Source organism: Hemitrygon akajei, chromosome 12 (genome assembly GCF_048418815.1).
Source record: "Hemitrygon akajei chromosome 12, sHemAka1.3, whole genome shotgun sequence".
NCBI classification, from domain to species: Eukaryota; Metazoa; Chordata; class Chondrichthyes; order Myliobatiformes; family Dasyatidae; genus Hemitrygon; species Hemitrygon akajei.
In genome coordinates this window covers 104,599,499-104,670,892 of record NC_133135.1, presented here as the reverse complement: position 1 = coordinate 104,670,892, position 71,394 = coordinate 104,599,499, and the positions used below count along the sequence as shown (strand labels likewise).

Here is a 71,394-nt window from a genome sequence, read left to right as displayed (position 1 = left end):
GGTGCCGCAGTTAGAATTCTCTCCATCTGTAGAAACTTGCGAGTGTTTTGAGTGACAAACCAAATCTACTCAAGCTCTTAAAAGTAGCTTTGCCATTCCTGAGTAACGAGGTGAGCATTGGATAAATCTCATGTAGGACTTAAGTTTACAAAATCCCAAACGAGCAGAGGCTCAAAGGCCAGCACAGAGGGGCAAAACTGAAATATGGAAGACGAATCTCCAACTCCAGTAGACACTGCAAAGTCCTGAGGACCAAATGGAAGCAACAGACTTCCCTGGAGTGACAAGGCTAATGGTTAACCAAGGTATTGCAAAGGAATTCAGATAGAGATCGGCTGCAGAAGACACCAGACACTGGAATCTGGAGCAACAAACAATCTGCAGGAGGAAGTGGGCAGGGCAAGCAGTGTCTGTAGGAGGAGAGGAATTGTCTTGTTTCAGGATTTGTCCCTCCGGTCGAATGTTTGTTGCTCCAGTTCGAGGGCTGAAAGGCCTCTGCTAAGACACAACTGATAACTGCACTTACACAAGACAGCTCAGGTCAGCAAGGTCGTCAATGAAATCGAAGAGTTGGCTGATGTCGTATGTGATAGAGGGGCTGTTGGGGTTCATCCGTTTCAGATGCTCTTCAAACATTTTACAGACACCTATAGACAAACAAATACAAACTTAACGTATTTAACACCCAACTTGATGCAAAACCTTTAATGCATGAGCAATAGGCACAAGCTGAACTGCTTCCCTCCCAGCTGATGCATAACTTGGCGCTCCCTCCCAGCTCATTACCTCCCTCAAAGGGGAAACAATTGGAGAAATCACAGCAGGAACAACAAACTGACTGAGGGACGTTATCAAATGAACTTTAAGTGATGCCAGGGCAAACGACGTTTGGTCTCAGGTCAATTGATTTGAACTTTTTACCGAGGATCCGATAGTAAGCTTTTATTAAAGCTGGAAATACTCAGTTTGACAGACAACAGATCTAAAAGGAAATATTTCCGATTACAGGCCCTGCTACCCAACTCATCCTTGCTGGCTGCATCGTCCAGTGAGCTAGTGCCATCTGCCCACCTTTGGCCTATAGCCCTCTATTTACTGAATGAGGCAAAACACAGAATTGGCCCTTCAAACTGCACCACCCAGCAACCTCCAATTTAATTCGAGCCTAATCATGGGACGATTTACAAATGACCAATTAACCTACTCTCACAGTCATGGGGAGAACGTGCAAACTCTTTACAGACAGCAGCGACAACTGAACCTGAATTGTCTGTACCATAAAACTTTGCACTAACCATTTCTCTATCATGCCACCTCCACGGCCTCTAAACCTCTGCTCTCTACGTATGTACATGGCTTTGAAATGTTGCTAATGTGCCTGCCTCAACCCACTACTTCTGGCAGCTCGTTCCAAATATGTGAATAAACTGCAAATATCTCTTGCTTCTGGTCGTAAATCTATGCTCTCTTTTAGTTATCGCCCTTCCCCAAGTGCACTCACCTACAACTTACACAACCACACCAAAACTTCCCAACTGCCGTGCCCGATATTTTGACCGACAAAGGTCAGTGTTGCCTTCTTCACCTGCACTGGTTAGCAATCAGATTCCTTCTGATAGATGTTATCCAAAATAATATGGCTCTTTCCCAATTTGAAGGATTTCCAGCATCCCGTTTGCCTTTCTTGCTTATTAAGCAATTAAGTGCGGGGCGACATGGCAGCACAATGCTTTATAGTACCAGCATCCTGAGTTCAATTCCCATCGCTGCCTGTAAACAGTTTGTACGTTCTCCCCATGACCGCGTGGGTTTCCTCTGGGTGCTCCGGTTTCCTCCCACAGTCCAAAGGCACCAGTGGTAGATTAATTGATCACTGTAAATTGTCTAGTAGTTAGGCTAGGATTAAATCGGGAGATTGCTGAGTGGCAAAGTTCAAAGTGCTTATTCCACACTGTATCACACTAAATAAATAATTAGGATTTGATCACACTCCAAACCTCACAGAGAGGTGAATACAGACAGCCTCAGCAGAGAAGCAGCACTGAGGATTCTGCCTGGAAAATTCAGAGGCCTGCTAGGAGCCAAGAGAGGAATGGATGAGGGACTAGAGAGACCTCAGGAGTTTACTTGGGGTGAGCAGTTAATAATAAAGTAGAGGAGGTGTGAGAGACAGCAGACACAGGGGAGCAACAGACGATCTCCTGGATGAACTCAGCAGGTCAAGCAGTGTCTGTGGGTAAAAGGAATAGTTTCTGCTCTGGGACTATATGCAGTGCTTCAGGAATTTAAATAACTTGCCTCAACACAGAACCTAAACTAACTTAGGACGTCTTAAAGTTACATGTTATATAAACAAGAGAAATTCTGTAGATGCTGGAAATCCAGAGCAACACACAAAATGCTGGAGGAACTCAGCCGGTCAGGCAGCTCTGTGGAGAGGAATGAACAGACCACATGTCAGGCTGAGTCCCTTTATCAAATGAAGGGGCTCATCCCAAAATGTCAACCGCTTTTTCCCTTTCCATAGATTCTGTCTAACCTGCTGAATTACTCAAGCATTTTGTGTGTGTTACAATTTCCATTTCACTCCATTGTTCAACACACCGAGTTTCTCCAGCTGGTTGTCTGTAGGCCCAGAAATCTAAAACAGTGACTGGGCTTAGGTGGAAGTTAAAAATGACCGGACTGCCCCAACTCCCAGTTACAGCTCATTAATGAAGCACAGAATCATACACATCACATTTCTGGTCAGATTAAATAGAGCACTCTACCTTCCATACACTCATTGACAGATTCATAGTCGGCATACGTCCTGCCCTCTGGTCGTTTCGTGGGCTGCACCAGCAGGATGGTGTGTGACTGAAAAGAGTGAAGTGATGAGTGTCTGCTCAACCCCTCCGTCGCCGATTCAGCATCCCTGCCCTCCACACCCCAATCTCCTCAGGTTGGCTGAGTCTCTAATCCTCTTCCTCCCCTACCTCACCTCCTTCCTATCCATTCCACCTCCCTGTCCTCCACCCTATCCCCTCCCTCCCCCTCTCCCTCTCGTTTCCTTGCCCCGATCACCCCCACACACCCTCCCCCCACCGTCGGTCAATGCTACAGCAAAGCACCTCTCTCCCTCCATCGCACCCCCCCCCCCCACACTCATCTGAACTGGACGCCAAGGATCCGCATCACACCGCATGCCTACACCTTCCCCTCCAACTCAGCCCTCTCCCCGTAACTCTCTCCTCCCTCCTCTCAACAAAAAAAAACAACTCTCACCATTTTCTCTCACGAGCCCCGTCCAGACAAGAAATGGAAACCGGAAGCTGCTCCGCGCGACCTTCCACCCGGAAGAGTGGTGACGTCACGCCGCTTCCCATCACTCCGCACCACCCCTTGAAGTGATTGGCTGAAAGTTCAGAGAAACTTTTCGTTTTGGTTAAAAACTTTGTTGAATGGAATTAGGAGCCAACACCGGGGTTAATGTAAACGTGACGGGGTCCAGTGTTCACCGGGGGGGGGGGGGGGGGGGGTCGGTATGCCTCGGACCAGGGCTAATGTTCAACCAGTCCTCATCCGGCTCCTCGAGGGTACAGGTGCCAAGCAGTGGGGCAGCGGTCCCCCTGCCCACTCCAGTCAGCCTGCACCGTCACCGTACCTATCCACCGCTCTACCTTCCACAGTTAAGGTAGACAAGGCTACTCTGACTCGCTGTAGAGGACTGGGAACCGACAGACCCGGAGGTGATGCATCAGCTGTCGATACTGTACTTACAAACAGCTGGAAAATCTCAGCGTGTCAGGCAGTTGTGGAGAGACTTCTCAGGCCGAGTCCTAACCGGAAGACCACAATCTGTGCGGATTGGTGATCAACACTGGTGCACCTTAGGGGTGTGTGCTTAGCCCACTGCTCTACTCTCTCTATATACCCATGACTGTGTGACTAGGCATAGCTCAAATACCGTCTATAAATTTGCTGACAATACACTCATTGTGGGTAGAATCTCAGGTGATAATGAGAGGGAGTGAGATATGCCAACTACTGGAATGGTGCCGCAGCAACAACCCGGCACTCAACGTCAGTAAGATGAAAGAGTTGATTGTGGACTTCAGGAAGGGTAACACGAAGGAACACATACTAATCCTCATAGAGGGATTGGAAGTGGAGAGAGTGAGCAGCTTCAAGTTTCTGGGTGTCAAGATCTCTGAGGATCTATCCTGGTCTCAACATATTGATGCAGCTATAAAGAAGGCAATAGGAGTTTGAAGAGATTTTGGTATGTCAACTAATACAGTCAAAAACTTCTGTAGATGTACCTTGGAGAGCATTCTGGTTGTAAATTTAGGCGACTCCATCTTGGGCACTAGTCTACAAAGTACCCAGGACATCTTCAGGGAGCGGAGTCTCAGAAAGGCAGCGTCCATTATTAAGGATCTCCAGCACCCAGGACATGCCCTTTTCTCACTGTTACCATCAGGGAGGAGGTACAGAAGCCTGAAGGCACACACAGTGATTCAGGAACAGCTTCTTCCCCTCTGCCATCTGATTCCTAAATGGACATTGAACACTACTTCACTTTTTTAAAAATATGTAGTATATTTTTACATGATTTTTAATCTATTCAATATACATATACTGTATAAAGTATACTGAATAAGATTTATGCTTTTTTTATATATTATGTATTTTATTGAAATGCTGCTACCAAGATAACAGATTTCATGTCACATGCCAGTGATAATAAACCTGATTCTGATTCCGTTCATGTGGACTCTTGTCCAATCAGATCCTGATGGCAGCAGTGAGCAGAGAAGATGACCTGGGTGGTCAGGACCCCCAATAATGGCTGCTGCTTTCCTGCGATAGCACTCTGTGTGGATGTGCTTATTGCGGAGGGTTTTACCTGTGACGGACTGAGCCGTATCCAGCATTTTTTGTAGGATTTCCCATTCTTGGGCATTAGTGTTTCTATACCAGGCCGTGATCTACAGAAGTTTATCAAAGTTTTAGATGACATGCCGAATACCCTTCAGGATGAGTACAACAGATTGACTGTCCTGGGTGTTATTAACGAAGCAGCTGTGTTTTCTGGTGCAGTTATCATTGCCTGCTTTTTTACCCCATAATTACTGGAACATAAAGTTACCAACCCAGAGCAAATTAGACAGTGACTGTTACACATCAATATAAATAATTTTCTGCCCTACTCCTTTTCACAAGAACAATGAAATGATCACTGCTGAGCTATAAATGGGGCATCAAACAGCTAATTCAAAAGAGGCCCAAACCACAGTTGCAAGAGTGTAGTGATTAAAATCAAATTCGAGGTGGCTGGTCCGAGTCACTGTCGTTCATATCGGTTCTATGATTTTTTTCGTATTCTTGCCCATTCTTTCTCGTTACTGATTGGAAGCCTGGGTTTTGGGGTTTGATATTCTGATCTGTTAGTTTTTGCTCAAGGGAGGGGTTGGGTTTTATGAGTTTTTGCTTATTTTTCTTTACATGCAGGGGGAAGATTTTTGTCTTTGGTTCTATATTTTTCTGTATTATGGCTATCTGGAGAAGACAAATTTCAGAGTTGTATTCTGCAGACATACTTTGATAATAAAGTGAACCTTTGAAATTAGAACTCAGATATTACAAATCAGACGCATACTCGAAAAGGAAATTATTTCTCCAACTTCTGGTAATTTTCCCCTCCCCTCTTTCAGTCCTGAAAAGGATCTCAGCTGATACGTCCACTGTTTTACACTTTTCCATTGATGCTGCCCGACCTGCTGAGTTTCTCCAGCAGTTTGTGTGTGTGTGTGTGTGCGTTGCTAAGGAGTACAGTGTTCTTCTCTATAAGATGTTGGAACAGAGAACAGGACCCACAATGTCAAGATATTCCCTCTGGCATCCTTGATGAGGTATGATTATCACTAAACCAGACTCTATGCTCATTATCACAAATCTGTGTCCAAAATGGCTGCTGTTTGTCTTGTGATACCAGTCATACTTCACTGGCTGTTAGGTTGCCCTTGGGTCACCTGAAGGTGGTCTGTTCTTTTTTAACCCTCCACCCCAGAAATCCTTCTCCCCTCTCCCGTCAGACGGAAGATACATAAGCCTGAAAGCATATACTACCACACACGAAGACAGCTTCTATCCTGCTGTTACCAGACCCTTGGAAAGAAGACATGCCCTCGTCTCATTGCTGCCATCAGGAAGGAGGTGCAGAACAGTCAGTGATTCAGGAACAGCTTCTTCCCCTCTGCTGTCTGATTTCTGAATGGACATTGAACCCATGTCTCACTACTTTCTACTTTTTTTTCTTTTCTTTTGCACTACATATTTAAATTAAAATTTTAAACATGTTTTTCTTTTAGTAATTTATAGTTTTTATTATTATATATTGCGTTGTACTGCTGCAGCATAACAACAGATTTCACAAATATACCGGTGATATTAAACCTGATTCTGATTCTGAATAGACTCATTATATAAAACCATAGAGCATTACAGCACAGAAACAGGTCTTTTGGCCCTTCTTGGCTGTGCCGAACCATTTTTCTGCCTAGTCCCACTGACCTGCACCTGGGCCATATCCCTCCAAACCCCTCTCATCCATGTACCTGTCCAAGTTTTTCTTAAATGTCAAAAGTGAGCCCGCATTCACCACTTCATCTGACACATTCCACACTCCCACCACTCTGTGTGAAGAAGCCCCCCCCCCACCAATGTTCCCTTTAAACTTTTCCCCCTTCACCCTTAACCCATGTCCTCTGTTTTTTTTCTCCCCTAGTCTCAGTGGAAAAAGCCTGCTTGCATTCAGTCTATCTATACCCATCATAATTTTATATACCTCTATCAAATCTCCCCTCATTCTTCTATGCTCCAGGGAATAAAGTCCTAATCTATTCAACCTTTCTCGGTAACTCAGATTCTCAAGCCCTGGCAACATCCTTGTAAACCTTCCCTGCAAACTTTCAACCTTATTAATATCCTTCCTGTAATTAGGTGGCCAAAACTACACACAATATTCCAAATTTGGCCTCACCAATGTCTTATACAACCTCACCATAACATTCCAACTCTTATACTCAATACTTTGATTTTATAAAGGCCAATGTACCTAAAACTCTCTTTATGACCCTATCTACCTGTGACGCCACTTTTAGGGAATTATGTATCTGTATTCCCAGATCCCTCTGTTCTACTGCACTCATCAGAGCCCTACCAATTACCTTGTATGTTCTACCTTGGTTTTTCCTTCCAAAGTGCAATACCTCACACTTGTCTGTATTAAACTCCATCTGCCATTTTTCAACCCATTTTTCCAACTGGTCCAAATCCCTCCGCAAGCTTTGAAAACGTTCCTCACTGTCCACTACACCTCCAAACTTTGTATCATCAGCAAATTTGCTGATCCAATTTACCACATTATCATCCAGATCATTGATATAGATGACAACTAACAATGGACCCAGCACTGATCCCTGTGGCACACCACTAGTCACAGGCCTCCACTCAGAGTAGCAATCCTCCACTACCACTCTCTGCCTTCTCCCATTGGCCAATGTCTAATCCAATGACAAGATGGACTCTTGGTTGCGGAATTTATTTTATTTAGAGGTACAACGAGGAACAGGCCCTTCTGGCCCCCCGATCCCCGATCTAATCCAACCGTAATCACAGGACAATTTACAGTGAGCAACTAATTGGAACGTCTTTAGACAGTGGGGGAAGCCTGAGAGTCTGAGGAGCCCCACCAACACAGTGGAAAAACGTACAGACAGCGTCCGAATTGAACTCCCAACTCCGATACTGGCATGGCACCTCTGAATATTGCAATCTTTCACTTCATTGTCTGCCTGCACTACGCACCTTCTCTGTAGCTGTCATACTTTATTCTGCATTGTTCTACCTCAATGCAGGCTGAACAGAGCAGTAGCATCTCTGGTAAAGGGGCTTGTCGTGTCCATTCTGGGGCACCTCTTTCACCTTTGGTCCCCACTGGTCACTCAGCTCTCACCTGCGGCTCCAAGTGGCCGTCCGCATGTGACACTGCTTCGACAGGCAGGCTAAACCAGGTGAGGGTTGCCGGTGATCCTCAAACCCCAGTGAGATAGGGACATGCCTGTCCTAACAAGCAAAGTCAGCTCTGGTGGACTGGGTGGATGAAAACTACAGTGATAAATGCAAAGGCCAGGAAGGTCTGTACTGCGACGCTCCGTGGAGAGCGAAGACAGACGATGTCCTGGTCATCCACCGAAACCAGGGAAGACCCCAGTTTCAGACGCTTGTTCGTACCTCTGGACCCGGACTTCTGAGGTTGAGAAAGTGGAACTGCCCCGGTACAATGGCTTTTCCATGTCAGAAAGCATCCTCTGCGCAAGTTTCCTGCCATTGTCGAACACTCAGACAGCCACCATTGCAGTGCGCTGTGTGTGAACAGAAGGCGAGTCGAGCTTTTCACTCTGTCTCCCTACATGAGGCAATATTGAACCAACACCATTCTGATATGTCTATCCATGGCCTCCTCTACTGTCAAGATGAAGCCACACTCAGGTTGGAGGAACAACACCTTATATACCATCTGGGTCGGCTCCAACCTGATGGCATGAACATTGATTTCTCTAACTTCCATTAACGCCCCTCCTCCTCTTCTTACCCCACCTTTAACTATTTATTTATCTCTCTCTCTCTCTCCCCTTTTTTTTCTCTCTCTCTCACAATCACTCCTTGCCTGCTCTCCATGTCCCTCTGGTGCTCCCCTCCCCCTTTCTTTCTCCCTAGGCCTCCCGTCCCATGATCCTTTCCCTTCTCCAGCTCTGCATCCCTTTTGCCAATCACCTTTCCAGCTCTTAGCTTCATCCCTCCCCCTCCGGTCTTCTCCTATCATTTCAGATCTCCCCTCCCCCTCTGTCAAATCTCTTACTATCTTTTCTTTCAGTTAGTCCTGACGAAGGGTCTCGGCCCGAAACGTTGACAGTGCTTCTCCCTATAGATGCTGCCTGGCCTGCTGCGATCCACCTGCATTTTGCATTTTCAGCATCTGCAGATTTCCTCATGTTGAACCAACACCATGTCTTTTACAACAGGTTTTCAGACAGGCGGCAGTTTAACTGACATTGGAAATAAAGAGAAGATTCAGCATTAATCCATATACCTATTTCTGCTTATTGTCTCTAGCTGAGACTGTCCAGAGAGGTGCAGTGGAATATCTAATGGAAGAATTGAACAGCTAGGACCAAGTCCAGCCTCGCTCAGAGCAGAGGTTGCCGATGCACTGGATATCAGTGTTGTGACCACGTTTGGGACAATGTGAACAGCCTCTCTCATGCTCAGCGAAATTCTAAAGGGAGGGATGGTGCAATTGTGTAATGTAGACCTGGGGTCCACAGACCCCTCAGTTAATGGCATTAAAATGGTTAGGATCCTGATGTCAACTCTGTTCTGTGATTTTGGCATCACTTCCAAGTGCATTGTTGACTCTCGAGGTGAAGCAAAAGGGTTATCCATTCTTCCCACTGAAGCTCTTTCAACTCAACCCTTCTTCTGTGGGCCACTCTCCTCTCCTATCAGGTTCTTTCTTCTCCATCCCTTGACCTTTCCCACCCACCTGGCTTCACCAGCGATCCTCTTTCCTCTCTCCCACCCCACCATCTCAGTCCCGATGAAGGGTCTCGGCCTGAAACGTCGACTATTTATTCATCTCCATAGATGCTGCCTGGCCTGCTGAGTTCCTCCGGCATTCTGTACGTGTTGCTCATCCACCTTATGCATTATTTTTGAATCCCAGTCGTCTTCTCCTCCGCTTTTCCACACATCTCCAACTTCCTTAAGGAGCCGGAGCCAGAAGCAGGTTTATTGACACCGACATAAAATACCAGATGCCATGAAATCTGTTGTTTTGCAGCCATGCTGTATGTTAAAAACTAGAAATTACAATTAGAAATCTATATAAAAAGTAAATTAAATAATTAGTGTAAAAAGCACGTAACTGAGTGGGGTAGTACACATGGTTTCGTTGTCCATTTAGGAATCTGGTGGCAGAAAGGAGAAGCTGTTCCTAGAATGTTGAATGCGTGCATTCAGACTCCTGTACCTCCTCTCAGACGGTAGCAATGAGAAGAGGGCATGTCTTATTACTATATAAATGCACTATTTATTTGTCGTTAATATTTCTTATTATAATTTTAGATACTGTATTTCATTGTATGGTTGGCGAGGTGGAGATGCGTCTCTACCAAAGGAGGTGTAAGGTGCTCCTTCCCTCCGCTAGCCTGCAGGTCACCCTTGGGCAAGGTGTAGCACCTGCTTAGCCCCTCCCCACCCTTGATCAGGGTCACATGAAGCCATGGGAGTAGATGGTGGATGGTCGTTTGAGCAGCCGGTGCAGATCACACGTCCTGCTTAGGTGACCACTGACACCAGGCAGACAATCTCTGAAGAGTATTGATAATGGCTGGGCTCACCTGTCTTGTAAAGACACTGTCCAGAAGAAGGCAATGGCAAACCACTTGTGTAGTATGAGGTTGGGTGGGAATAGAACTAGAAGTCATGGGTTAGGGTGAAAGGTTTAAGGGGAATTTCTTCACTGAGAGGGTAGTGAGAGTTGCTGGTGGATAAGGATTTGATTTCAACTGTTAAGAGAAATGTTGGTAAGTATGTGGGTAGGTGGGACATGGTGCGGGTGCAGTTCAATGGGACTAGCAGAGTAATAGTTTGGTAAAATAACCCAAGATGAGGCCACCCTTAGGGTGGAGAGCAACCCCTTCCATCTTGGTGGCCTCCAGACTGGTGGCATGAATATTCATCTCTCCTTCTGGTGGTAAAAAAAATGCCCTCCCACTCCCCTCTTTTTCTATCCCCCATTCCGGCCTCTTACCTCTTCTCACCTGCCTATCTATCACTTCCTCCTGGTGCTCCCTCTTCATTCCCTTTCTCTTATGGTTCATTCTCCTCTCCTATCTGATTCCTCCCTCCCCAGCCCTTTTCCTTTCCAACCCCCCCCCAGCTTCACCTAGCCTCCTTCCTCTCCCCCACCGTTTCGTTTTATTCTGTTATCTTCCCCCTTCCTTCTCAGTGCTCAAGAAGCATCTCGGCCAGAGACATCGACTGTATTCATTCCCATAGATACTGCCTGACTTTCTGAGTTCCTCCAACATCTTGTGTGTATTTCTTTGGATTTCCAGCACCTGCAGATTTTCTTGTGGTCATCGTTTGGGATGGACTAGATGGGCCAAAGGGCCTGTTTCTGTGCTGTAGTTTTCCATGACAACATGGTAGGGTGAGGGAATTTATGGCAAGAGGGAGACCAAGAGGTGTGGAACAATAGATGAACCTTGCAGTTTATGTTTGAAGCTAACTGGTTGGTCAAAGGATATATGGAGGGACTTTATGTCATTAGAGCATTTAAAATAATACAATGGAAGAATTAGGCCAACCAGTATCTCATACCTCCTCTACCTTTCAGTAGGACTATGGCCGATCTTTCCCAGGGACGATCCCAAGCCCGGTTGCAAGGAACCATCCCATAAAAACCCACAGTTACAAAAGCTCTGAGAGGAAGGACCTTCAAAGATCAGCTACACCTGGGGACAGCCTGAGAGACTGGCGTGAGACAGAGGACTCTGGCGAGCTGCTGTTGGCAGCTTCTGCCCCAGTAGGGCCGATGGACTTGAGCAAGATTGATGGATCTTTGAACTGCATACCTCTTTGCTTCGCCATTAGCAGATGTACAACCCTTGTTAGATCCCAACCTGACTACTGTGACTACTGTGCTTCTGTTGTAGTTACAGGAGAGATGGAAAGGGCACAGAGATTTATGAGGATGTCACCAGGAAGTCAGAGAAATTGGCAGGACCTACTCTCCTTAGCCAAGCAGGAGAGGAAATATTTTCTTATCCAGAGAGGCTTGAATCTTGAATCACTGTACCTGGATGTGGGCTTGTATAGCTGTGATCTGCCGGCATTCAGTTCCAATGCTGGGAGGTGGGATTAGGCTGGGTACCTTGTTTCTGACCAGAACCGAGACAATGAGCTGAATAACCCCCTTCTGAGTTCTACAGTCCTATAAGCAGAATGACGGTTTGGCACAGGCTAGATGGGCCAAAGGCCCCTTTCCTGCGCTCTGGTGCTGTGACCCTAATGCACATTTTTCAGATCCAACTTCAATTCCGCCTCATTAGCTACAAATGCCTTGGGACCTCTCAAAAATCTTTAAATGACCTCAGCTCCAGCTGTTGAAGAACACCTGGCTGACCACGACACCCGTCTTTACAGGTACACCTGAGTGGATCTCCAGGCGTGGGAGACCTTGGACTGAGTCTGAAAATCACCTCTCAGAGTGTGACATTACGCAAGGTCAAATAAATTCCAGATTGTTTAATATCATTTCCAGTACACAAGTGTAAAGGAGAACAAAATAATTGTTACTCCAGATCCGATGCAGCACAAAAAAAACAGTAACACAATTAAAAAAACCACAATAAATATAAGTATATAAGATAGCTTATATACTGTACATAGACTGATTGTATGCCCATAAAGTGACACTAGGCACGGGAGTGTCTGTACATAAGGTGACTGAGAGAAAATGGTGGTTGGGAAGACTGTAATCAAAAGAGACTGCAGATCCTGGAATCTGGAGCAAGACTCCGCCCGCTGTTGGAACTTGGACTCCCCTAGCGGATTGCCTGCCACAAGCTCAAGCGCCTGGGTCGAGCTCACTGCAGCCAGCGGGATCTTGTTGTGTACACCTCAGCTCGATCACAATAGCACACGACACCACGAAAGCGACCTCACTAGTTGCCAGGCACAGCGAGACACCACCCAGTGCTGTAGAAATGCAGCTTCTCTCTTGAGATTAATGCAAGGACGTTCACAACGAAGGGCATCTTATTTTGCAACGAGATGGTTTTCTGCGTCAACGACCGAGATTTGAGCCAGTGTGTCGCTCTGAGACAGTGGTTTGCAGATTTGAGCTTCATTCCAGCAGCCTGGCATCGCCTGCAGCCCCAGCCAGCCCTGAGGGAATGCCACCCTGCCAGGGGAGGCCCTCACCTTCACTCTCCAGAGTTGGTAAAAGTTCCCCAGGGCACCTTAATCGCCATTACCATAAGCTGATGATATGACCCTGAACACAGACTGGATTCAGCAAGTCCTGTGATGGTGGTGATATGCAGGAGTTCACTTGCTCCTCAGTGTTTCAGGTGAAGCTGCTTTCTCCCTGCCTATCATCACAACCCCCCCCCTTCCGTTCTATCTGCCTATCACCCTCTCCCCTGTTAACACTGACCACTCGCTCACCCTCTCCTTACCCCCTCCCCGCCACCTGAAAAAGGGTCTCGGCCTGAAGACTCAACTGTCCATCTGACGGACTGAATTCCTCCAGGTTTCTGGGAGCTCAAAATGGGACAGGCTCCACCCTCCAAACCAATATGTCAGCTCCCGTCATGCCTTCTCACTGCCCCAGTCTCTGCAGGATTCCACACCCATCCTCTCTGCTGGAATACCACCTCCTCTGCCTCTTCCTTGGGATCTTCTTTGCCCCGAGATCCCCCTTCTCCAGGCCAGCCTTTCAGGGGCCTTCTGTCGCTGTTCCGCTGTGCAGGAATCTTCGGTCATTGGCCAGCCGTTCCTGGACACTCGGTCACTGCCCCACTCAGCAGGGATCCTTGATGAATAACCAGCCGTTCTGGGACCCTTGGTCACTGCCCCAGCCTCTCAGGATCTCTCCTCCTCCCCCCGAACCCAACAAATGACCACAAATTGGGGGAACACAATGGTACAACAGGGAGAGCGTTGCCACATGGTGCCAGAGACCGGGATTCAATGTGGAGCGTACGCGTTCTCCCTGGGGGCTGGAGTGCGGGGTCCCCACGCGTTCTGGCTTCCCCCCACATCCCAACAACATGCAGGGTTGTGGGTGGATTTTGGGCACAGTGTGCCAGTCGGTACAGACTCTGTGAGCCTGGCTCCCTGCTGCCTCCCTCTCCGGGAGACGTCCACGGGGCAGGAGGGAGCGGGGTAAAGGCAGGACTGGCCCCATCACTTCAGCGACTCGATGTAATCGAAGTTCTGGTGCAGGAAGATAATCCGATTGATGTCGTCGGGGGACAGTGCCGCCCCGGTGTCATCCGGCAGCCGGCTGGAGGCGAGGAACGGCCGGCCGGCAGGTATGGCAGTGGCAGGCACGGCCAGGTAGCGACGGGCCAGGCTGGCGAGGGCGGGGAAGCGGTGCGCGTTGTCCCGCCACCACTGGAACGGGTCCGTGTGGCGCTTGCGGAGTGGCTCGGCCAGGTAGCTCTCCATCTGCTGGTGCAGCTCCGGAAGGCGGTCCACCGGGTCCTCGCCGAACAGGAGGTCGTACTCGCTGGGCTTGGGCTCAGACGAGGCCCGCTCGCCCTCCGAGGAGGTGCTGGGCGAGCGTGGCTCTGGGAGCGCGGCGGAGAGCAGCGTCTTCACCCTGCGCTGCACCTGCTCCCGGGTCCGGGCGCTCAGGAAGCGCAGGTCTTTGAAGCGGGGGTCCAGGAAAGAGGCGAGGACGGCAGGGTTGTCCGGCAGATCCTCGTCGCGCTGCAGGCGCCAGCGCTGGCTGATCTCGGAGCGGATCCGGACGATGACGGCGCCACACGGGGAGCCGGCCTCGACCGCCTGCTGCCCAAGGGCGGCCAGCACCCCGTGCAGGCAGGGCAGCAGTGAGGAGACGGAGGCGTTCTGCGGTTCACCGAGGAAGGACAGGGCCACCTTGAGGGGCTTCAGGATGGGCAGCATGTTACGCAGGAGCTCCCACTGGGCATCGGAGAGGTCGGGTACAGTCGGCTCCCCGGCCTCCCACTCCTCCTCCTGCTGCAGGACCTCCCTGACTGCCCAGTGAGTGTCCAGCAGCCGCCGGCACATGTCGAAGGTGGTGTCCCAGTGGCACGGAGTGTCCAGCAGCAGCTGGGTCGGGCCGCTGCCCTCGGCCAGCCGGTCATCGAGCCGGGCAGCGGCCCGGGGGTCTTGCTGGAAGTGGGCGACGAGGCGGCGGGCCCTGAGCAGGGCGTCCTGCACCGCCTCGGTCCGTAGTCCCTGCTTGATGCACTGCTGCAGCGTGCGGGCAGCGCAGGAGAGCTGCGGGCAGCTGTCGGCCAGCCGGTCCGCGGCCCCGCCGCCGTCACGCACCACGCAGCTGACCACCTGCCACGGCACGCCCAGGTCGCCCAGGGCCGAGCGCAGCAATTCGCGGTTGCCGGTGACCGCGGGCCCCGTGCTCAGCACGCAGCGAGCCGGCTTCCAGCGTCCGTCGATGAAGTGCACCCACACGGTCAGGTAGGCCTGCCTGGCCGGGGTGCTCCAGCTGTGCGTGGAAAGCGCCAGCCAGGGCATGGAGCGGAGCTGGTGGGCCAGCCGTAGCTTGCAGAGCGTGTACCTGTGACGGAGGTGAGCGGCCAGCTGGGCCCCCGACGGCAGCCGGTAGCTGGGCTCCAGGAAGCCCAGCAGCCGCCTGAAGCCCTCGTCGGTGACCAGGGAGAGCGGCTGCAGGTCCCGGAACACCATCCCAACGATCAGGTTGTCGATCGCCTCCTCCCGCTTCTCGGCCGCCATCTCCGAGCCGTGAACCGCCATCTTCTTCAGCTCGGGCTCCTGCCCCATGGACTCGGAGGACGAGGAGCCCTCGTCGGGGAAGGGGCGCCCCTCGGCGTCGCCGAGGTGGTGCTTGCGCCGCAGGTGCTCCCTCAGGCTGGCCGTGCTGTTGTGGTAACAGAGCTGCTTACGGCACAGGCTGCACTCCACGCAGCGCTCGTTCAGCCTCCGGAAGAAATCCCAGGTCTGTGCCCAGTCTTGGCCACCGCCCGCCGGCAGCGCCCGCTTTGTCTTCAGCTCGGCTACCCTCCGCCTCCCTCCGCTGGCGAGTGGGTTGGAACGCAGCGCCACTGAAATCTCATCTGCCGGGGAGGGTAGGTAGATAAGAGGGTGAAGGTGGGGGTGAGGGAGGGAGGGTCAATGGAGTGAGGGGAGTCGAGGGAGAGTGAGGGAGCGGGTAGAGTTGGGGGGAAGAGAGTATGGGATGTAGAGAGTATGGGAGGAGTGAGAGTGGGGGAGGAAGAGTGAGGGAGAAGATAGAGTGTGGAGGAGAGAGTGTGGGATGTAGAGAGTACAGGGGGAGAGAGTGGCGGGGGAGAGAGAGTTGGAAGAGAGATTTCAAGTTTAATTATCATTTAATCATACACATGATCATAGCTAAATGAAATACATTCCTCTAGGGCCAAGACGAAACAGAGAACCAATAGCACACAGTACATAAAGCACATACAGTATATAGTTACTATCGCAGATAAACATAGTTATAACACAAAAGTCTCGCCCAAGTCCCTGAGTGTCATGATGATATCCTGGAGCCAATTTTCAGCAAGAACAAGCCTGCAGCAGTTCCTCATCTCACACAAGTGCCAGCCGCATATGAATGCGTTCCAGCTTGTCTGCCGAGCGAACACTGGAGAGCAGCACCCATGCTAGCGATCAGCATCCAACCTAGCACTCTTGCTGTGTATCAGCCTCCCACCTGTGATATTGGCTCAGCTCAGTTTATCTCACGGGAGTGGCATTTGTCCCCAGCCTGACTTGCCAGGTACCTGCTCCTGCTCTCCCATGATCTCCCTAACTGTTCCCATTCACTCACTGTCTAAATAACTTTGTTTGCAGCAAATCCTCTGTCAGAGACCATAAGAGACAGCAGCAGAATTAGGCCATTTGGCCCATCGAGTCTGCTCTGCCATTTCATCATGGCCGATCCATTTCCCTCTCAATCTAATCTCCTGCCTCCTCCCCGTAACCTTTGACACTTTTACGAATCAAGAACTTATCAAACTCTGCTTAAATATACCCAATGATATGGCCTCCACAACTGCCTGTGGCAATGAATTCCACAGATTCACCACTCTCTGGCTAAAGAAATTCCTTCTCATCTTTGTTCTAAATGGATGTCCCCCTATCCTGAGGCTGCGTTCTCTGGTCCTAGACTCCCCTGCCATCCTCTCCACATGCACTCTATCAAGACTTTTCAACGTCGATAGGTTTCAAAGAGATCGCGCCCCCCCCCCCCCCCACCACTCTTCTAAACTCCAGTGCCTACAGGAACACAGTCATTAAACACTCCTCATCCATTAACCCTTTCATTTTTGGATATCTTCTCAACATCCTCCCTTCATAAGATCCTTTTCTGATTCAGGTCCTTTGAGTTGACATGCTAACTCCATTTCCCTCTCTGTTTCCTACAACTGATGCTGCTCTCACTCGCATCTCCTTCATTTCTCAGACATGCATGCTCACCCCATCTTCCTGCCGCTGTAACCGAGATAGAGTTCCTCTTGTCTTTGCCTACCACCCCATGGGATTCCACAACCAACACACCATCCTCTGTATCTCCAAAGGGATCCGACCACTAAACACATCTTGACCTCTGCCCCCTCTCCGCTTCCCGCAGGGATCGCTCCCTCCACGATTCTCTCGTTCATTTGCCCCCTCCCCACTAATCTCCCCCCCAGCAATTATCCCCGCAGGTGGTCGAAGTGCCTCACCTCCTCCCTCACCCCCATTCAGGGCCCCAAACAGCCCTTCCAGATGAGGCAACACTTCACCTGCGAATCTGTTGGGGTTGTCTATTCTGTCTGGTGCTCCCGAGCTGGCCTCCTCTACACTGGTGAAACTCTTTGGAAATTGGGCACCTCCGTTATATTCACCAAAAGCGTAACTTCCTGGTGGCCAAACATTTTAATTCTGATTCTCATACCCATTCCAACATGTCGGTCTGTGACCTCCTCTTGTGCCATGATGAGGCCACCCTCAGGGTGGAGGAGCAACACCTTATAGGTGGCCTCCAAACTGATAACATGTATATAGATTTCTCCCCCTCCCCTCTTCTTCTGCTACCCACCCTGGCCTTTTAGCTCTTATCACCTCCCCCGGGTCCCCTCCTCCTTCCCTTTCTCCAATGGTCCACTTCCATCAGATTCCCTCCTCTCCATCCCTTTACCTTTCCCACACACCTGGCTTCACCTTCTAGCCATCCTCCTTCCCCTTCCCCCACCGTATTTCTGGCATCTTCCCCTTTCCTTCTCAGTCCTGAAGATGGGTCTCGGCCCGAAACATTGACTGTTTATTCCTCTCCACAGATGCTTCCTGACCTGCTGAGTCCCTCCAGCATTTTGTGTGCGTTGCTTCTCTCCAGATTGAACCTGAGCTGCTGAAGAATATTTTAGCCTCCTCGCAGTATTCTGAGGGGTACTGAGTGCTGCCTAGGGTTAATGTAACAGGTCACAATGAACCGCGCTGTACCTTCGGTTACTGGAGTGTAGGTGTCACTATCTCCCAGGTTGGAGTGCCAATCCAATTCTTCACCTTCCTCGAGCTGGGCTGCACACTCCCGCAACATGTTGGAAATCCTCTTACTGCTCTGGGAGGTGTGGGATACCTGGGGAGATAGAACGGAAGAAGATCAGTGCTTCCCTCGCAGGTCCTGGGACAGGGTGAGGAGTGGCATTGTGTCTGTGCATAGCGGAGGTGAGAGTTGCCTACACAGACTGGAGGATGTCAAACTGACCGTCAGCTGAACTTCATGCATCATTAGATTTGACATAAATTAGAACTTGGAATGAAATAACACCAGAGCATCAGGAGTCTTCCTCCAACTGGGTTGAGGGTTTTACAGGTGCTCTGCCCTTTGGGAAATTCATTTATGTTTTTCTGTGTGACTGTGCACATTCAGCTTTTATATTCATGAGCAGTTTCTGATCTGTATTAGGTCACTTTCTGTGCAGAAAGGAAAGCACATTAGCTGGCAGAAAGCCAGAGGTTTATGTTAGGCGCAAAAGAAGTTTCTGTCTAAAGCTGCCCTGTTGTCTCTCCAGCAGAAGCATTGCTTATGAGTAGATGTTATATTGTTTAGAAGTTAATCTAAACGTATCAATAAGATTTTGCTGAAATAGAATAGATCTGCACCGGCTGCCCATAAGACCATCCGCCACCTGCTCCCATGGCTTCACATGACCCTGATCGGGGGCGGGGGGGGGGGGCTAAGCAGGTGCTACAACTTGTTCAAGGGAGGCCTGCAGGCTGGCAGAGGGAAAGAGCGCCTTGCACATCCTTTGGTAGTGATACATCCCCACCCTACCAGCCTGATGTGGTTGAGAGTGATAATTAATCAGACAAATAGAATGATGGAGCAGAATCAATGAGTTGAATGGCCCAATTCTGCTCCCATGTCTCATGAACTTCTAAGTTGTGCCAAACTAATGAAGCATCAACTTTATTTATCATATCCCTACTTACCGCCTGTTAGGCCAATGGCGTTTCGGGCTGCAACGAAGGCCCTCCGTGCCTGTCTCTATAGAAGGATTCTTCATTGCTGTTTCTGTAACAGTTCTGTTTTACCAGTCAGGATTGTTGGCCCAGAGCTGAACCCCCAAACCTGGAGGACTAATGGACCACTCTTAGTCTGTCTTCTACCCTTTGACCTGCTTGGCATGGGTGACCCTACCAAGAGCCAAAGCATAAAGTCCTGACTCCAGCCAACATAGCTCTCCGGGTCATTGAGGCACACGGGCCTCCAAACCCAACGGCAAGGTTGTGGTCCTCTTGGGGAATTCATCATACCCATTTACATTAGGAATTTGCTGTGGTGTGTTGGTTAGGGTGCGACATGCAACAAAGACCAAAATTCAACAGTTACGAGAAAAAGGATTTAAATAAAAAATAAACAGAGGTTAAAGCATGGACTAAAATGTACACAAGTACATAAATGTAAACAGCATTATAAAGGAAGGTTTAAAGTGTTTACAATGCACTGCACTGACAGAGTAATAGAGTTCATGGTACCTAACTAAATGAATCCCTTCTATCTGCATAGGATCCATATCAGAATCAGGTTTATTATCACCAACATGTGTCGTGAAATTTGTTAACTTAGCCGCAGCAGTTCAATGCAATACATGATAATACAGAAAAAACTGTGAATTACAGTAAGTATATAGATATATATAAAATAGTTAAATAAGTAGTGCAAAAACAGAAATAATAAAAAAGTGGTGAGGTAGTGTTCAAGGGTACAATGTCCATACAGAAATCAGATGGCAGAGGGGAAGGAGCTGTTCCTGAATCACTGAGTGTGTGTCTTCAGGCTTCTGTACCTCCTTCCTGGTGGTAACAGTGAGGAAAGGGCATGTCCTGGGTGATGGGGGTCCTTAATGATGGACGCCCCCTTTTTGAGGCATCACTCCTTAAAGATGTCCTGGATATAACAGAGACTGGTGCCCATGATGGAGCTGACTGAGGTTACAACTCACTGCAGCTGATTTTGATCCTGTGCAGTAGCTCCCCCCTCCCCACCCCACCTCCAAACCAGACAGTGATGCAGCCAGTTAGAATGCTCTCCACAGTGCATCTGTAGAAATTTGTGATAAATCTCCCTTCACTGCATATTCATGGGTGTTTCTAAGAACATCTTAAGAGTTTCTATTGTACCTACCTCCACCGCCACACCTGGTACCTACAGTACCACAGTGTAAAGAAAACTTGTGCATTTCCCTCTCTCACCTCAAATGCACGCCCTCTGGGTTTAGAGCACTACAGTGCAGAAACAGGTTCTTTGGCCCGTCTAGATGGTGCCGCACTGGTTTTCTGTCAACCCACTCTGCACCATAGCCCTCCATACCCCTCCCATCCATGACCCTAACTAAACTTCTCTTAAACGTCGCAATCAAACCCGCATCCCACTACTTCCGCTGGCAGTTCATTCCACACTCGCACCACCCTCGAGTAAAGACATTCCCCTCATGTTCCCCTTACATATTTCATGAACCTATGACCTCTGGTTCTAGTCTCACACAGTGCTGAGGGGGGAAGCCTGCAAGCATTTACCCTGCTGTTAGAGAATCCTGAGGAAAAAATACCATCTATTCTATCAATGTCTCTGATAATCTTATAAACCTCTATCAGGTCTCCTCTCAACCCCTGGCTCTTCAGAGAAGACACCACAAATTGGTCCAACCTCATACCCTCTAATCCAGGCAGCATCCTCATCTGAACCCTCTCTGATGCTTCCACACTTTTCCTGTACTGGGGTGACCACAACTGAATGCAATACTCCAGGTATTGGGTGATGGATGGAGTGGAGATACGTCCCTACCAAAAGAGGTGTAAGGTGCTCCTTCCTTCCGCCAGCCTGCAGGTCACCCGTCTTGTAAAGACACTACCCAAAAGAAGGCAAAGGAAAACAACTTCTGTGGAAAAATTTGCCAAGAAGCATCATGGCCGTGGAAAGACCACGATCATACGACACGGCGTGTAATGATGACATATGGCACGGCACATAATGATGATGCATAAACAAAGACTGACAACAACCAATGTGTAAAAGAAGGCAAATAAGAAATAAATAATACTGAGAGCGTGAGTTGTGGAATCCTTGAAAGTGAGTCTGTCAGATGTGGAATCAGTTCAGAGTTGAGGTGAGTGAAGTTGTCCACACCAGTTCAGGAGCCTGATTGTTGTAGGGTAATAACTGTTCCTGAACCTGGTGGTGTGGGACCTGAGGCTCATTGTGGTGAGTGAAGTTATCCACACCGGTTCAGAAGCCTGATGGTTGTGGGGTAATAACTGTTCCTGAACCTGCTGGTGTGGGACCTGAGGCTCATTGTGGTGAGTGAAGTTATCCACACTGGTTCAGGAGCCTGATGGTTGTGGGGTAATAACTGTTCCTGAACCTGGTGGTGTGGGACCTGAGGCTCATTGTGCTGAGTGAAGTTATCCACACTGGTTCAGGAGCCTGATGGTTGTGGGGTAATAACTGTTCCTGAACCTGGTGGTGTGGGACCTGAGGCTCATTGTGCTGAGTGAAGTTATCCACACCAGTTCAGGAGCCTGATGGTTGTGGGGTAATAACTGTTCCTGAACCTGGTGGTGTGGGTCCTGAGGCTCATTGTGGTGAGTGAAGTTATCCACACTGGTTCAGGAGCCTGATGGTTGTGGGGTAATAACTGTTCATGAACCTGGTGGTGTGGGACCTGAGGCTCATTGTGGTGAGTGAAGTTATCCACACTGGTTCAGGAGCCTGATGGTTGTGGGATAATAACTGTTCCTGAACCTGGTGGTGTGGGACCTGAGGCTCATTGTGATGAGTGAAGTTATCCACACTGGTTCAGGAGCCTGATGGTTGTGGGGTAATAACTGTTCCTGAACCTTGTGGTGTGGGACCTGAGGCTCATTGTGGTGAGTGAAGTTATCCACACTGGTTCAGGAGCCTGATGGTTGTGGGGTAATAACTGTTCCTGAACCTGGTAGTGTGGGTCCTGAGGCTCCTGTACCTTATTCCTGATAGCAGCAGTGAGAAGAGAGCATGTCCTGGGTGGTAGGGGTCCCTGATGATGGATGCTGCTTTCTTGTGGCAGTGTTCTTATCATTAAGGACCCCCACCATAGGAAACGAAATACCCCCTCCTTTCCTGGTATCAGCCCATGAGGTGCCCAAACCAGTTACGTACATCCAGTTCTTTAGCCGGAGAGTGGTGAATCTGTGGAATTCATTGCTGCAGAGGCCAAGTCTTTATGTATATTTAAGACAGAGGATAATAGATTCTTGACTAGTCAGGGCATGAAGGGATACGGGGAGAAGGCAGGAGTTTGGGGCTGAGAGGGAAATGTATCAGCCATGATGAAATGGTGGAACAGACTCGATGGGCCAAATGGCCTAATTCCTCTCCTATGTCTTATGATCCATTGTTCACATGTTTATACTTTGGGTAAAGACACAGTACACGTATGATCCACTGTTCACGTGTTTATACTTTGGGTAAAGACACAGTACACGTATGATCCACTGTACACGTGGTTATACTTGGAATAAAGACTCACAGTACACATATGATCCACAGTTCACGTGTTTATACTTTGGGTAAAGACACAGTACACGTATGATCCACTGTACACATGGTTATACTTGGAATAAAGACTCACAGTACACGTATGATCCACAGTTCACGTGTTTGTATTTGGGTTAAAGACTCACAGTACACGTATGATCCACAGTTCACATTTACACTTGGAATAAAGACTCACAGAGCTATCAATGCCAATAAGTTCAGTGATCTTGGGACACCGCTCCTTCACACCGGCAGTCTTCTCTGCGGTGCTTTCAGCGGCCGGCAGGTTACCCCCATCGCTCTCCTCTGTGATGTGGATGTGATGATTACGTTGCAGGTGTAACCGCAGCACCGTGCTACTGCCGGAGCACACCAGCTGGGCGCCACACACGTTGCAGATGATGGACTTGTCGTCCCTCCGCGTCACGTACTTCCAGACTTCGCCGATGCGGGGCATGGCTCTTCACCTGCGACTCCGCAGCCAGGTCACTGAAAGAGGGCGAAGACATCACACTCCTTCTGCAAACGCCCGACCATAGCACAGACCTCCAGCCAGCACCTCACCTCAGCATTCCCACTTCCCTACACCCTCCTTCCCTCCATTCTCTTCTGCCACATTCCCTCCATTCACCTCCCTCTTTCTGGAGGCCAAATACGGCCTGCCTTGGAGCTAGAGGCCTGTGTAAGCGCACGTGGGTGGGTTGGAGGAACAGGGTTTGCTTTGCTGTCGTTGCTTTGTGCTTGTTGTGTTCGGTGTTGTTCTGCCGAGCCAGGCTGCGTTGGCACTGGAACGTGTGCCGACACTTGTGAGCTGCCCCCAGCCCGTTCTTGGTTGTGTTGGCTGTTAACACAAACAATGCATTTCACAGCAACACACACAAAATGCTGGAGGAACTCAGCAGGTCAGGTAGCATCTGTGGGAAAAATGTAAACAGGCCGAGACCCTTCAGCAGGGCTGGCAAGGAAAGGGGAAGACGCCAGAATAAAAAGCTGTGGGGAAGGGGAAGATGAAGCCATGATAGCTCAAGGGCTGGAGAGGAAAGAATCTGATAGGAGAGGAGAGTGGACCATAGGAGAAAGGGAAGGAGGAGGGGACCCAGGGGGAAGTAAGAGGCAGGTGAGGAGAGGTAAAAGATCAGAGTGGGGAAATAGGAGAGGGGGGAGAATTTGTTCAGCGGAAGGGGAAATCGATGTTCATGCCATCAGGTTGGAGGATGCCCAGGTGGAATACAAGGTGTTCCTCCTCCACCCTGAGGGTGGCCTCATTATATCACTCTGTGTTCCAATGCACGTGTGATAAATAAATAAATGAATCTGAACCTTCCTTTTGATCTGGCTTAGCTCAGACTTTTTATCCTTCCTACGTGATCATTCCCTGGACCCCCCAAACCCTCATCTTCCTTCCTCATCGTCTTCCCATTACCCTCAATCCCTCCTCCACTAACCCTACATTATTCCCTCCCTTTCTCCCTATTCCCCTCAGCTGCCTGCTTCATTGTACACCCCTCATTCTGTCCCCCTTTACCTCCCACCACTCCATCTCTCTGTTCTCCTTGTCACCTCTCTTCCACAGTTATCCCCATCTTTTATCATCTTCCCCATTCCCTCATTTATTATCCATCTTTCTCATTCCCCTCATCCGCACCTTTCATTCCACCCCCCTCCCATTCGGGTGCATTCTGGAGATATGGAATATAACAAATATTAATTTTCACAGCAACCAGTCTCAGATCTGATTGTGGATTGCTCGGGAAACGCCCAAATGACCTGACGTATTTGCATTTGCATGAATGCAACTCAGAGACCGGTTAACTAGTAATTAACTTTGATTTTGGGTGTCTTGGTGTGAAGATCCAGGTACACATTTGAAAAGTTATATGTAACTCATGAACACAGTGTAGCTATAGAAATTGACCTGTTACCTTTGCCCTTTAACAGATAAAAATGTGCCGTATTGTTGGGTCTGGGAGTCTCGGCTCTCCCACGAGTGCCTCAAAGGCTGTCAGCTTGTGTGTGTGTGATAAATAAAGATTTTTATATCTACCAGTGGCTTCATTCAGTCACAACAATCCTCACCCTCATGTGTTCCACCCCTCCTCCACTCCAATACCTCATTTCTCAAATCCTCAAACTTAGACCCACTTCCCCTCTCATTCCCTTCCTCCATCCCTTTCCCTATCCTACCCACTCCCTCCCAATCTTCCCCCTTTCATTCTTTATTCCCTTTACCCACATTTCTCATTTTCCAACTCCCTCCACCCTTATTCTCTATCCTCTCATTCCCTCCATCCTTCCCTCTTTCCCTCAATCATCCCACCTTCCGACCTGTTTGTCATTTCCTCTGTCCACTACCCACAGCTGCCCTGCCGCTCATTTCTCCCCTCCCTTCCTCATTCCCTCCCTCCATCACTCATTCCTCCCCTCCCTTCCTCATTCCCTCCCTCCATCACTCATTCCTCCCCTCCCTTCCTCATTCCCTCCCTCCATCAATCATTCCTCCCCTCCCTCCATCACTCATTCCTCCCCTCCCTTCCTCATTCCCTCCCTCCATCACTCATTCCTCCCCTCCCTTCCTCATTCCCTCCCTCCATCACTCATTCCTCCCCTCCCTTCCTCATCCCCTCCCTCCATCGCTCATTCCTTCCCTCATTTCCTCATTCCCTCCCTCCATCGCTCATTCATCCCCTTTATCCATTTTGCAACTCTTTCCGCCCTTGTTCTCTATCCTCTCATAACCTCCTTGTTCATTCTCTCCATCCTCCCTCTTTCCCTCAATCCCCCCCACTTTCCTACCTGTTACTCATTCCCTCCCTTCCTGTCACCCACTCCTTCCCCATCATCCATCCCTCCCTATCGCACACTCCCTTCCTCCATTATTCATCCCCACCCTCCATTACCCATCACTCATTCTCACCGTACTTCACTCATCCCTTCCCTCCATCACTCATACCCTCCCTCATTCATTCACTCTTTCCCTTCCTCCCTCCCACAGTCACTTTGCATCAGTCATACCCCGCTGTCACTCAATCCCTCCTTCCCTCCCTCACTCATCCCCTCCGTCACTCATTCCCCCCTCCTTCCTACAGTCACTTTCTATCTGTCACCACCCCCCGTCACTCAATCCCTCCTTCCCATCCTCCCAGTTATGCATTCATTCACTCACTCATCTCCTCCCTCCCTCCATCACTATTCCATTCCCCAGATTGCGGGGGTAGGCGGTCCTACCTACATCGCGGTCCGGGAGTCTGCGCTGCGGCCCCGGCCGCCACTCTGACCATAGGGCCGGGCGGGGCAAGCGGGAGGCCCGCGGGGGCTGAGCCGAGACTGAGGATTTAGATCCCGGCGCCCCGCCCGCGCTCAGCGGGACCGCGTTTCGAAAACGCGCCCGGCCGCCCCGCCTCTTGTCTGCCCGCCGCCGCCGTCCACCTCCTCCCCGTCGCCATCGCAACGCGGCCTAGTCCTGCTTCGAGCCCGAGTTCAGTCGGAAAAGAGCCTCGGGGTCGATTAGCGGTTGGTCTCCCCGGGTGAGAACGGAGGGGAATTTTATCGTGGGTCGATAGTCGCGGGATGTGGGGGGAGGTTGGGGACGGGGATTCAGTTTACTCCGACGGGCTAGTGAAGAGGGTCGATCATGAACTGTCGGTGCCGGCAATGGAGCGGTGGAGACCGGGTGGTGGGAGAGTGCTCCGGAATGGGTTTGAGGGAGCTCGTGGACGGGGGCCTCAGGTGGGGATTGGGGACGATGTTTAAATTCGTTTAGAAGTTAGGAAAGAGGCACGACAAGCTCCGTTCGCCGGCAATGCTCTTCCTGTGCTGCTTCATGGACCCAGCTTCTGCTCGTTGTCTTCATCAACTTTGCCTCCAATTTCCCACCCTGCCCTTAAATTCACTTGGTCCGTTTCTGACCGCTCTCTCCCCTTTTCCAATCCCTGGAGACAAACTGTGCACCGACATCTTTTATAAACTTGATTGCTGTAGTTATCTTCATTATACTTCTTCCCACCCTGTCTCCTGTAAAAAGGCTCAGTCCCTTTGTCTCGGCTGCACCTGTTCCCACGATGAGGATTTCCTTTCCAGGAGATGTCCTCCTCCCTCAAAGAACAGAGTTTCCATGCCTTCACCATTGATTCTGCCCTCATCCACATCTCTTCCTTTTCCTGGACATCTGCACTCACCACATCCTCCTGACACCGTAACAAGGAGAGAGTTTCTCTTGTTCATCTTCCTACCACCCGATGAGCCTCCCCATCTTCAGCCATCTCTCCTAAGGCATCCTGCCGCCAAACATGTCTCTTTAATCTCCTTTCCTCTCTCCGGTTTCTACAGGGATCTGTGATTCCCTTGTCCATTCATCTATCCCCACTAATCTCCCTGCCAGTGCCACACCTGCCCATTCACCTCCTCTTTTACTCCCATTCAGGGCTCCAAACAGTCCTTCTGGGTGAGGCAACACTTCACCCGTGAATCTGCAGGGGTTGTCCTGTGCTCCCCTCCATTGGTGAGGCCTGTCATGAATTGGGGACCGCATTGTCGATCACTTCTGCACCATGCACCAAAAGCAGATTTTCCCAGTGGCTATCCATTTTAACTGCTATTCCGATTCCCATTCCCGTTCCTCTCCACCTGTCGGTCTAGGGCCTCCTCTTGTGTCACGATGAGGCCACCCTCAGGGTGGAGGAGCAACACCTTGTATTTGATTTCCCCTTCCGGTCAACAAAAAATTCCTTCCCTCTGCCCTGCTATCCCCCACACTGGCCTCTTTTCATCTGTTCATCACCTCCCCCGAGCCCTGTTCTCTTTCCCTTTATCCCATGGTCCTCTCTCCTATCCTCTCCAGACCTCTATCTTTCCCACCCACCTGTCTTCACCTATCACCTTCTAGTTAGCCTCAATCCCCTTCCCCCCACCTTTTTATTCGGGCAACTTCTTCCCTTTCCAGTCCTGAAGAAGGGTCTTGGCCCAAAGATGTCGATTTTCCAAAGATGCTGCCTGACCTGCTGACTTCCTCTAACATCTTCTCTCTGGGCTCACAGCATCTGCAGAATCTCTTGTGTTTAGGCACAACACGTGTTGACTCACAGTCGTTTTATTAAGGGTTGATAGAACAGAGAGACCAGGAACACAACAGTGATGGGTCTACTATGGAAAAGAGATCATCTAGCATAAAACAGCTATTTTTAAACTACTGTGATAAGGAATATTCCATTCAAATTTGTAGATAAGGGACAACCAGTTAGAAAGTACTCATTCGAATAATACAGTACCAAGCTAACCAGGGAGAAACCACTTCTTCATTTCATGCGGAACAAAGAAACTTCCAGAACTATACTTTGTATAGCCACTAGACACATAATAAAAAAACTACTTAAAATGCAAGCAGAAAATTAATTGTTAAATTGCAGAACAATTAAATAGGCTAATCTAAGAATTAAACCGTCAAATCCAGCTGGGAGGAGGAAATGTGGGAGGGGGGATTTGGGACATGAATTCTCAGGTTTGCTCGGTTAGGTTGTGGATGATACTGGTGTTGAGGAGGGCAGGGAGGGAGGATGGCTGTTTGCGAGAAGAGGGAGGGAGAATGGCTGTCAGCAAGGAGGGTGAGGGAGGAAGAATGGTTGCTGGTGTGGAGGGTGAGGGAGGGAGGTGGCCTGTGAAGAGAGTGAGGGAGGTAGGGTGGTTGTCGTCAAGGAGATCGAGAGAGGGAGGAAAACTGCTTGGAGGGATAAGGGCTGGGAGGGAGATTAGTGGTGTGGGATGAATGGACAAGGGAATCCTTGCAAATTCAGAAATCGGAGATGCAAAGACACTTGGGAGTCCTTATGCAGGATTTCCTAAAGGTTAACTTGCAGATTGAGTCGGTGATGGGGACTCAAAGGCAGTGTTAGCATTCATTTCAAGTGGATCAAAATATAAAAGCAAGGGTTTGATACTGAGGCTTAACAAAGTATTGGTGAAAGTATTGTGAGCAGTTTTGGGCCCCTATCTGGGATGTGCTTGCATTGGAGAGGGTCCAGAGGAGGTGATCCCAGGAATGAAATTAAAGTTTGATGGCTCTGGACCTGTACTCGCTAGAGTTGAGAAGAATGAATTGGTGGGGGGGAGGGGAGTCTCATTCAAATCTATCAGTATTGAAATGCATCGATTAGGTGGATGTGCAGATGGTGTTTCCTATAGTGGGAGAGTCTAGGGCCAGAAGGCACAGCCTCAGAGTAGAGGGAAATCCATTTAGAATGGAGGTGAGAAAGAATTTCTTTTGCCAGAGTGGTGAATTTGTAGACTTCCTTGCCACAAATGGCTGTGGAGGCTAAGTCATTGAATATATTTAAAATGGAGGTTGACAAATCTGTAAAGGTATCAAAGGTTATGGCCAGAAGGCGCTGATTCCCTTAGTTTTTAAACCCTCTGAAGAATTTATTAAACTACTGTGTAACCGTAAAAAAGTGAATTAACAGTGGCTGTATTGACAGGAATAATATCTAACATTTTGGAAAATCTGCCCTTCCTCAGCACTAGATGATCAGTGTTTTACTAATTCACTGATTATACATATTAATTTGGCCTCAGCTACACAGGTCATCTGTAAAAAACCACCATGATTTTGAGCTCTTCTGTCTGCTTGGAACTCAGCTCCAGCCTCCGTAGTTTCCAGGACAGCTTCAAGTCAGTGTCCATCATTAAGGACCCTCATCACCAAGGACATGCCCTCTGCTCATTATTACCATCAGGACAGAGGTACAGGAGCACACACTCAACAATTCAGGAACAGGTTTTTCTCCTCTGCCATCCGAGTTCTGAATAGTCATTGACCTCATGAACACTACCTCACTACTTTTTCCCCACTATTTTATATATATTAAACTTGATTCTGATTCTGAAGCTGAACTCAGCAAACCACTTCGCCCACCTCTCATTTGATCTGTCTTCCCTTACTGCGCAGGACCGAAAACGTTCGGCTTCCTTCTACAGACCTGAAGAGATGTTTGCTGTGGGTACCATTCGGACCTGGGTTTCTTCGTTGTCTGCAGGTGAGAGATTTAGTCAGGAAGTTCAGGTTCAGATTAATTTAGTTATCACACGTACATCGAGACGGACGGTGAAAAGTGATGCTTGAGTCAACGACTGAGCACGTACTGAGGGCAGCCCGCAAGTGCTGACGTTCTGGTGGTTGTTGTGTTGGTTTGGGGTTGGAATGTCAGATATTGCCCCGTCCCTATCCATGAATGGATGTTGAAGGGGAACGGGTATAACTTGGATGTGAAGCTCCTCACTGTAAGGATTCTTGTTGAAGAGAGCACTGGTTATGGTTACTATTTTATAGATTTATTGAGTATGCCCACAAGAAAATGAATCTCAGGGCTGTATATGGTGATTTAGAAACATAAAAAACATAAAGCACAATACAGGCCCTTTGGCCCACAAAGCTGTGCTGAACATGTCACTACCTTAGAAATTACCTAGGGTTACCCATAGCCCTCCTTTTTTCTAAGCTCTATGTACCTGTCCAGGAGTCTCTTAAAAGACCCTATCGTATTCGCCTTCACCACCGTCGCCGGCAGCCCATTCCATGCACTCACCACTCAGCATAAAAAACTTACCCCTGACATCTCTGTACCTACTTCCAAGCACCTTAGAACTGTGCCCTCTTGTGCTGGCCATTTCAGCCTGGGAAAAAGCCTCTGACTGTGCCTCTCATCATCTTATACACCTCTATCAGGTCACCTCTCATCCTCAATCGCTCCAAGGAGAAAAGGCTGAGTTCACTCAACCTATTCTCATAAGGCTTGCTACCCAATCCAGTCAACACCCTTGTAAATCTCCTCTGCACCCTTTCTATGGCTTCTACATCCTTCCTATAGTGGGGTGACCAGAAACGAGCACATTAATCCAAGTGGGGTCTGACCAGGGTCCTATATAACTGCAACATTACTCTCAGCTCATAAGCTCAATCCCGCAATTGATGAAGGCCAATGCACCATATGCCTTCTTAACCACAGAGTCAAGCTGCGCAGCTGCTTTGAGTGTCCTATGGACTCAGACCCCAAGATCCCTCTGATCCTCCACTCTGCCAAGAGTTTTACCATTAATGCTATATTCTGCCATCATATTTGACTTACCAAAATGAACCACCTCACACTTATCGGGGTTGAACTCCAATTGCCACTTCTCAGCCCAGTTTTGCATCTTATCACTGTCCCGTTGTAACCTCTGACAGCCCTCCACACTATCCACAACACCCCCAAACTTTGTGTCATCTGCAAATTTACTAACCCATCCCTCCACTTCCTCATCCAGGTCATTTATAAAAATCACGAAGAGTAGGGGTCTCAGAATAGATCCCTGAGACACACCACTGGTTACTGACCATGCAGAATATGATCTGTTTACAACCACCCTTTGCCTTCTGTAGACAAGCCAGTTCTGGATCCACAAAGCAATGTTCCCTTGGATCCCATGCCTCCTTACTTTCTGAATAAGCCTTGCATGGGGTACCTTGTCAAATGCCTTGTTCAAATCCATATACACTATATCTACTGCTCTTCCTTCATCACTGTGTTTAGTTACATCCTCAAAAAATTCATTCAGGCTCATAAGGCACGACCTGCCTTTAACAAAGCCATGCTGGCTATTCCTAATCACATGCCTCTCCAAATGTTCATAAATCCTGCCTCTCAGGATCTTCTCCATCAACTTACCAACCAATGAAGTAAGACTCACTGGTTTATAATTTCCTGGGCTATCTCTATTCCCTTTCTTGAATAAGGAAACAACATCTGCAACCCTCCAATCCTCCAGAACCTCCACCATCCCCATTGATGATGCAAAGATCCAGAGGCTCAGCAGTCTCCTCTCTCGCCTCCCACAGTAGCCTAGGGTACATCTCGTCTGATCCCGGAAACTTATCCAACTTGATGCTTTCCAAAAGCTCCAGCACATCCTCTTCCTTAATATCTACATGCTCAAGCTTTTCAGTCCACTGTAAGTCATCTCTACAATCACCAAGATCCTTTTCCATAGTGAATACTGAAGTAAAGTATTCATTAAGTACCTCTGCTATCTCCTCCGGTTCCATACATACTTTTCTACAACTCTGTGACAATGACGCATGCAGCGTATGGAAAGGACTGCACACCATCCCAGACTTCAAGAGGAAACACAGCAGTACAGCCAACATTGCTGCCTCACTCCCGGTAAAGCTAAATGTTTTTTACGCTCGATTTGAGTTTAATAGGATTGAACCCCCGAGGAGAGCCATCGCCGAGACCTGCACCTTGGTCATTTCCGAGGCTGAGGTACATAGAACATTCCAACGTGTCAACAGCCACAAAGCAGTGGTGCTGGACGATATCCCAGGGCACATCCTCAAAGTGTGGGCTGAACAGCTGGCTGATGTGGTTACAGACATTTTTAATCGCTCCCTGTCCCAGTGTGAAGTACCCTCCTGTTTCAAATCGTCCATCATTGTCCCTGTAGCTAAGAAAATCAACGTAGCATGCCTGAATGGTTGGTGTCCTGTCGCACTCACCTCAATAAAAAGCAAATGCTTTGAGAGGTCGGTTAAAGATTACAGCCACAGCACTACACACCGTTCTAACTCACCTGGAGAAGAGGGATGCATATGTTAGAACGCTGTTCCTGGACTACAGTTTAGCATTCAACACCATAATTCCCTCCAGACTTGACAGGAAGCTCAGAGACCTTGGCCTGCACCCCGCCTTGTGCAGCTGGATCCTGGAATTCCTCTCGGATCACCGACAGGTGTAAGGATGGGCTCTCTCACCTCTGCCCCTCTGATCCTCAACACAGGTGTCCCAGGGTTGTGTTCCGAGTTCCCTTCTTACTCCCTTTACACCCACGACAGTGCTGCCACACACAGCTCCAATTGACAGCTTTGATCGGCCTTGTTTCCAGCCTACAGAGGAGAGGCTGACCCCCCTGACCCCGTGGTGTCAGGATAGCAACCTCTCTCTCAATATCCAAAAAACAAAAGAGCTTATTGTGAACTACAGGAAGAACGGAGAGAGGCTTGGCCTGATCAATATCAATGGATCTGGAGCTGAGTGAGTAGTTTCAAGATTCTCGGTATACTCATCACCGATGCTGTCACCTGGACTGTACACATCGGCTTTGTGGCAAAAAAAGCACAACAGTGTCTTCCACCTCAGGTGACTGAAGAAGCAAGGGCCCCCAAATCGTCAAGACCTTCTACAGGGGCACCATTGAGAGCCTACTGACTGATGTATTGCTGCCTGGTACAGGATCTGCACCAACCTCGATCACTGGGCACGGCAGAGAGTGGTACAGACTGTCCAGCACATCTGTGGATGTGAACTTCCCTCCACTCAGGTCATTTATAGCAGCAGGTGCAGAAAGAAAGCCTGGAAGATCATCGTGGTCACCAGTCACCCCAAATATAAACTGCTTCCATCTGGCAAATGCTATCACAGCATTAAAGCCAGGACCAACAGGTTACAGGGCAGCTTCTTTCTACAAGCCATTAGACTTTTAAATTTAGCAATGGAGTCATAACGCAAACAGTTTTATTCCCTCACATTATGGAATGGATGTAAGATTTTAAATAAATTCAAAATGTAATATCAGAGAGTGCATACAGTATACAACCTGAAACTCTTTCTCTTCACAGACATTCACAAAACAAGAGAACCACAAAGAATGAATGACAGAAACATATAAGAACCCCAAAGCCCCCTCTGCCCCTCTGCCACTCATACCAGCAGGAAGCACCAGCACCCATGACCCACAAAGCAAGCAATAACAAAGCCCCCAAGAGTGACCTTAGTCTGCAGTCTAACTAAAACTATTGAACAATTCGACATGTCACAGGCTCCCTCTCTCCCTAACAACAGTCAGAGAGGTGTCACCAGTTCACAGTGACGGGAGACCAACAAAACAACTCACTGATTATGATGGTACAGGCTGCTGTGTCACTTGTCTTCTGACTCGAGAATCGGCAGCAAATTCTACCCCACCATCGAGACAATGTAATCCAACTTAATAATTCAAATATTCATCACTGGTTGGTCAGTGTAAAGCACCTTCTTACCTTTGCCTGTTTACCTGTGGAGATTCAGAATGGATCCCAGAATCCTGGCTTGCAGTTCCACTGTGGACCTGGGGAACTCAATATATAAATTGCAGGTTTACCTGAGGCCTTGCTGAGACTGCTCCTGGGTCAGACATGTTTCACGTGCTGACCTGTGAATGGGTGAACTTCAGCAAAGATTCACCACGCTGGTTTCTGTGAGGGTGGGCTTCCGTAGTCAGGGGGGAAAGTAGACTGGGGTTCTCTGCATTCTGGAGCTCTCAGAGGATGTTCCCTTTGCCTGAGGAGTCTGGCCTCAGGGCTGAATCTCTGGTTCACCTGGGATCAGGACGATTTGCAGACTCAGGGTGTGGTGAACCTTTGGAATTGTGTAGCCAGGGCTCAGTCTCAGAATGAAGGGCAGGCTCATCTGAGATCATGAGGATTGCAGTCAGAGTGTGGTGAATCCTTGGAAATTTGTAGCCCAGGGTTCAGTCTCAGGCTTGCCTGGGACCAGGAGAATTTTGAAGATGGAGCATGGTGAATCTTTGGAATTGTGTAGCCAGGGAGAAGTTTTGTCACAGACTGCCGGTGGATTTAAGTGAGGGACTTGGTGACGGTGAGGGGCATTGGTCAGCTGTGGCTGCGGTGATTAGCAGGTTGTGTACTGCTGCATACCAGTGTGAATCCAGTGGAGGGGGTGACTTGGGCATCTCGATCAGCAGCCTGATAAAATATGTAAATAAATTTCCTGTGGGACGTGGACATCACTAACAAAGGTTACTGTCCCTTCCCAGTGGCCCTGGACACAGTCAGTGGTTGAGCCAGTTTGGATGTGGAGTTGCCAAGGATCAGGACCGCAGAATCACAGGGTTCAAATGGTTCAATTTATTATCAGAGAATATACACAGTAATTCTTACTCTGCACAGACATCCACAAAACATAGAATGAATGATAGAAGCATTAGACGCCCAAAGCCCCATCTCCTCCCACACGCAGCAGAGCATTGACCCCTCCCCCCCCCGCACCAGCAGAAACACCCTCCACCATGCAAGCAATAGCAAGAGCCCTCCCAGAGAGACCTTGAGCTAGAGTTTTAGGAGAATCAGAATCCAACTCAGTATCATTGGCAGACGTTGTGAAATGTGCTGTTTTGGGCAGCAGTACATAAACACTAGCGCAAGTCATATTGAAATAAACGGTTCAGAAGAGGAATAGTGAAGTGGTGTTCATGGACCAAATGGTGGAGCGGAAGAAACTTTTCCTAAAACATTGAGTGTTCAAGATTGTTTAATGTCATTTCCAGTATACAAGCGTAAAGAAGAATGAAATAATCCGGATCCAATATAGTACAACAAAAACAGAATAAGCTAAAGAGCACAATGATAACTATAAAAAATGCAATAAATATAAATACATCATATAGCTTATATACATTGAATGTATGTCCATAAAGTGACGCTAGACACAGGAGTGTCTGTACATAAGGTGATAGACAGGAAGTTATAAAGTAGTGGTGGGTGGGGGTGTGGAGGGGTGGGTCAGTGGGTGGAGGTGTCGTTCAGCCTTACTGCTTGGGGAAAGTAACTGTTTCTGAGTTGGTGATCCTGGTGTAGCCTTCTCCGTGATGGGAGTGGGACAAACAGTCCCTGAGCAGGGTGGGATCCTTCGTGCTGTCACTGGCCCTTTTCCCGGCACCTTTATTTTTTAGAGAGAGAGAGATATATATATATATAGCTGTCTGTGGCAGCCTTCTTGAAAATCTGCTAGTTAGTCAGTTAAAAATAGTCCAATAGTCCTGAAGCATGGAGATTGCCTCATTAGTGATGAGTGATGGTCCACTTGACTGGTTTCTCCATTTTCAGCAGGCGCTTTGTGATGGATTACACACACAAACAAACCCTGCCTTGTCATTCTGCTGTTGTTGTGGTGAGTGTAGGCACTTCAGTGTCTTTCCTGCTATATTCTCATAATTGACCCACTACATACATTGAGTCAGACACAAAAGTTTAGTTGAATTTTATTCTTTATTTGTACATAACTGTAATTGTGTTCAGCGTCCTGCTGTTTGACGCTGTCATTTCCCAGTAGTTCCACAGTGTCTGGATTTATAGAGCATAGAACAGTACAGGGCAGGTACAAACCATTTGTCCCACAATGTTGTGCCAAACCAGCTAAAATACAAATGAAAAACACCCAAACACTAATCCCTCCTCCCGACATCATGGCCATATCACTCCATCTTCCTCACTCCATGTGCCAATCTAAACGTCTCTTAAAAGCCTCTAATGTACTTACCTCTATCACCATTCCAGGCATCCACCACTCTCTCAATAAAAAAACTTGCTCCTCACATCCCCCTTTGAACCTGCTGCCTCCCACTCTCACAAACAGAAGTATCTACCTTAAGTACAGTATTCAATAGACAATAGACAATAGGTGCAGAAGTAGACCATTCGGCCCTTCGAGCCTGCACCGCCATTTTGAGATCATGGCTGATCATCTACTATCAATACCCGGTTCCTGCCTTGTCCCCGTATCCCTTGATTCCCCTATCCATAAGATACCTATCTAGCTCCTTCTTGAAAGCATCCAGAGAATTGGCCTCCACTGCCTTCTGAGGCAGTGCATTCCAGACCCCCACAACTCTCTGGGAGAAGAAGTTTTTCCTTAACTCTGTCCTAAATGACCTACCCCTTATTCTCAAACCATGCCCTCTGGTACTGGACTCTCCCAGCCTCTGGAACATATTTCCTGCCTCTATCTTGTCCAATCCCTTAATAATCTTATATGTTGCAATCAGATCCCCTCTCAATCTCCTTAATTCCAGCGTGTACAAGCCCAGTCTCTCTAACCTCTCTGCGTAAGACAGTCTGGACATCCCAGGAATTAACCTTGTGAATCTACGCTGCACTTCCTTTACAGCCAGGATGTCCTTCCTTAACCCTGGAGACCAAAACTGTACACAATACTCCAGGTGTGATCTCACCAGGAGACCCTGTACAAATGCAAAAGGATTTCCTTGCTCTTGTACTCAATTCCCTTTGTAATAAAGGCCAACATTCCATTAGCCTTCTACACTACCTGCTGCACTTGCTCATTCACCTTCAGTGACTGATGAACAAGGACTCCTAGATCTCTTTGTATTTCTCCCTTACCTAAATCTACACCGTTCAGATAATAATATGCCTTCCTGTTCTTACTCCCAAAGTGGATAACCTCACACTTATTCACATTAAACGTCATCTGCCAAGTATCTGCCCACTCACCCAGCCTATCCAAGTCACCCTGAATTCTCCTAACATCCTCATCACATGTCACACTGCCACCCAGCTTAGTATCATCAGCAAACTTGCTGATGTTATTCTCAATGCCTTCATCTAAATCGTTGACGTCAATCGTAAACAGCTGTGGTCCCAATACCAAGCCCTGTGGCACCCCACTAGTCACCACCTGCCATTCCGAGAAACACCCATTCACCGCTACCCTTTGCTTTCTATCTGCCAACCAGTTTTCTATCCATGTCAATGTCTTCCCCCCAATGCCATGAGCTTTGATTTTACCCACCAATCTCCTATGTGGGACCTTATCAAATGCCTTCTGAAAATCAAGGTACATTACATCCACTGGATCTCCCCTGTCTAACTTCCTGGTTACATCCTCGAAAAACTCCAATAGATTAGTCAAGCATGATTTACCCTTGGTAAATCCATGCTGGCTCGGCCCAATCCTATCACTGCTATCTAGATATGCCACTATTTCATCTTTAATAATGGACTCTAGCATCTTCCCCACCACCAATGTCAGGCTGACAGGTCGATAGTTCTCTGTTTTCTCCCTCCCTCCTTTCTTAAGAAGTGGGATAACATTAGCCATTCTCCAATCCTCAGGAACTGATCCTGAATCTAAGGAACATTGGAAAATGATTGCCAATGCATCCGCAATTTCCAGGGCCACCTCCTTTAGTACCCTAGGATGCAGACCATCTGGACCTGGGGATTTGTCAGCCTTCAGTCCCATCAGTCTACTCATCACCGTTTCCTTCCTAATGTCAATCTGTTTCATTTCCTCTGTTACCCTATGTCCTTGGCCCATCCATATATCTGGGAGATTGCTTGTGTCTTCCTTAGTGAAAACAGATCTAAAGTACTTATTAAATTCTTCTGCCATTTCTCTGTTTCCCATAACAATTTCACCCAATTCATTCTTCAAGGGCCCAACATTGTTCTTAACTATCTTCTTTCTCTTCATATACCTAAAAAAGCTTTTGCTATCCTCCTTTATATTCCTGGGTAGCTTGCGTTCGTACCTCATTTTTTCTCCCCGTATTGCCTTTTTAGTTAAGTTCTGTTGTTCCTTAAAAAATTCCCAATCATCTGTCCTCCCACTCACCTTAGCTCTGTCATACTTCCTTTTTTTTAATGCTATGCAATCTCTGACTTCCTTTGTCAACCACTGTGGCCTCTTTCCCCCCTTTGAATCCTTCCTTCTCCGGGGGATGAACTGATTTTGCACCTTGTGCATTATTCCCAAGAATACCTGCCATTGCTGTTCCACTGTCTTTTCTGCTAGGATATCCGTCCAGTTAACTTTGGCCAGCTCCTCCCTCATGGCTCCATAGTCTCCTTTGTTCAACTGCAACACTGACACCTCCGAGCTGCCCTTATCCTTCTCAAATTGCAGATAAAAAATAAGTGATATTATGATCACTACCTCCTAATGGCTCCTTTACTTCAAGATCGCTTATTAAATCCTATTCATTACATAACACTAAATCCAGAATAGCCTTGTCCCTGGTCGGCTCTCGTACAAGCTGTTCCAAGAATGCATCCCGTAGACATTCTACAAACTCCCTATCCTGGGGTCCAGCACCAACCTGATTCTCCCACTTCACCTGCATGTTGAAATCCCCCATAACTACTGCGACATTACCTTTGCCACATGCCAATGTTAACTCCCTATTCAACTTGCACCCAATATCCATGCTACTGTTTGGTGGCCTGTAGACAACACCCATGAGGGTCCTTTTGCCCTATCTATTCCTCAGTTCTATCCACACAGACTCTACTTCTCCTGATCCTATGTCCCCCCTTGCAAAGGACTGAATCTCATTCCTCACCAACAGGGCCACCCCACCCCCTCTGCCCACATTTCTGTCCCTACGATAGCACGTATACCCTTGTACATTCATTTCCCAGGTCTGATCTCCCTGCAGCCGTGTCTCCGTTATCCCAACAACATCATAGTTACCCATTCGCACCTGAGCTTCAAGCTCATCTGCCTTATTTCTGACACTTCGTGCATTCAGATATAGAATTTTTAGCCCATTTCTCCTCTCTCTGTTTGAATCGCTGCCTATTGTGCTTAACCCAGCTCCCTGAACTCCCATCAGACTATACGCCCCTAGAATGATGATGACACAATGGTTGGCGGTGTAGTGGATAGTATGGAGTTTCAGCAGGATATTGATAGGATGCAAAACTGGGCTGAGAAGTGGCAGATGGAGTTCAACAAAGATAAGTGTGAAGTACTTCATTTTGGTAGGTCAAGTATGATGGCAGAATATAGTATTAATGGTTAGACTCTTGGCAGTGTGGAGGATCAGAGGGATCTTGGGGTCTGAGTCCATAGGATGCTCAAAGCAGCTGCGCAGGTTGACTCTGGTTAAGAAAGTGTACGGTGTATTGGCCTTCATCAATTGTGGAATTGAATTTAGGAGCTGGGAGGTAATGTTACAGCTATATAGGACCCTGGTCAGACCCCACTTGGAGTACTGTGCTCAGTTCTGGTCGCTTCACTAGAGGGAGGATGTGGAAACTATAGAAAGGGGGCAGAGGAGATTTACAAGGATGTTGCCTGGATTGGGGAGCATGCCTTATCAAAACAGGGTGAGTCAAGGGCACTCAGCCTTTTCTCCTTGGAGTGATGGAGAATGAGCCTGTCCCTGATCAGACCATGATTCTCTAAATGCCTATAGATCCTATCTCTAAGAATCTTTTCCAACAGCTTTCCCACGACAGACGTAAGGCTCACTGGTCTATAATTACCCGGACTATCCCTGCTACCTTTTTTGAACAAGGGGACAACATTTGCCTCCCTCCAATCCTCCAGTACCATCCCGTGGACGAGGACATAAAGATCCTAGCCAGAGGCTCATCAATCTCTTCCGTCACCTCGTGGAGCATTTTTTACTAATTTCACTAATCTTTACAAGTTTTTTTTTTGACACACCTAATATGCACCCTTGCATTAAAGTGCTGAGTTGCTCCAGCCATTTTTTTCCCTCTGGTAAAATTAAAGGTTAAAACCCAGGTCTTTAGCACTCCTGTAAGTCCTCCCTGATGGTGGCAATAACATTTCCCATGTGTGAGGGACCTCAGTGATGAATGTCGCCTTTTGTCCTTGTTGCTGGAGAGATTATAGTTTTAGTTTTAGAGAGAAGTATTATATTTAATGAACTGAATTTAAATTCCCCAATAGTTGTGGGGAACTAGTTCAGTAACTTTGGTTCTAATTCAATAACTTTGCTCTGTTTCCCTGCAGGGGCAGTGAGGTTGGCGGGTTCCTCACCAACTTCCCTCCTCCAGCAAGTGTTTACGTTGCCCTCTGCAGCTCAGTGGCAGAATGGCCGGTGCATGGCCACCCTCCACCAGATGCACAAGGCTGGCAAACCCAAGAGGCCCCCTCACAAGCTGGGCGCCACCTTTGGGCACCCTCAGCTCAAGGGTGTGGTACTCAAAACCATGATCCGCAAGCCCAAGAAGCCCAATTCGGCCAACCGCAAGTGTGCCCGCGTCCGGCTCAGCAACGGCAAGGAGGTGATCTGCTTCATCCCTGGAGAAGGCCACAACCTCCAGGAGCACAACATCGTGCTGGTGGAAGGGGGGAGGACACAGGACTTGCCCGGCGTCAAGCTCAAGATTGTGCGGGGGAAGTACGATTGTGCCCATGTGCAAAAGAAGTCGTGAGACCATCCCAGGACTCGATGTGAACTTTAAATGGTGTTTGTATTTAACAGCTGCTTCCTTGGGCATCCTCAAGGTCAAGTTTATTGTGATCTGACTGTACAACCAAATGAAACCACGTTCCTCTGGTCCATGGAGCACCCACACAGCACATGGAACAAAATATTGCCATAAATAATCAATAATTAATAAAATAAAATTAAAATGCATGTAGTACTTACTGGCTGCCATTACGCCACTGGCCTTTAGAGCTACAATGAGGGTCCTCCACTTCTGTCTGTATGGAAGGATTCTTGTTGCTCTTTCTGTAACAACTCTTAGCCTGGCCTCTACCCTTTGACCTGTTTGGTATGGGTGACCCTACCAAGAGCCAAAGCATAAAGCCCTGAGTCCAGTCAACATAGCTCTCCGGGTCGTTGTGGTCATGTCAGTGTTGAACCTTGACCTTGGGCACTATCTCAAAGACTAACATAATCACAGGGGACAGCTCCAATGACCCACACCTGGAGTCCTGTTTATGTGGAGTCCGCATGCTCCCTGGGACTGCATGGGTTCTGCGGTGTCCTACGTTCTGATACTGTGTGTTTAATTGCCACTGTCAGTTAACCTTTAACCCCTGTGAAGGGATTTGGGAATACTCGTGCAGATTTCTTAAAGGTTAACCTGCAGGTTAAATCAGTGGTGAGGAAGGCAAATGCCACATTAGCATTCATTTCAAGAGAACTAAAATACAAAAGCAAGACACACAAAATGCTGGGGGATCTGGGCAGTCAGGCAGCATCTATGGAAATGAATGAACAGTCAACATTTCGGGCCGAGACTCTTCTTCAGGACTGAAAGGGAAGGGGGGGAGGGGAAAGAGGCCGACTGGAAGGTGATAGGTGAAGCCAGGTGCGTGGGAAAGGTCAAGGGCTTGAAAAGAAAGAATCTGATAGGAGAGAAGAGTGGACCTGGGGGAAGTTCTAGGCAGATGAGAAGGTCAGAGTGAGGAGTAGAGGAAGGGGTGGAAGGAAATTTGTACTTTGGAGGGAGAAATCAATACTCATACCATCTAGTTGGAGGGTACTTACAAGTAGTTGCTCCTCCACCCCGAGGGTGGCCTCAACTTTGCACTAGAGGAGACCATGGATCGACACGTCAGAAAGGAGTGGGAATCGGAATTAAAATGTTTGGCCACAGATCTAAAGCTGAGGCTGTATAAGGCACTGGTGAGGCTTCACTTGGAGTTTTGTGAGCAGTTTTGGGCCTCATATAATAAAGGATGTGCTGGCTTTGGAGAGGGTTCATGAGAATGATTCTGGGAGTGAAAGGCTAACCATATGATCAGCGATTGAAGGCTCTGAACCTGTACTCACCGGAATTCAGAAGAATGTGGGGAGATTTCATTGAAACCTATCAAATGTTGAAAGGTCTTGAAAGAATGGAAATGGAGAAGATGTTTCCCGTGGTGGGGGTAGCGTAGGACCAGAGAACACAGCCTCAGAATAAAGGGACGTCCATTTAGAACGGAGATATGGAGGAGTTTCTTTAACCAGAGTGTGGTGAATCTGTGGAATTCATTGCCAGAGGGCTGTGGAACCAAGACATTGGGTGCAGTTAAGACAAAGGTTGATAGGTTCTCGATTAGTCAGGGTGTGAAAGGTTATGGGGAGAAGGCAGGAGACGGGCTGAGAGGGAAATGGATCAGCCATGGTGAAATGGTGGAGTAGACTCAATGGGCCAAATGGCCTAATTCTGCTCCTAGATCTTGTGGTTCTTGGCAGGTTTTGGGAGCTTGAGGGGAGTCATCTGGGACATAGTAGAATTATGAGAAGGGTGGAAGGAGTTGTCAGTAACGGGAAGAATAAGGTGGGATTAGTGCAGCAGTCCCCAACAGCTTTTCATGCTATGGAGCCCTACTATTAACCAAGGGGTCTGTGGACCCGAGGTTGGGAAGCCCTGGATTGGTGTAAATGTGATTGTTACTGTGAATACAGAAGGTGTCCCAGCCAGACACGGAGACTAACACCAGCCCTGTTGCCGTGTGTCAGGGACAAAGACATTTCTCTGAATCAAATTGTAACAGTTGCTGAAATAAGCATTTTATTTGTTCGTTTAGAGAGACAGTGGTAAGTATAAGTCCTTCCAGCTCTTTGAACCGCACCACCCAGCAACCCACCAGTTCAGCACTGGCCTCGACGCAGGACAATCTGGTTGGGTTGAGCTGTTCTACGATCTTCACAATCCATTTGCAAGCGTTTCATCACCATACAAAGACACATCATCAGTGCACTGATGTCTCCTCGTATGTTAACAAAACATTTGCAAGTAAACTGCCACGATCAGAGAACAACTCAACCCGACCATAAACCACCTGAGCAACACGTCTTCCGAGTAATTTCCAATGGGAAAGTTTAAAATGACCAATTAGAACTACCAACTGGTAATGCCTTTGGGCTGTGGGAGGAATCCCATGTGGTCACGGGGAAAACGTATAAACTATAGGCAGTGGCGGGAATTTGACCTGGGTCACTGGTATTGTAAAGCATTGTGCTAACCACTACACTACAGTTTTATTCCCGTGTATTTAGTTAACAGAGTTTAAGTGCCTGAGTTGCCATGGAGTGATCGGAATTGTGTTCAGATCACCAGTGTTAGTACTGTAATCTGCAATAGTAACGGTGTGCTCATTCGAATGGAGTATGATGTTTTCCTAAGGGCTTGTCTATTGCTGGGTCCACAGGTGGCTGTGGAGGCCGATCTGAGATCCACATTCTCCAAGGGGCTTCCAGACCTCACAATCCTGCACAGACTGGAATCTGGTTGCCTTGAGCAATGATAATAGAAGTTGTACTCTTTGCCACTTGCTGATCACCACAGGACTTAATCCAGGATACTAGGATGGATTCTGTTAACGGAGGATGCCAGTGTGTGACTTTGTTTAACATGGGGAGGCGGTCAGTCTTCACAGGTCAGGGTCCAGCGGCAAGACGACTGGGGACCTTTCACAGCCATTGTGGTGTGTCAGCATCTTCCGCCGGCTCCACTGTGAGGCCTTAGCTGGATCACTCTTTGTCTGGAAGCTGCCCTTGACCTTACCAGGAGCTAAGCATCAGACAGACTCGCTCCCAGGATCTCAGGAGCTCACAAGCCTCTCCACCACGACAAGGCGATGATCTCCGGTGAAGTTACTATTACTCCTGTGCTAATATACCCAGTGTGTGAACAGCACTGGCACAGATAGTATTGTGCACTAGTCTGCTACTCTGTAAGAGGGTGCTCTACTGGTGATTATGGCTTTGACAGTTTCACAGTGGGGGCACACCGCCACGCAGAGGGTGGACGTGTCCCTGTGTAACATGGAGTGGGAGAATGGTGTTTGAAATCCAAGATACCCAACTGTTGGGAGAATCAAATTGCACAGGATTAATGGTTGACTCACGCTGATACCCCATTCCTTTTCATGAGCTAAATTTTACCACATCAGCCCAGGTTAAACTAGAAATGACAAAGGGATAATGAAACAAAGATCAGAGGCATAAGCTCCTTGAAATAGTAATTTTATTTTACTTAGAGGTATAGTGTAGAACAGGCCACGTCTAAGCCACGTCACCCAGCAACCCACTATTGAACCCGAGCCTAATCACGGGACAATTTACAATGACCAATTAGCCGACTAACCCGTGCGTCTCTGGACGGTGGGAGGAAGCCCACGTGCACATGGGGAGAACCTACAATCTTACTTACAGGAGGCTCCGGATTTGAACTCTGAACTCTGACACCCTGTGGCAATCCAGTAATCTGCCTCTGTAAGACTATACAAAAATCAAATGTTTAAATGCAGTTGGATAAGAAATCTCATTTGAATAAGAAATCTGTTTTATGATTGCCAGCACGCACAAAACCTGGAGAAACCCTAAGTCAGGCAGCATCAATAGAGGGAACAGATACCCCTCATTAGGACTGGAAAGGAAGGGGGCAGAGGCCGGAATAAGGTGGGAGGGGAAGGAATACAAGCTGGTAGGTGAGAGGTGAGAGGGGAGGTGATTGGTGGAAGAGGTAAAGGAGTCTGATAAGAGGGCAAATTCAAACTTCTGAGGTGCAAAGGAACTTGGGAGTCCTCGTGCAGGATTTCCTCGAGTGAATTTGTAGGTTGAGTTGGTGATGAGGAAGGCAAATGTGATGTTAGCATTCATTTCAAGAGGACCAGAATGTAAGAAAATCTTACAGAAGGTACAGAGAGCTAGGTAATGTTAGAGATCTGGAAGATTATAAGGCTAATAGGAAGGAGTTTAAGAAGGAAATTAGGAGAGCCAGAAGGGGCCATGAGAAGGCCTTGGCGGGCAGAATCAAGGAAAACCTCAAAGCGTTTTACAAGTATGTGAAGAGCAAAAGGATAAGATGTGAAAGAATAGGACCCATCAAATGTGACAGTGGGGAAGTCTGTATGGAACCAGAGGAAATAGCAGAGGTACTTAATGAATACTTTACTTCAGTATTCACTATGGAAAAGGATCTTAGTGATTGTAGTGCAAACACGAGGAAATCTGCAGATGCTGGAAATTCAAACAACAACACACACAAAATGCTGGTGGAACACAGCAGGCCAGGCAGCATTTTGTGTGTGTTGTTAGTGATTGTTGTGATGACTTGCAGCAGACTGAAAAACTTGAGCATGTAGAAATTAAGAAAGAGGATGTGCTGGAGGTTTTGGAAAGCATCAAGTTGGATAAGTCGCCAGGACCGGACGAAATGTACCCCAGGGTACTGTGGGAGGCAAGGGAGGAGATTGCTGAGCTTCTGGCGATGATCTTTGCATCATCAATGGGGATGGGAGAGATTCCCGAGGATTGGACAGTTGCAGATGTTGTTCCTTTATTCAAGAAAGGGAGTAGAGATAGCCCAGGAAATTATAGACCAGTGAGTCTGACCTCAGTGGTTGGTAAGTTGATGAAGATCCTGAGAGGCAGGATTTATGAACATTTGGAGAAGTATAATATGATTAGGAGTAGTCAGCATGGCTTTGTTAAGGGCCTGATTGAATTTTTTGAGGATGGGACTAAACACATGATGAAGGAAGAGCAGTAGGTGTAGTGTAAATGGATTTTAGCAAGGCATTTGATAAGGTACCCCATGCAAGGCTTATTGAGAAAGTAAGGAGGCATGGGATCCAAAGGGACATTGCTTTGTGGATCCAGAACTGGCTTGCCCACAAAAGGCAAAGAGTGGTTGTAGACGGGTTATATTCTGCATGGGGGGCAGTGACCAGTGGTGTGCCTCAGAGCTCTGTTCTGGGACCCTTACTCTTCGTGATTTTTATAAATGACCTGGATGAGGAAGTGGAGGGATGGGTTAGTAAGTTTGCTGATGGCACAAAGGTTGGAGGTGTTGTAGATAGTGTGGAGGGCTGTCAGAGGTTACAGTGGGACATTGATAGGATTCGAAACTGGGCTGAGAAGTGGCAGATGGAGTTCAACCCAGATAAGTGTGAAGAGGTTCATTTTGGTAGGTCGAATATGATGGCAGAATATAGTATTAATGGTAAGACTCTTGGCAGTGTGGAGGATCATAGGGATCTTGGGGCTCGAGTCCATTGGACACTCAAAGCAGCTGCGCAGGTTGACTCTGTGGTTAGGCATATGGTGTATTGGCCTTTATCAATCATGGAATTGAATTTAGGAGCCGAGAGGTAATGTTACAGCTATATAGACAATAGACAATAGGTGCAGAGGTAGACCATTCGGCCCTTCGAGCCTGCACCACCATTTTGAGATAATGGCTGATCAACTACTATCAATACCCGGTTCCTGCCTTGTCCCCATATCCCTTGATTCCCCTATACGTAAGATACCTATCTCGCTCCTTCTTGAAAGCATCCAGAGAATTGGCCTCCACTACCTTCCGAGGCAGTGCATTCCAGACCCCCACAACTCTCTGGGAGAAGAAGTTTTTCCTTAACTCTGTCCTAAATGACCTACCCCTTATTCTCAAACCATGCCCTCTGGTACTGGACTCTCCCAGCATCTGGAACATATTTTCTGCCTCTATCTCGTCCAATCCCTTAATAATCTTATATGTTGCAATCAGATCCCCTCTCAATCTCCTTAATTCCAGCGTGTACAAGCCCAGTCTCTCTAACCTCTCTGCGTAAGACAGTCCAGACATCCCAGGAATTAACCTCGTGAATCTACGCTGCACTTCCTCTACAGCCAGGATGTCCTTCCTTAACCCTGGAGAGCAAAACTGTACACAGTACTCCAGGTGTGGTCTCACCAGGGCTCTGTACAAATGCAAGAGGATTTCCTTGCTCTTGTACTCAATTCCCTTTGTAATAAAGGCCAACATTCCATTAGCCTTCTTCACTGCCTGCTGCACTTGCTCATTCACCTTCAGTGACTGATGAACAAGGACTCCTAGATCTCTTTGTATTTCTCCCTTACCTAACTCTACACCATTCAGATAATAATCTGCCTTCCTGGTCTTACTCCCAAAGTGGATAACCTCACACTTATTCACATTAAACGTCATCTGCCAAGTATCTGCCCACTCACCCAGCCTATCCAAGTCACCCTGAATTCTCCTAACATCCTCATCACATGTCACACTGCCACCCAGCTTAGTATCATCAGCAAACTTGCTGATGTTATTCTCAATGCCTTCATCTAAATCGTTGACGTCAATCGTAAACAGCAGTGGTCCCAATACCGAGCCCTGTGGCACCCCACTAGTCACCACCTGCCATTCCGAGAAACACCCATTCACCGCTACCCTTTGCTTTCTATCTGCCAACCAGTTTTCTATCCATGTCAATGTCTTCCCCCCGATGCCCTGAGCTTTGATTTTACCCACCAATCTCCTATGTGGGACCTTATCAAATGCCTTCTGAAAATCGAGGTACACTACATCCACTGGATCTCCCCCGTCTAACTTCCTGGTTACATCCTCGAAAAACTCCAACAGATTAGTCAAGCATGATTTACCCTTGGTAAATCTATGCTGGCTCGGCCCAATCCTATCTCTGCTATCTAGATATGCCACTATTTCATCCTTAATAATGGACTCTAGCATCTTCCCCACCACCAATGTCAGGCTGACAGGTCGATAGTTCTCTGTTTTCTCCCTCCCTCCTTTCTTAAAAAGTGGGATAACATTAGCCATTCTCCAATCCTCAGGAACTGATCCTGAATCTAAGGAACATTGGAAAATGATTACCAATGCATCTGCAATTTCCAGGGCCACCTCCTTTAGTACCCTAGGATGCAGACCATCTGGACCTGGGGATTTGTCAGCCTTCAGTCCCATCAGTCTACTCATCACCGTTTCCTTCCTAATGTCAATCTGTTTCATTTCCTCTGTTACCCTATGTCCTTGGCCCATCCATATATCTGGGAGATTGCTTGTGTCTTCCTTAGTGAAAACAGATCTAAAGTACTTATTAAATTCTTCTGCCATTTCTCTGTTTCCCATAACAATTTCACCCAATTCATTCTTCAAGGGCCCAACATTGTTCTTAACTATCTTCTTTCTCTTCACATACCTAAAAAAGCTTTTGCTATCTTCCTTTATATTCCTGGCTAGCTTGCGTTCGTACCTCATTTTTTCTCCCCGTATTGTCTTTTTAGTTAAGTTTTGTTGTTCCTTAAAAACTTCCCAATCATCTGTCCTCCCACTCACCTTAGCTCTGTCATACTTCCTTTTTTTTTAATGCTATGCAATCTCTGACTTCCTTTGTCAACCACTGTGGCCCCTTTCCCCCCTTTGAATCCTTCCTTCTCCGGGGGATGAACTGATTTTGCACCTTGTGCATTATTCCCAAGAATACCTGCCATTGCTGTTCCACTGTCTTTTCTGCTAGGCTATCCGTCCAGTCAACTCTGGCCAGCTCCTCCCTCATGGCTCCATAGTTTCCCCTGTTCAACTGCAACACTGACACCTCCGAGCTGCCCTTATCCTTCTCAAATTGCAGATAAAAACTTATCATATTATGATCACTACCTCCTAATGGCTCCTTTACTGCAAGATCGCTTATCAAATCCTGTTCATTACATAACACTAAATCCAGAATAGCCTTGTCCCTGGTTGGCTCTCATACAAGCTGTTCCAAGAATGCATCCCATAGGCACTCTACAAACTCCCTATCCTGTGGTCCAGCACCAACCTGATTCTCCCAGTTCACCTGCATGTTGAAATCCCCCATAACTACTGCGACATTACCTTTGCCACATGCCAATGTTAGCTCCCTATTCAACTTGCACCCAATATCCATGCTACTGTTTGGTGGCCTGTAGACAACACCCATTTGGGTCCTTTTGCCCTTACTGTTCCTCAGTTCTATCCACACAGACTCTACTTCTCCTGTCCCTATGTCCCCCCTTGCAAAGGACTGAATCTCATTCCTCACCAACAGGGCCACCCCACCCCCTCTGCCCACATTTCATAGGACCCTGGTCAGACCCCACTTGGAGTACTGTGCTCATTTCTGGTTGCCTCACCAGAAATGTGAGGAAGGATGTGGAAGCCATAGAAAGGGTGCAGAGGAGATTTACAAGGATGTTGCCTGGTTTGGGGAGAATGCCTTATGAGAATAGGTTGAGTGAACTCGGCCTTTTCTCCTTGGAGCGAAGGAGGATGAGAGGTGACCTGATAGAGGTGTACAAGATGATGAGAAGCATTGATCATGTGGATAGTCAGAGGCTTTTTCCCAGGGCTGAAATGGTTGCCACAAGAAGACACAGGTTTAAGGTGCTGGGGAGTAGGTACAGAGGAGATGTCAGGGTAAATTTTTTACTCAGAGAGTGGTGACTGCGTGGAATGGGCTGTTGGCAATGGTTGTGGAGGCGGATATGATAGGGTCTTTTAAGAGGCTTTCAGATAGGTACATGGAGCTTAGAAAAATAGAGGGCTATGGGTAAGCCTAGTAATTTCTAAGGTAGGGACATGTTCGGCACAACTTTGTGGGCCGAAGGGCCTGTATTGTGCTGTAGGTTTTCTATGTTTCTATAAAAGCAAGGATGTAATGTTGAGGCTTTTATAAAGCACTGGCGAGGCCCCACTTGGAGAATGGTGAGCAGTTCTGGGCACCTTGTCTAAGAAAGGATGTGCCAATATTGGAGAGGATTCAAAGAAGGTTCAGGAAAATTATTTTGGGATTGAAAGACTTAGAATCTGTTCAGGTTTATTATCACCGACATGTGCCGTGAAATTTGTTAACTTAGCAGCAGCAGTTCAATGCAATACATAATATAGAAGGAAAAAATCCAAAATAAAATAATAATAATAAATAAATTACAGTATATGTATATTGAATAGATTAAATCATTGAAAAGCAAATAATATACATTAAAAAAGTGAGGTAGTGTTCAAGGGTCCATTCAGGAATCGGATGGCAGAGGGGAAGAAGCTGTTCCTGAATCGCTGAGTGTGTGCCTTCAGGCTTCTGTATCTCCTCCCTGACGGTAACAGTGAGAAAAGGACATGCCCTGGGTGCTGGAGGTCCTTAATAATGGATGCTGCCTTCCTGAGACACCATTCCTTGAAGATGTCCTGGGTACTTTGTAGGCTAGTGCCCAAGATGGAGCTGACTAGATTTACAACCTTCTGCAGCTTCTTTCAGTCCTGTGCAGTAAGTAGCCCCTCCATACCAGACAGTGAGCCTGTCAGAATGCTCTCCACAGTGTTTTTGTTGACATAGCAAATCTCTTCAAACTCCTAATGAAGTATAGCCGCTGTCTTGTCTTCTTTATAACTGTATCAATATGTTGGGACCAGGTTAGATCCTCAGAGATCTTGACACCCAGGAACTTGAAACTGCTCACTCTCTCCACTTCCAATCCCTCTATGAGGATTGGTATGTGTTCCTTCGTCTTACCCTTCCTGAAGTCCACAATCAGCTCTTTCGTCTTACTGACATTGAGTGCCAGGTTGTTGCTGCGGCACCACTCCTCTGGTTGAAATCTATTGAATATTGAAAGGCCTCGATAGAGTGGACGTGGAGAGGATGTTTCCTATGGGGCCATAGCCTCAGACCAGAGGGACATCCTTTTAGAATAGAGATGAGGAGGAATTTCTTTAACAAGAGGCTGATGAATCTGTGGAATATGTTGTGGAGTCCAAGTAATTGGGCGTATTTAAGGCAGAAATTGACAGGTTATTGAGTGGTCAGGGCAGGAGGGTTATGGGGAGAAGGCAGGAGATTGGGACTGAGGGAAATGGATCAGCCATGATGAAATGGTGGAGGAGACTCGATGGGCCAAATGGCCTAATTCTGCTGCTATATTTTATGGTCAGTTGACCAAGGGAGAAAGGGGAAGAGAAGGGAACCAGAGGGAGATAATGGGCAGACAAGGGGTTAGAAGGGAGCCAGAGAAAAAGAGAAGGAGAAGGGGGGGGGGGGGTGGGGTGGTGGTGGAAAGAGAAGTTACCAGATGTTCATGTCAGGTTGGAGGCTACCCAGATGGAATGAGGATCTGCTCCTCCTCCAAGTGTGGCCTCATCATGGGAGAAGAGGAGGCTTTGGACAGACATCTTGCAATGGGAATGGGAAGCAACTTTGAAACGGATTGCACCAGGAAATCCCACCTTTTGCAGCAGATGGAGCAAAGCAGCTCGATGAAGCAGCCCCAATCTACGTCAGGTCTCACTGACACAGATTATGCCGGATAGAGCTGATGATCTCCACAGACCCGCAGGTGAAGGGGCAGGAGTGGCACCTGCCCCACTTGAGGTGATACGGGTCAGGAGGGGGGGCCAGTGGAGAGGGAGAAGAGAACAAGGGGGTCACGTAAAGCACAACGCATAGGACGAGGGGAGATGTGCTTAGTGATAGGATCCCGTTATACAGGGAGTGATGTGATGGACACAGAGTTTCGTCGGGCAGCAGGTAAGGCTAAGGGGAATTCTATCCCCGTGAGCGGTGGGGGTGGGATAGAGATTTTTGAGTTTGCTATCTGCCAGAAACAGAGGATAAAGGTGCTGAGAACGTGAGTATATGAAATTTTCCAGTTAGAGTGCAGATCCAAGAGTACTGTTCTCTGAAACTCCAAACATCCAGCCAGCATTCTAGGGTAAATGAGCAGACATTACTGCAGTTGAGGTCATGAGATCTAATCCTCCCTTTCACTGTCCCAGTCATTACAGACCCTCAGGAGATGAGGAATGATTTTTGTACGGTATTTATCTTTGCAGTACAATAGACTGTCATTTTGTTTATTTTTTGTGAATGTTGTGTATTTGATGCCAAGTGTCTGGGATGGTGCTGTAAGTTAGTGTCTTTTTAAATTGCACATGTGTACACCCATTCTTGTACTTCAACTCAACTTTGAAAAAGATCCATTTCAGGAGAAACACCAGCTGATGGAGAACTTCCTTCAAATGCCTCTTAATATCAGAGAATGCATATAGTATACAACCTGAAACTCGTACTCTTCACAGACATCCACAGAACAAGAAACCTCATGCACCATCAATAACTCTCGGAGACATGAGGCAAAATATAGGCTTTTATTGGCTGGAAGAAAGAACAAGCAGCAAATGACCACCACACTGCATCCTGGAGACTGAGGCCGGGGCTGTGTCTCCAATCGCCTTTATACCGGGGTCCGTGGGAGGAGCCACAGTCAGTGGGAGGAGCCACAGGAGCAGTCAGCAGGGGGGCGTGTCCAGACAGGTATATGTAGTTCACCACAAAACCCCATAAAATGAATAAAGACATTGAAGCCCCAAAACACCCCTCCCCCTCACCTCGCCAGCAGAAGCACCAACCCCCCCACCCCAATCCACCATGCAAGCTCCAGCAGAAGCCCCCAAAGAGACCTTCAAAACTACGATCCATAACCAAGCACTTCAGCGCCCATGGAGGGAGAGAGCAGACACCAGCAACTCGCTGTTCCAATGTTACAATCTTCCATGGAATAGTGATGCTGAAAACTTTCTCCACTTTGTCGCAAACGGCAGGATTTCCTGTGGCCACCTACTTCAACTCGAATTGACATTCCCATTCTGACATGTCCTCCTCTAATGCCATGATGAGGTCAAACTCATATTGGATGGGCAATGCCTCATATTCCATCTGGTTAGCCCCCAACCTGATGGTATGAAATTCCAGTAATTTTGCCATCTCTCTCCTCCTCCCTATTCTATTCCCCATTCTAACTCCCTCTCAACACTTCCCTTCCTTCACCTGCCCCCCTTCTGCCACTCCTCCATCCCTTTCTCCTACAGTCCACCCTCCTCTCCAATGGCTTTCTTCCTTCAGCTCTTTATCTCTTCCACCTGTCACCTCCCAGCTTCTTACTTCATCCCCACCCACCTTCCCCCTCACCTGTCACCTGCCAGTTTGTACTCCTACCCCTCCCCTGCCCTTCCTTTCCAGTGCTGATGAAAGGCCTCAGGCCAAAACTATTCCCCTCCGTAGATGGAGCCCGAATGCCGAGTTCCTCCAGCATTTTGTATATGTTGCGCTGGAAACTTCTATTACCCCCCCCCACCCCCACCGTTCGTAAGTGACAACGTGCACTCCTAAGAGCTGGAGACTGTCTGCATAAAACTTTCAAGTTCTTCCCCATCCTTGTATCAGTGTATAAAAAACATACACTTTCCTGTGATTTCTTGGGTTAAAAGACAGATACGATACTTTTAAACACAAATTAAAACAAAATTGTTGCCAACCGCAGGGTTTGAGCTGAGCTAGGTGGCTGCACTCTGCACTTGCAAATTTCTACAGGTGGGGAGCATTCTGACCGGCTGCAGAATGGGGGGATAGGGGACCGCACAAGATCAAGTTAAGCTGCAGAGTTGTAAACACAGTCAGCTCCATCATTGGCACTAGCCTCCGCAGTATCCAGGACATCTTCGAGAATTGATCCTCACTATGGACCCCCAGCACCCAGGACATGCCCTCTTCTCACTGCTACCATCAGGGAGGAGGATCAGGAGCCTGAAGACACACACTCAACGATTCAGGAACAGCCGCTTCCCCTCTGCCATCAGGGAGGAGGTACAGGAGCCTGAAGACACACACTCAGTGATTCAGGAACAGCCGCTTCCCCTCTGCCATCAGGGAGGAGGTACAGGAGCCTGAAGATACACACTCAGTGATTCAGGAACAGCTTCTTCCCCTCTGCCATCAGGGAGGAGGTACAGGAGCCTGAAGACCGACACTCAGTGATTCAGGAACAGCTTCTTCCCCTCTGCCATCAGGGAGGAGGTACAGGAGCCTGAAGACACACACTCAACGATTCAGGAACAGCCGCTTCCCCTCTGCCATCAGGGAGGAGGTACAGGAGCCTGAAGACACACACTCAACGATTCAGGAACAGCCGCTTCCCCTCTGCCATCAGGGAGGAGGTACAGGAGCCTGAAGACACACACTCAGTGATTCAGGAACAGCCGCTTCCCCTCTGCCATCAGGGAGGAGGTACAGGAGCCTGAAGACACACACTCAGTGATTCAGGAACAGCCGCTTCCCCTCTGCCATCAGGGAGGAGGTACAGGAGCCTGAAGACACACACTCAGTGATTCAGGAACAGCTTCTTCCCCTCTGCCATCAGGGAGGAGGTACAGGAGCCTGAAGATACACACTCAGTGATTCAGGAACAGCTTCTTCCCCTCTGCCATCAGGGAGGAGGTACAGGAGCCTGAAGACCCACACTCAGTGATTCAGGAACAGCTTCTTCCCCTCTGCCATCAGGGAGGAGGTACAGGAGCCTGAAGACACACACTCAACGATTCAGGAACAGCCGCTTCCCCTCTGCCATCAGGGAGGAGGTACAGGAGCCTGAAGACACACACTCAGTGATTCAGGAACAGCCGCTTCCCCTCTGCCACCCGATTTCTGAATGGACACTGAACCCGTGAACACTGCCTCACTGTTTTCTCTTTCTGCATGATTACCGAGCTACTCATTTCACTTTTTCCTAAAGGAGACCATGGACGGACGTGTTGGAATGGGAATGGCGAGTCGAATGGAAACGGGCGGCCACCGGGAGGTCTGGCCTTTGTGGCGGAATGGAGTCCGCGTCTCTATTCTGCGGAGGACTGGAACATCAGAACAGTGGGAAGCTAGTGTCCGCTCTCGTTGTTGCCGGACAGTGACCTCTCTCTCCCTCGATGGAGAAAGTTACCCAGGTGCTGGGTTGTGGAAAGGAGCTTTGAGGGATCAAAGGCTCTTTTATTTGGGGGGGGGGGGATGAGGGTGGTTTTTGCTGTTGTCTGCGTGTGTGGGAGGGTGGGGTCAGTGCTTCTGCTGGTGTGAGTGGTTGGGGGGGGCTGATACTTTGCTGCTGCTTGTGGGGGCTTTGACATTGTTTATCTATATGTCTACGTTTATGTAGACTTACGTCGATCTATATGTATATATCTATATACTACATATACAGTATATACTCAGTGTCAATATGGTTGTTGTGATGGTAGTGTCGCTCTCACTTTCAGCTTCCACCGCTGGCTGGCAGTCTTGCAAAAAGGAGAGCTGAATATGTACGCCTCTCCCTGCCAGCACGCAGCCTCATGTAGTGCCTCCTCGCTGGCGACACACGGGAACTGAACTCCTTTTGGACAGAGGACGGGGAGGAGGTCTGGCTCCTGCACGCAGGCCCACTGGTGTGTGGACGGGCTCTGGTGCTCATGAACCAGATCCCCAGTTATGGGTAACTAGCCGCACGGCCTTGTGGGCAGCCTCGGGAGAGATGAAGGCTACGGGAATAAACCTGGACAACAAATCCGGAGTGGAGCTCCTAAGGCGGCTAGATGTCACTGAACATCCTTCCAGCAGCTCCTGCGGCCGAGCTGGTGCCAAACGTATTGCTTCATAAACTTCCCTTTGGTCTACACCGGTGAGGCCGAGAGGGGAATCTGGATGACTGGGTATCTCAGGATCTCCATACCTTCTGCCCAGGCGTGTGATGACGATCATAATCACCCATTGTCCTTCGAGACAAATGGATACCAACCACATTATATATTCACTGTTTTTATTATGTATTGCAATGTACAGCTGCCATGTAACAACTGATTTCACAACGTATGCCAATGATTCTGAAGTTAACAATGCCTCCACAGTCTGCTCTCTACATGTCCGTCGTGCTGGATTATGAACTCTGTCACTAACATCTCCATGGTAGGAGGCGTCAGACCTTCCACTGAAGAATTTCCAAACTGGGAAGTCCAAATATTTCAGCTTGTCAGAAGTATTAAAGGCTGGCACTTTCCTTGTGGCCTTGTGTATCATATGAAAAAAGATAAATATTTAAAATGAAACAAAACTATTAAGCAGCCGTTTTCAATCACCACAAGAATTTGGTCTTGGCAGAACAGAAGGTTACTGCTGAAATATTTTCCAGACTCACATTACGCAGCCCCTTCACAAAGCAACATTAGTCCAGAATAAAAATCTGTACAGTTGGCTGGGGATTAATGTTGCCCAATAAATGTTTGGTCACTCAACAAAGTGAATCCAGCCCCTGGTCCACCCCAACCCCACCTTCCTCCCAACCACCGCCTCCCCTTCCTGCACGCCCAGGCAGCATCATTCTCTCTTGGACAGAAAATGCTGTAAATCCAGAGGCTGATGTTGGCTCTGAAGAAATGCAGAGATGTAGGTCTCTACTGTAAAGGCAGCTCGCTGGAAAGTCCATCAGTGAAATTAGTTCCTCAGGACCACACCAGGAAGATGGACACCACAGTGGCTTACAGAGTAGATTTGTTGCCCTATGGTAGTTTCAACCTTGGCCTCAGATGCTGTCAGGATCTCCGTATGACCAGGTGGGATTTTCTGAATGCTGTGGTTTCCTCCCAGATCCCAAAGATGGGACAGTTGGTTAGTTTAACAGACCATCAATTACCCCTAGGTCCCTTAAGTTTGTTATAGCCGGGGGTGGTTTGGGATGAACTCTCACTACCTATAAATGCTCCCAATGGTGTGCACCTCAAATAGCCTCTGACAACCAAGTACTGTTCCCCCGGCCTTCATGTGTGGCTTAGCTATCAAGCCAAGCGGAACCATTTCTATTGACAGTCTTAAAGCTCATTGCTTCAGGCAGATGGAGCTCAACAACCGTGGATGGCAGTTCATTTAGGAGAAGGAAAACTCTGATTTCAAACATCTGTTGTCTTGCAGCTATACCCACTCACAGGGAACTCCTTGGGAGTGAACCCGATGGAAAAAAATCAAAGAGCTGGAGTCACTTACGCTGAATTCAACGGTAACTGGCAACTCCTACCTCACTGCTGGTGCCTAACTGTATCGGTCTCAGCCGTTCCTTTGGTGCATGGAGAGGGGGAGCTTGCTACATGGGCAACAACTTGCTCTCCATATTGTACTGCCCTGGCTTGCATATCTAGACAGCTAGGATACAATATCCATGGACAACCCTGACCAACTGAGGCCTCTGAATTACCCCTAGAGTAGGCAAGCAGTAGAATTTGGGGAGAACAGGATCGGCCAAAGATAACCAAGGACACCACTTGAGTGGAGGTCAACAAGTGAGATTGACTAACCCAGTATGGGCACTGGGATTGGTTAGTTTGTTATTCTACCTCTTCCTAACATTGGTAGAGGGCGAAGTTCCCAAATCAATTAGGATATGGATATCACAGAAAATAGAGTGCTAGAAATGTTGGGTGTGCTTGGAGCTGGATTTCTCTACAAGGCCCCTTTCCACAAAGTGAATGTTAATTTTCCAAAGGAGCTCTCTCCAGTACATGTTCGCTTCACGGGTACATTTATCACCAAATGTCCAGCACCATTTTGTAGATAGTTGTAGGATATCCACATTGCCAACTATAAAAAATAGCTTTAATTCATAAGACATATTATATAAGAGCAGAATTAGGCCATTTGGCCCATTGAGTCTGCTCCACGATTTTATTATGGCCGATCCGTTTTCCCTCTCAGCCCCAATCTCTTGCTTTCTCCCTATATCCCTTCATGTCCTGACTATATCAAGAATCCATCAACCTCTGCTTTCAATATTTATTTTTGCATCAAGGTTTTCATTCTTCCCTGCTAGAGACTATCTGGATTTTCAGCTCACCCTCCACCCTCACCAGAGATCAGCACCCACCCCACTTAAAAATGCTTAAAACACTTGTACACAACTTAGTAGACACAAATTTAGAGTTTGAATTTAGAACATAAAACAGGAACAGGCCATTCAACCCACAATATTGTGCCCAACCAGCTATAAGGCAAATCAAAAACACCCAAACACTAATCCCTCCTCCCTACACCATATCCCTCCATCTTCCTCACATCCATGTGCCTATCTAAACATCTCTTAAAAGCCTCTAATGTATTTGCCTCTACCACCACACCAGGCAGCGCATTCCAGGCATCCAACACTCTGAATAAAAAACTTACTCCTCACATCCCCCTTGAACCAACCCCTCTGCTCACCTTCAATGTATGCCCTCTGGTGTTAGACATTCATAGAAACAGAAAACCTACAGGCACTTTGGCCCACTAAGTTGTGCCAAACACGTCCCTACCGTAGAAATTACTAGGCTTACCTATAGCTGTCTATTTTTCTAAGCTCCACTGACCTATCCAAAAGTCTCTTAAAAGAGCTTATCCTATCCTATCCTGGGAAACAAATACACCCTGTCTATTCTATCTATATCTCTCATAATCCTCAACCAGATCTCCCTCAGCCTCTGGCACTCCAGAGAAAACCCAAGTTTGTCTAGCCCTCTAAACCAGGCAGCATCATGGTAAACCTCTTCTGCACCTTCCCCAAAGACTCCACATCCTTTATAAAGAGCATCTAACTGTTCACAATGCTGTGTCAAACGTACTCATTTTAGAAATTACCTAGGGTTACCCATAGCCCTCTATTTTTCTAAGCTTCACGTACCTATCCAGTAGTCTCTTAAAAGACCCTATCGTATCCGCCTCCACCACAGTTGCCAGAAGCCCATTCCACGCACTCACCGCTCTCAGCGTAAAAAACTTACCCCTGATATCTCCTCTGTATTACTTCCAAGCACCTTAAAACTGTGCCCTCTCATGTTAGCTATTTCAGCACTGGGGAAAAGCCACTGACTATCCACACAATTAATGCCTCTTATTATCTTATACACCTCTGACAGGTCACCTCTCACCCTCCATTGCTCCAAGGAGAAAAGGCCAAATTCACTCCCAAGGCATGCTCCCCAATCCAGGCAACATCCTTGTAAATCTCCTCTGCACCATTTCTACAGTTTCCATATCCTTCCTGTAGTGAGGTGACCAGAACTGAGCACAGACCCCAAGATTCCTCTGATCCTCCACACTACCATTAATACTACATTCTGCCATCATATTTGACCTACCAAAATGAACCACCTCACATTATCTGGGTTGAACTCCATCTGCCTCTTCTCAGCCCAGTTTTGCATCCTATCGACGTCCCGCTGTAACCTCAGACAGCCCCCCACACTATCCACAACACCTCCAACCTTTGTGGCATTAGCAAATTTACTAACCCATCCCTCCACCTCCTCATCCAGATCATTTACAAACATCACGAAGAGAAGGGGTCCCAGAACAGATCCCTGAGGCACTCCACTGGTCACCGAACTCCATGCAGAATATGACCCATCTACAACCAATCTTTGCCTTCTGTGGGCAAGCCAATTCTGGATCCACAAAGCAAGGTCCTCTTGGATCCCATGCCTCCTTACTTTCTCAATAAGCCTTGCATAGGGTACCTATCAGATGCCTTTCTGAAACCCATATACACTACATCTACTGCTCTACCTTCATCAATGTGTTTAGTCACATCCTCAAAAAATTCAACCATGCTCGTAAAGCACAATCTGCCTTTGACAAAGCTATGCTGACTATTCCTAATCATATTGTGCCTCTCCAAATGTTCATTCATCCTGTCTCTCAGGATCTTCTCCATCAACTTACCAACCACTGAAGTAAGACTCACTTGGGTTATCTCTACTCCCTTTCTTGAATAAGGGAACAACATCTGCAACTCTCCAGAACCTCTCCTGTCCCCATTGATGATGCGAAGATCATGGCCAGAGGCTCAGCAATCTCCTCCATCACTTCCCACAGTAGCCTGGGGTATATATCGTCTGGTCCTGGTGACTTATCCAACCTGATGCTTTCCAAAAGTTCCAGCACATCCTCTTTCTTAATGTCTATATGCTCAAGCTTTTCAGTCCGCTGTAAGTCATTCCTACAACTGCCAAGGTCCTTTTCTTTTGTGAATACTGAAGTAAAGTATTCATTAAGTACCTCTGCTACCTCCTCCGGTTCCATACTCACTTTTCCACCATCACACTTGATTGGTCCTATTCTGTCACATCTCATCCTCTTGCTCTTCACAATTCTGCTCACCAAGGCCTTCTCATGGCTTCTTCTGACTCTCCTAATTTCATTCTTAAGTTCTTTCCTGCTAGCCTTTCTAGATCTCTAACATTACCTAGTTTTTTGATCCTTTCAAAAGCTTTTCTTCTCTTCCTGACTAGATTTTCAACAACCTTTGTACAACATGGTTCCTGTATCCATCCTTTCCATTTCATTGGAACATACCGATGCAGAATGCCACACACGTATCCCCTGAACATTTGCCACATTTCCCTGAGAACATCTGCTCCCAATTTATACTTCCAAGTTCCTGCCTGATATGATATTTCCCCTTACTCAATTAAACATTTTCCGAACTTGTCTGCTCCTATCCCTCTCCAATGCTATGATAAAGGAGATAGAATTGTGATCACTATCTTCAAAATGCTCTCCCACTGAGACCTGACACCTGACCAGGTTCATTTCCCAATACCAGATCAAGTACAGCCTCTCCTCTTGTAGGCTTATCAACATATTGTGGCAATAAATCTTCCTGAACACACCTAACAAACTCCATCCCATCTAAGTTTCTTGCTCTAAGGAGAAGCCAATCAATATTGGAGAAATTAAAATCTCCCATCACAACAACCCTGTTATTATTGCACTGTTCCAGAAACTGTCACCCTATCTGCTCCTTGATGTCTTTGTTACTATTGGGTGGTCTATAAAAAACACCCAGTAGAGTTAGGAACCCCTTTGTTTTCTAACTTCTACCTATAGATTCAGTAGACAATCCCTCCACGACTTCCTCAGCCATGACACTATCAGCAGTGCCACACCCCCACCTCCTTGGCCTTTCTGAAACATCTAAAGCCTGGCACTCTAAATTAGCCATTCCTATCCCCGAAGGCCACAACATCATAGCTCCAAGTACTGATCCACACTCTAAGCTGATCCACTTTGTTCATGATATTCCTTGCATTAAAATATACATCTCTAACCATGTCTGAGCATATCCTTTCTCTATCATCTGCCTATCCTCCCTCTCACACTGTCTACAAACTTTCTCAATTTTTGAGCCAACCACCCCTTCCTCTGTCTCTTCAATTCAGTCCCCACCTCCCCAGCAATTCTAGTTTAAACTCTCCCCAACAGCCTTAGCAAACCTCTCCGCCAGGATATTGGTCCCGCTTATTGTACAGGTCACATCTGCCCCAAAGATCCAGAGATCTGAATCCCTGCCCCCTGCTCCAATCTGACAGCCACACATTTATCCTCCACCTCACTCTATTCCTATAATCACAGACACGTGGTACAGGTAGTAATCCTGAGATCACTACACTTGTGGTCCTGCTTCTCAGGTTCTTTAACTCCCTGTAGTTGTTTTCTGGTTCTCTGGTAGCTTGTTTATAATTTAATGAACCTCAGTGGTTTTAAATCTGGCAATTCCAGTGATGAAGTGCATGTCTGATTTCCCACTCCCTGTGCTCTACGTGCTTGTCAAAGGGGAGGAGACAAGTCCTCAGTCGCCCCACAACCAGCCATGGCAGAATCAGAAACCAGAAAGCGTCTGAAATTTAGTCCAAGGTTAAAACTGACCAAACTGACGGCCACAGTCTTTAAATAAAAACAGGACAGTGCAAGCAGAGAAAAGAAAACTGCAACACTTACGCACTTTTGCATATTTATTGTTTAGTAAGAAAATTATTTTCGTGGCATCAGACAGAACACAAAGGGATGTCATAACTTTACACCAGAGCTGAGATTCCTGGTTTCACAGAGAGGCTTCAGCCTGCATAGGGGTGGATATTTTTGAAATTTAGCAAATTAATATTAAAGTCAAATTCCAGAATCAACAAGGGTAAAGAACTCAATTTGTTTCAATTTTTTTTAAACTTAAAAAGAACAGGTGTGAGGAGTGCCTTTTAAGTTTTATTCCACAGAAAGTTGCTCAGTCCAAATTTCACTGAATTCTTCCCCACCCCCCAACTCCCATCAACACACAAAACAAAACAAGGACTGGGACAGTAATATTTTATTCCTCTTCTGTCGTACAGCAGCCAGCCAGTTGATCAGATAACCAAGTGGGCAAGCGTCAACACATGGGCTGAATACTGTGGCTTGGCCCAACACTATTCACACCCGACACCCAGACTGGCCCTTACTGGACTGAAGGAAACTGACTGGGAGGCCTAGGAAGCCTGTTAATTACTCAGTTCTCAACTAATGCCAGCCCATGGCCAGCTGAAGTGTCACATTTGTGGAAGTTCTGATTTCTGTGGGTGAGGTGCAGTTACCAGTAGCTTCGTGAACAAGACAGGATCCTGCAGGGTTAAATCAGGCTGAAGTAAATGAATGGCTACACCACAATGAAACAACCTGCTGCCTGTTATCCAGGACTGGAAGTTACATGCAGGAGGTAAAAGGCCCCACAGTTGAGCAACGCCCTCCCAGAAATGGATATTTTCCCAACACGTTTGATTGCCAAGGTGCTAAAAGAAAGGGAACAAGTGAAACCTTAGAAACCAGGAATGAGTCCGTTCCGGTCTTGGAAAAGTAAATATTTAAGGAACAGGCATATTCCAAAGTTTGGCTATTAAATTTCCCCTCCCTGCCCAGCAGCAAACATCGCTGCTACAGACCTCAATCTCTTCAACACCAGCTCCAACTTTACTTCAGTATTTCCACCATTTCTTTATACATCAAGCCCTCCCCCCTCCCCTCCCATACCCCATCCAATTCTGTCTCGAGAAGTACAACTTCCCTTTTACACGAGGAAGCAAACCTGCTGCAAAGGCTTTTTAATAATAATCGTGTAATAGAAAAAAAGGTTACTTAACTTGTGTTTTAAACATGTATCGTAGCTTGTAAAAAAAAGGGTGAAGTTTGAAACACAACAAACTTTAAATGACTTTGGCTTAGACCCCCATCTGGTGTGACTCATTCCAGATCTTAAACCCCAAATCTATAGTTAAGCAGATGCCCCGCTTGACGTACACCACACAGTACAAAAGGCACACAACCCAGTCACATCTAGAAGTCAAAAGCGGGCAAATCCTCCTGACTTGCATTCCCACCCAATAAATACTTCTGGGAGGGTGTCTAGAGTAGTCCACTCCCCAGTCCATTCTTGCAGCGAGTACATAAGCCCTGCCAATCATTCAGGTGCAGCTTGGCATCCACTGAAGGAGGTCGCAATTCCATCCTGTCCGAGTTACTGTCGACAGATTTTGAATTCCAGACAAACCAACCTGGTGTTAGTCAAACCTCTCAAACTTCATACATTTTAAATCGCTGTCTTCAGCAGGTTTAGAATTATTTAAAAGTACCAAAATGACAAAGCATTGATTTCCAAGCCACTGTGTTTTATACAGGATACTGGAAAACAGTTATCCCTGTAACTAGAGATTACAAATAGGTTTTAGCAGTGTTTTAATCGATCAGTTAAATAATCTAAATGCTGCCGCAAAGGTATGAAATGGAAAGATTCAGGTGGTTGCTCAGGAAGACGTTACTTAAAGCCATGCACTGCTTCCCTGAAGGGGTCTATACACACCAGACCCCCAAGCTTGTGCTGTAGACGTATGAGCAGGACTGAACCACACAGGGTGGGGGAGGGGGCTGCTCAAATCACTCATTTTGTGTTGCACTGAAACAGGAAACTGTTGCTATAGTAGCACCTCATCAATTGTGCAGCAGTTGATACCCAAAAAAAACCTCCAACACTCACCAATACACCCGAGACAGTAATGTGGGCTATTTATAAACCTAGTCCTCATTTTGCTTTGACTGAATAGGGAGAAGGGACTATACGGGCTGAATCCATCAGGATGAAGCCAGCAAGTGTTGAACCTTGAGCAGGAACAATGTGATACTGAGTGAGTGTGAGTGTGGGGGGTGGGGGAGGGTGGTATTAGTCCTGGACCAGCCTGAAAGAAGCAAGGTAAATAACTGAATTTGGATTATACAGAGCTATGCAACTCCTCAGAGACAGATGAGTGATTCAAGATTGCTATTGGAATTCTCCAGACAGAAAAGCAGCCCATCTTTCATCAGATTCCAACTTCAACAAAAAAGGTGCAATTTGTGTTTTTTGCTGAACATGTAACGAGCTGAGCCATGGGATGTTACCTTGCATTACAAGGAGGCAAAGTGTTCCCCCAAGCTGTTCTCTGGCAGCCCTGTGACAAAATCCACAAATCACCACTGCCTGTATGCTTTTATCTTCCAAAGAAGAACACAAATCCTTCATCGAGAACTATTAATAGAATATTAAACTATACAAAGTTTAGTCATGACCGGTAGCATCAACAACTTTGCCACAGGTCAGAATATTTAATGAACAAAGTATTTTGGCCAGTGGAAAGGCTTAGATTAATGTCTTGGGTAGCTGTCCTCAGTTTTGTACCTTTGAATTCAGCTGAGGAGGTTAGATCATGCAAGCCTAGTGTCCTTCTTTCCCAGATGGTCACAGGTCAGACCTTAAAACCTGCAGACAGATTGGTCGGGGGTGACAATGCTGGTGAGCCAGGGATGAGTGACTGGAGTCCAAACGTGTAGGGACAGGGACTGAACTGATGGAGTTGGGACAGCCCAAGAGGCAAGCTTCAGATAGCCTTACTGTTCTGGCACACTTACAATGCAGAAGCCGCAGCACAGGATGAGAGTTACAGCTCATTTAAGGAGAAAAATAAAGCTGACTGAAGAGTGAAGTCCTTTCATGGAGTTTGTAACATTGAGTTGTAACTTGGAAGATGTTTGCCAAACATGTGCATTCTTACAGGAACCAGCCACACTTCCAGTTTGAATAACATTTAACAGAAATCATGGCAAGATGTACTGGTTCAGCAGAGACTGATGGAAGCCTAACTTAAATAATTTATCAAGGTGCATGTTTAAACAGACCCAAGTGTAAACATGCTCTAACACAGCTGGGGTAGGGTTCCCTGTACCAAAGAGACAACTTCAGCACCCAAATGGAGTCTAGACTATCACAGGTACAGAGGGCGAGCACAGAAAACAGCGAGAGACCCTTTGCCAGAAAGCAAGCAAGCAAAACAACTAAACGACACCCTCTCTCCAATTAAATGCACCGACACAACAACAGAAAACACCAAGGGCATCTCACTTCCATAGAAAGAGAGGAGCTTAAGTACCAAAAAATAGGCAAATGAAGTGGGGACATTCTTGCTTAGAGGATAGTTCTGTGCCCAGTGTATTTAGGATGGACAAAGTCGAGATAAACCACAAAGTAAACGGAAAAGACAAGGAGCATCTGTGCACTCTGCATGCTGACTGGAGTAACAGAGACCAACTCTCAGGCATACACCCTGGCTTAAAAAAATGTCCCCATGGTATTTGTTATATAAACTTCAAGAATACAATCCATGCGACTCTGCAACAGGGTAGAAGGAGGAGTTGTTGCTAATAACCATTTTGTGCTCAGTTTAGATCTGAAGGTACAAACTTCAAATGAGATTCTTCTTGCTAATGTGGAATTTTGTACAAAATTAAGCTTCTGTTTGAATGCTGCAAAGGAAATGTACCTCAGTTTGCTGATGCTGGAAATCAGCAAAGCAAATAGTTTTGCAGGAGCCTGGCAACTGAAGAGCATGAATATGTGTAGGATGATTTGGCGTCCCATTCAAGTGGATTATTTGTGAAACAGACAGAAATAGATTTGTGGCTCTCCAATTCCACAGTTGCCTTTTTCTTTTACAAAGTGGATTTCTGCCGGCAGGTGAGGGCAATTCTTTCCCACCGTCACGGTATCACTGACCAAGCCCAAACAACAGTGTCCCATCGTTTGAGATGGCCGCCTTGTGCACGACAGCTTCTTACCAAATGGACAATTTTGGAATAATTCTCTTGACGAGAACCACGGAAATCCAAAGTCATTTAAAGCCATGCCTGTGTTATACATGCCCCTCTTCCCTCTTAAAATGTAAACACATAAAAGTCCTTTTACTACTGAAGCCACAAGACTCCAGGCAAAAAAAGTGATTCATATAAACAGGCCCTTATAGCACTGAAACCCTTTCAAGAATTATTCTCACTTTTCCATACATACGTTCACTATATACATGAAACCATTTTGCTTTGAACATACACACCCCCCTCCCCCATTCTGTGCCTCATGCTAGAAAGTTATGACCCATGAACTCTTAAATGTAACTAAGCAACTGGGAAGTTACAAATACACGACTCCCAAATACTTTGCTTTGTTAACTTTTTCCAGCAAAAAAAGTTTATCGTTCTTTACATCAAAAGAAATATCGTGTTCTGAAAGCATCATCATTACAATAGAACTTTCTTTTCCTTGGTAACAGATGTTGCATTTTGTTTAACTGGGGGGAGAAACTGTTCAGAGGCAAGACTGATTTTTTGGCTTAAGTAGTCCACATTCCCACTGATATGTAGTAACATTGAAACAATTCTTATCAAAGCAAAGGCACAAGAAGAAACTTGTCTGCAAGTATGAAATATCCATGTCCGTTTTACGCAGACAGTTCTGCGTTCAGGATGCACAGGAAGTAGAAGTTTTCGGTTTGAAATATTTCCGTGAACACGTTTTCTCTCTCTCCAATGCCTTTTGCTGGTTGCTCAAGTGAACCTGCTGATGTTGGTCTTTCCCTGACATGTCACTGTTCAATGGGATGTGGGGGGGGGGGGGGGGGGAAAGCATTCTTTGGGGTTGGATACATTAAGACCTTGGTAGAAAGACTTTTTCTGCTGCTCTGGTACAAGAACAAAAGTTCAGGAAGTGAAAAAGTTTCACTCTGGGTTTCAGGGGGTTAACGCGCCAGTGATAAGCCGTAAAGAATGAGGGAGATGGCTGGACACAGGTGAAGGGGAAAGAGGGTGCACTGCCTGCTTTATGCTTTGAAAGACTGACGTCTCATGGGTCAATGACAGAATCCTTCAGCTGCTTGAAGTTCAACCATTGGATTCAGTCCCAGAACATCTGTAGACTGTTTATCCATGTTTCTAGGTGTTGCTCCTTAAAGCCTCACTAGCCAACCCAATACAGGACTTTTTTCCCCAAACTGTTACAGCACTATGGAAATTTCAACTAGGGTCTGCATCTCTTGCTTGGTGTTCCAAGAATCAGCCAACCTTTTCCTGAAAGGTCACTGAAGCCTTCATGGAATTCCAAAGTAAACCAAATGCTCTGGGGCAAGACTCTTTCAAGATCTTAGTTAAATTGAAAGCAACCAGGATGGGCTGGATGGGAAGGCAGTGAGAAGCGAGGGGGGCATCAGAAAAGGAGACAGTTGGCTCCTGTTACAGGTCCACAGAGTAGAAAACTGGACATACGATATCAACCATAAAGTACAAGAGTAAATTCAGTCCAAACAGTGCTAACTTGGAGTTGTGTAAATGTATTTTTGCCATCAATACAAGCACAAATGCACAGATATAACCCCAGAAAAAATGTCAGTTATTTTTCTCCACTTTCTTCAGCTCCTCAATGAATATGCTGGAGCGGTTTCGCTAATGCAACCATTGTTTTATCTAGTAATGCGTGCTTCAGAACAGAACATCTCTTAGATAGTTTAAATTTCTTAAATGGTTAACTTGCTTGCATCACTTTGACCAGAGATTTTCTGTTAAATTAGTGACAGACAGACAAACTCCAGACCTGCATAGCTGCTAAGTACTGTATGCATCGGTACCAGACCTGAATAACAACACAGTAATTAACGCATGCAGGTTTCTATTAAGACCATTATATCAGCCCAAGAGTTCCCGTCTCTCCTCTGTCATGAGCACTGCTCAGCACCTTGCACTGTCAATCACTAATTTCATATTAGTTCCCAGTTTTTTTTAAATTAAGTTGAGCTAAATGTATTTGTACCGGTGCTGAACCTTTAACCAGATGGATACTGTGGAAAAAAAAGTTAAAGTAAAAAATATAATGGGAAACAGACTGAAACTAGTTTGGCTTTCAGTCTGATTCCCCTGAGGTTAAATAAAGATCAGCGAAAATATACATTGTAAGGTGTAGTGACCCCATCAAACATCAGTGGCATTTCCTGCAGCTGTTGTGTAATGTCAGTCTCTCAACAAGTGTTCACAAGTGGAATACGGCGGACTAAATAGTTGACGTCTTGTCCACTCCATCTGTTAAAGTGAAAGGAAATTATGTCAGTGGTATCACTGTATGACATTTCCATCACAAGACAAGTTCTTGTCTAAACTTGCCTCTGCCACATGACAAATGGGCTTTATCTATGCAATAATACTCAACACAATAAATATAAATTATAAGATAGCTTATATACATAAATTGATTGTATGTCTATAAAGTGATGCTAGGCACAGGAGTGTCTGTACTCTGGTCATAAGGTGACTGACAGGAAATGATAAAGTAGTGGTGGCTGGGGGGTGTGGTGGGGTGGGTCAGTGGGTGGAGATGTTGATCAGCCTTAATGCTTTGGAAAAAGAACCATTTTTGAGTCTGCTGGTCCTGGCATAGACACTACATAGCCTCCTCCCTGATGGGAGTGGGACAAACAGTCCAGAAACAGGGTGGCTGGGTTACTTTATTTATTTATTGAGATACAGCACGGAATAGGGCCTACGAGCCTCGCCACCCAGCAATCCCTCGATTTAATCAGAGCCTAATCACAGGACAATTTACAATGACCAATTAACCTACCAACTGATACATCTTTGGACTGTGGGAGGAAACCCATGCACTCACAGGGAGAATGTACAAACTCCTTTACAGGTACTGGCGGAGATAGAACCCAGGTTGCCTGTACTGCAAATTGCCCTGCTGACCGCAATGCCACTGTTACCAGCCCTTTTCCAACACCTTTCTGCATGGGGGGAGAGGGGGAAGAAGAGGTCAGTGACGTGTTGGGTAGTTTTGAGTATCTGCTGTCTGCCACAGTACAGCTTTACTACTATGCAGTGATGCAGCATGTTAGGATGCTCTCTGCTGTGATCTGCAGAATGTGAGTACTGATGTGCATATTCCAGCTCTCTTCAGCCTCCTCAGAAAGTAGAGGCGTTGGTGAGTTTTCTTGACTGTGTAGGATATATTCTGGGACAAGAGGTCGTGTGAGTAGTGCACTTGCAGGAGTTTGAAACCTATATATTGAAGAGCCATTTTCAGACTTGTTAAGCCAAATTATCACCAACCAAACTATTAACATTGTATAAAATCATTTTTCCCCCAATCAAATTCACACTCACTTAACCATTTGTTACGGGCTCAATAGCAATTGTTTAATCTATTATTACAGCTGGCTCTGAAGGAACACATTTAAAAACCAAGAAGTTTAAAGTATATATTATTTGATACTGTGCAAAAGTTTTAGGCACATGTAAAAGATTCTGTAAAGTGAAAAATGATTTCAAAAATAATGAAAAGTTTTAAATATCAAAAAATTACTATAAAGAGCAATAAACAGCAAAAGAACTAAATCAAATCAAAATTTGGCATGACTACCCTTTGCCTTTAAAATTGCATCATTTCTCTTAGGTACACTGTTGTGCAGTTCCATAAGAAAATCAGCTGGTATGTTTTTCCAGGTATCTGGGAGAACTTGCCTCAGATCTTCTGCAGACTTTGGCTGTCTCACTTGTTGAGATCAGGGCTCTGTGGAGGCCTTATCACCTGAAACCTTGTTTAAAAATATCCAGGTTGCCTAAGACTTTTGCACAGTAATGCATGTCACTGCAAGTCTCGTCATTCTGGGCTTCACAGAGGAAGCTTGGTCCTCAGGTGTTCAACCACTGTTGCTACAAAATACAGATTTCAATCTTTACAAATCTGATGGCTTCTGGAGGGTCATTTGGACAGATGTAAAAGAGAGCTGAGAGGTAACCTCTTTACACAGGGTAGTCAGTACCTGGAATGAGCTGCCAGAGGAATGGTTGAGGTGGGTACAATTCCAAAATTACGATAGGTACACAGAGGGACTGAAGGTGGGCAACTGGGCAAGATTGCTGTGGTCAACGTGGACCAGATGGATCAAAGGACCTGTTTGCTTGCTGTATGACTCCAGGACTCTGCGTCCCACTGATTTGCTGGAACTGGAGGTGGTGGTGAAGCGAAGAGAGAGAGAACTACATTGTGGTCACATTAGTATATGTTGAATACATTCAGATCCAATCCTTGTAGGTTAATATCTCCAGAAAACCCAAGAAATTGTAACAATCTCCCCAAACACAAATCATAGATAAAACTCGTTTATCATGTGGTTGCTAAAATTTCCCTTTAGGACTTTTACATCTTCATCCAGGAGACATTACACCACAATTGATTTTCCTATAAATACACTGCCAGCATTTATTGCCCAAAGCCAACATGGTGATGATTAACTGGAGTTTTGAACCTTCGCAGCTTTCAGTGAAGGAGTTGTGCTCCAGCATTTAGTCCCCTAATCAATATTTCCAAGCAGAAAACCTGAAGGTGAATGTGCAAGTGAAGAATTTCCTCATCTCCACCCTCCTCAGTAGCGGCTGTCAGAGACCCTAGTAAGTAACTGTGGTGTGTTCTATACATAGCACTAGAGGAAGTGAATATTTAGGTGACAGTGCTGTTTTTCTGCCCTGGATGGTACCGAACACATTATTGTCGACTAACTATGAACAGTTTTCTCAAATATTCATATCACTTCACCTTATAGATGGAGGAATGACTTGCTTCTTTAACCACAGTTGATGCAGTCAACTTTCTGTACAACAGTGTAATCCCAAATTCTGATTGGCAGTAACAACATACATCCTTTTCCCAAGTGATTTCTACTCAGCTCTTAGAACTCAAGGTGGAATCCATGGTGGAAGACCTACCTCCTAAGGCATGCTCTGTCATACTGAGGCAAAGGGACTCCAATCTCGTGTTAATCTCCGGTTCCGTCACTGGCACTTGACATTCTGGTGAAATAGCAAAAACCCTTTGTAAACCAAAACAATGAATACCAAAAACTGTCCTGTCCTTCTGTTTCTGTGGTCAAAGGCTGCTGAGTATTCTGGGATTTATTTCCAGTGATGTTAACAGCTGTCCTTTCTGGATGAAACAAATCTGAGTCCCTTGGAAGGTGCAAATACAGTCTGATCATGCACGGAGCATTTTGCACATGTGATTAGCTTTCTGGTGCAGATTTTCATCTGATCTGCATACCTTCAGATTCCCCAATATCAAACGAGAACTTCTCAACTTTCTACTCTGCAATGGAACACCTCATTCCTTCTGTGAATGGTGCTGCAGCAAAAGCCTTGCACTCAACGACAGTTGAACTGACA

At 47.0% G+C, this 71,394-nt stretch overlaps 4 protein-coding genes across 7 annotated transcripts in view; 1 reads left to right on the top strand and 3 right to left on the bottom strand.

The window, feature by feature from the left end:
• The window catches only part of LOC140737332 (enhancer of rudimentary homolog), a 6,619-nt gene extending 3,222 nt beyond the window's left edge, over positions 1-3,397 (bottom strand). Inside the window, exons 1-3 of the mRNA XM_073063768.1 lie at positions 3,268-3,397; positions 2,772-2,859; positions 527-647 (exon numbers count right to left, since the gene is read on the bottom strand). Of these exons, the coding sequence (XP_072919869.1) occupies positions 527-647; positions 2,772-2,859; positions 3,268-3,270 (212 nt within the window). The 5' untranslated portion in view covers positions 3,271-3,397. The remainder of the gene's footprint in view (positions 1-526; positions 648-2,771; positions 2,860-3,267) is intronic.
• An 8,962-nt stretch (positions 3,398-12,359) lies between these two features.
• LOC140736644 (E3 SUMO-protein ligase ZBED1-like) lies at positions 12,360-26,297 on the bottom strand. Its single transcript, XM_073062455.1, has 5 exons — positions 26,099-26,297; positions 23,020-23,362; positions 19,130-19,133; positions 18,295-18,430; positions 12,360-15,905 (listed from the first exon to the last, which is right to left on the bottom strand). Exons 2-5 carry the CDS (start codon positions 23,328-23,330, stop codon positions 14,026-14,028), a joined length of 2,331 nt encoding a protein of 776 aa, XP_072918556.1. The 5' UTR covers positions 23,331-23,362; positions 26,099-26,297; the 3' UTR covers positions 12,360-14,025.
• Positions 23,329-41,089, top strand: mrps12 (mitochondrial ribosomal protein S12). Its single transcript, XM_073062454.1, has 5 exons — positions 23,329-23,358; positions 26,210-26,397; positions 29,811-29,898; positions 35,781-35,844; positions 40,459-41,089. The coding sequence occupies exons 1-5, from the start codon at positions 23,329-23,331 to the stop codon at positions 40,881-40,883; spliced, it is 795 nt and encodes a 264-aa protein (XP_072918555.1). The 3' UTR covers positions 40,884-41,089.
• A 14,809-nt stretch (positions 41,090-55,898) lies between these two features.
• LOC140737331 (protein Smaug homolog 1-like) overlaps positions 55,899-71,394 on the bottom strand; it is a 145,401-nt gene continuing 129,905 nt past the window's right edge. For 3 of the 4 annotated variants that reach the window (XM_073063765.1, XM_073063767.1, XM_073063766.1), the window contains exons 12-13: positions 70,942-71,025; positions 61,808-68,259 (exon numbers count right to left, since the gene is read on the bottom strand). In XM_073063765.1, coding sequence (XP_072919866.1) covers positions 68,231-68,259; positions 70,942-71,025 — 113 coding nt within the window. In that variant the 3' untranslated portion in view covers positions 61,808-68,230. Of the gene's footprint in view, positions 56,074-61,807; positions 68,260-70,941; positions 71,026-71,394 lie in introns of those variants that run through there. The other variant, XR_012101106.1, reaches the window with a different exon arrangement.

What these genes read in the sequence shown, in the direction of transcription:
- mrps12 (XM_073062454.1), top strand. Translation starts at nt 23,329, where the DNA reads ATGGCTCTTCACCTGCGACTCCGCAGCCAG. An exon ending in GGTTTCTTCGTTGTCTGCAG is followed by an intron (nt 29,899 to 35,780) that starts GTGAGAGATTTA and finishes CTCCATTTTCAG; the next exon opens with CAGGCGCTTTGTGATGGATT. An exon ending in GTCATTCTGCTGTTGTTGTG is followed by an intron (nt 35,845 to 40,458) that starts GTGAGTGTAGGC and finishes GTTTCCCTGCAG; the next exon opens with GGGCAGTGAGGTTGGCGGGT.
- LOC140736644 (XM_073062455.1), bottom strand. Translation starts at nt 23,330, where the DNA reads ATGCCCCGCATCGGCGAAGTCTGGAAGTACGTGACGCGGAGGGACGAC. An exon ending in CTACACTCCAGTAACCGAAG is followed by an intron (nt 15,906 to 18,294) that starts GTACAGCGCGGT and finishes CCTCCCCGGCAG; the next exon opens with ATGAGATTTCAGTGGCGCTG.